Genomic DNA, 72089 nt, shown 5'->3' on the forward strand with positions numbered 1-72089 from the left:
GGCGGCCGTGCCAAGCCCGCTCGTCCTGTGGCGCCGGTGGCAAATCCCACAGCACCTGCTCTCAAGAAGACTGACCCCACCCCACCCAAGGGTCAATCACCGCTCCAGGACATCTCAGATATCCTGGAAACCCTCTCACCACGGGTCTGCATTGAGTTGACACGACGTCTCCTCGCCGCGATCCATTCACTCCCCCCCGGGGGGTCTCGTCCGCGAGCCCTCCTCAAAACCGTTCTCCTCTTCATGGCCGACAATGACTGCACGGCCTAGAGGACACGGTAGCAAGGCCTTGCGGCTGGCTTACTGGAACGCCGACGGTGTCCGCGACAGGAAGCTGGAGCTGGAGCAGTTCCTCGGTGACTACGGAGTCGATGTTTGCCTCCTGAACGAGACGCACCTCACGTCGGGTCGGGCCTTGAGGTTCGCGAACTACGTTTCCCACCGTACGGACCGCCCGACGCTAGGGGGTGGCACAGCGATCCTTGTCCGCAGGGGCATTGATCATTACCCTGTGCCGGTATCGGGTCTACAACAACTAGAAGCAACCGCCATTCACCTGGTACTGGCAACCAGGAAAGTCAAGCTAGTGGCGGCATACCTCGCACCCACCCGGCCATGGATAGAGTCGGACCTGACCGAGTGCTTGAGCGGGGGTTTCCCGGTCCTCTTGGCTGGTGACCTCAACGCGAAACACACGGACTGGAATTCTAGCCTTATCTCTACTAGGGGCTCGCTCCTGCGTGATTACGCCAACAGAAATTCCTGCTTCATCTACGGGCCGGATTCTCCAACCACGGCTCCCTACACACACAACGCCACACCTGACGTTCTTGATATTGTCCTCATCAAGGACTTCGTCCTACCGGTGCACCTGACTGTCTGCCCCGCACTCAGCTCAGATCACCTGCCCGTCCTCGTCGACACCACGTGCCGATCGTCCTTTCAAAACCTGCCTGATCGCCCGGACTTCGCGAGAATGGACTGGTCTGCATTCCAGGCTTGCCTCGAAAGCAGACTACCGGGGAACCCCGTGGTAAACGACGAGGAAGAAATTGACAAGTGCGTCGAGGAGCTGACCAGTGCTATCCTGGAAGCCACAGCAGCGTCCGCTCCCAAGCTTCGACCCCGCATTGACAGGCGACCGCTTCTACCCGCTAGTATTCGAGATGAAATACGCCTGAAGAACCGGCTGAGGAGGCGATGGCAGGTCACAAGAGACCCCGCTCTTAAGACCCAGGTCAATCGACTCCAGAGATCGGTGACCTATCGTCTCAACGAGTGGCGGAACGAACAGTGGAGCGACACGCTCGAATCCTTGGACTGCGAGGACCAGTCGCTTTGGAAAATGACCAAGCGTGTGATGCGAGTCCCCACTCCGTCGCCCCCCTTCTTAGTGATGGGAGGACTGGCTCTCTCGAACCTCGAGAAGGCAGAAGCCCTAGCCGACAGCCTTGAGGTCCAGTTCCAGCCGGTAGACTACCCGTCGGACCTGACTACAATTGACATGGTTAACGAGGCGATGCGAGCATACGAGTATACCCCTGTAAATGAACCAAAATTAACCAGTCCATCGGAGGTCGCCCAGGCCATCAAGGGACTCAAGCTTGGCAAGGCTCCGGGCCCCAACGGTATACCGAACAGGGTCCTGAAACATCTTCCACGACGCGCGGTAACCTTTCTCACGAAAGTGTTCAACGCGGTCCTTCGCAGGCAACACTTCCCCTCGGCATGGAAACACGCTCGAGTGGTGTCCATACTGAAGCCGGGGAAGGACCCCACGCTACCTTCTTCCTATAGACCCATCAGTCTTCTCGACACGGTCGGCAAACTCTGCGAGAAAATCCTACTAACGAGGGTCCTACACGAGGTCAGTGAACGCGGGCTGCTGCGCGACGAGCAGTTTGGGTTTCGACCCAGACACAGCACATCGTTACAGCTGGCTCGCCTCGTCGAAAGGGTCAACAGAAACCTTGATGAGAAGCGGCTAACCGGCGCGGTTTTCCTGGACGTGGCCAAAGCCTTCGACACAGTCTGGGTCCAAGGCCTCCTATACAAACTGACCGTCCTCAACTTCCCGTCGTACTTGGTAAAAACCATCTCTTCCTACCTCGCTGACCGGACATTCCAGACATCCTTCCAGTCGGCCACGTCCACACGTCGTACCATGCGGGCTGGAGTTGTGCAGGGCGGAATTCTCTCCCCTGTGCTCTTCAGTCTGTATGTCAACGACATACCCACACCGTCCCGCCACGTCGAGTTAGCACAATACGCGGACGACACGGCTCTAGTAGCCACGTCCCGTAGCCCAACGCTTCTCGTCAGGTATCTGGAGACCTACCTCAGTAAACTTGAGCTCTGGCTCAGGGCCTGGAGGATTGCTATCAACGTCTCGAAGAGCACCGCGGTTCTCTTCATCTCCGCGAGAAGACACATCCAACAGCCCCGAGCAGTGCAGTTCCTCGGACAGCCGATCCAATGGGTCAAAACAGCGCAGTATCTGGGGGTCACCCTTGACGCCGGGCTTACTTGGTCGGCGCACGTCAACCAAGTGGGAAAGAAGGCAGCGCAACGATTAGGTGTGCTAGGCCCGCTTATCAATAGGAGAAGTGGCCTGTCAATCAGGAACGGTGTACTACTCTATAAGCAGCTCATCCGTCCCATAATGGATTACGCATGCCCGATCTGGAGGTCAGCTGCCCACAGCCACGTCCAGAAGCTGCAAGTTCTGCAATCCAAGTGTCTTCGAATTGTTACTAACGCGCCCTGGTACGTTAGTAACAGGCAAATACATGAGGATCTGGGGGTCCCTTTCTTTGCCGACCACATCAGAGCACTAACTGAGAGGTTTGACTCGAGGTTAGCTGGTGTGGGGAACCCCTTAGTTCGGCAACTCGGAAGACACTCGTGCCGAATGAGGGCTGCCAGAGTTCACCCAAGGGCAACCGAGGGCGACTGATGTTCAGCAGGCCAGCCGAAGCCATCCCCAAAAGACGGCCAAGTCAGCACAACGAGTGGTTAGACTACTCGGCTACCCTGACTGAGGTTTTCCGTGCTTTCCTCAGTTGTAAGGCGAATGCCAGGGTATAACTTAATAGGGGCACGGCCCGCCACCCTTCCCCCCGATCATGGAGGCCATCAGCTGAAGTGATCTTCCCCCCATGCCGCAGAGGCCTTCAGCCGAAACGGCCCCTCCCCCTCTGGGTTCATACCCCAGAGACCCAACCAACCAAATTCCTTCGACAACTTGCCTGACAGGATAACCTCCCATCAGCAGCAACAAATCCCAGTTTGAATGGTCGAGGCTCCCGCCACGACGAAACCCCGTTAGCGTTAGCAAAATTTCCGTTCTTATATTACGACCGTTTACCATTTCCAGCAATGCGTCTTGTGCGCAGGAATGGTTTCACCTAGGTAGGGACGATGCTTGCGCTTGCGCAGGCCTCTGCCCTCAGTTAGCTTCTTTGGTTGGTTGGTTGGTCCATATTTACACATTGTTAATATGGATATTACACATTTTCCTAACGCTGTTTTCCCGAATGATCCTTCCGTACAGACGTATTTACGTCAAAAGCATAAGCCATTTCCATAAACAAATATAGAATCATTTCTTGGGTCTGTTACTGCTGTCGTGTTAGCTTTTAAATTATCTTCATTTGGAGACGTTTTACAAGTATTTTGTTTCGTAAAAATGCTGAGTAAGACAGCCGTTCTTCTTTCAGTTAAAATTTGCGGTGATGATATTCATTGTCATGAACACTGTTCTGGCATGGCCGATTTCAGCTCTGTATCATTTCGATTCGATATTTCAAACGGCATATACCTCTCAATTGGACAATTCATAATCACCCACCAATTCGAACTTAGTTTCAGGTAATTATAATGTATATTCTTATATTAATAAATTGTCTGTTCATAAAAGAGGATGAGTATGCTTAATTTGTTATACTTCCTAGACCAGGGGTCGGTAACCTGCAGCCTTAAGGCCACATGTGGTCTTTTGACTGAATCCAAAATTTACATAACAAATCCTTTTATTTTTATTAATACATTTTTCAAGACGCCGTTAAGGTCACAAATGACGGATACCCATCTAGAGAATCAACTGAAACTGCGGACCTCCATGCTGCAACCAAACATTCAAATGATCTCCAACAAAAAGCAGACACAACAAAGTCATTAAAAGATTAGTTAACTTTAAAATTAACAAATAGTTTTCATTTTTTGAAATTATTAAGTACATACTAGTTAGATTTTTACAAAATAATGTACATTTTTAAGTATACGAGGTGCGATCGGAAAGTTTCTAGACTGCGCGTATAAAAAAAAAACCCGTACACTTATCTCAGGTATTAAATTCATCTATCACCCTCGAAGTAGTTCCCCTGGGAGTGAACACAACGATCCCAGCGCCGCTGCCAAGCCTGGAAGCATCCCTGGAAATCTTTCTTTGTCAGCCTGTCAAGCACCATCTGCGAATGCCTGAATCTCTTCTATCGTCTCAAATCTCCTTCCCTTTAGCTGAATTTTCATCTTTGGGAAGAGGAAACCTTAGAAAGGAAGTTGGGGTTGGTTCTTGCAAGATCTTTGAGCTCCTGACAAACGAGAAGTCGATTCTGCTTCTGGTCCTCAGACAGGAGCCTTGGCACAAACTTGGCTGCGATGCGTCGCATGTGGAGTTCTTTAGAATCAGCTGACAAGTCCCATAGCCTATCCCAACAATGTCGCACAAGTCGTTGATGGTACGACGTCGATCTTCGTGAATGGCCTGCCGAATCTTCGTAACATTTTCGGGCGTTGTGCTCGAAGATGGTCGTCCAGAACGCTCGTCATCTCGACAGAGGTTCGGCCATTTTTAAAACGTGAATGCCACACAAAAGTTTGTGCACGACCCATTGCGGACTCCCCAAATGCTTGCTTTAGCATTTCATAGGTTTCCGTAGCCGTTTCGGCGAGTCTTTGGCAAAATTTGATGCACACGCCATTCCGAAATCGCAGGAGGGTCGGTGTAATGCACTACCAAAACGCCCGTAACTAAGAAACAAATGCTAATTCGATGATGCCGGCTGGCACACTGATTCACTATGAATGTAGGCCGCACCCCCTAGCGGCAGAAGCTCGTATTACATCCGGTTCGCCCTCTATTGACACAGTCTTGAAACTTTCCGATCGCACCTCGTACATAAATAAATAATACCCTAGTTAAATGAAAGTTTTGATATCAAATAAGGTTCCATTTAAAAGTTTTCTTTATTAGGGTTAGAACTGTTGTCAAAGAACGGAATGTTAAGCGCAGTGTCTTGTAATGAGGAATTCATAAGATAAGGTCAGACTGCATTCAGCTGAGTTCTGATTGTAGTGCATATTATTTCAGCACATGATGAATTATTGGAATGGATCAATTATATCGGGTTACATGGCAAGTCATGTAACATTGTAACCTGCTTGTAATCACAGTAATAGTGTATGTCTATTAATCCAATAAAAATGTACTGACCTGCAACCCTTAACAAATATTTCAATACAGGCTGCATGACTTTTAAGTCAGCCTGTATAATAAAGAAAGGCTTAGCTGAAAAAAATTTCACAAAGTCTGAGCAAGCTAGATCAAACTATAATGCTTCTGACTTATAAGAGACTGAATACTGTTTGTACCTTAGCAAAATTTTACATTTTCATACACATAAAATTCTTGTATGTTCACAACCCTGTCTTGTACTCAAGCTGTCTTATCCATTATATAATGCTGTTCTCTGCCATGCACTGTATTCAGATACACAAGCTAATATATAACCACACACTCATACATTTATTTGAAGATCTCTCCACCACAGATAAATCTGTCAACAACTGGAACACTGGTATAAGTTATTATTCCATGTAATAAAAATATTACTTATTACATATGTGAATTTTTATATGCAGTGAGTTGGGAGAAAGGATCTAGAATCAGCACTTACAATTTTCAGATTCAATGGTGACAACGATATAAAAAGGGACCTGTAGTACACTTTGGTTCATTATGGAAAGAATAGCTAATGTTATAAGTTGTGATTATACAAGATGAAGGGGGTGGGGGTGAGGAACCCTACTAAGAAAATTCTTGTTCTTGTTCCAATTATCAACATATTTCCAAATTCTGGTTTCAAACTTGCATTAAACGAGTAGTCATTCTCGCACATACCCATGAAACGAGGCATGACAGCTTCCTCCTCAATCCCTTCCTGTTCATCATACATAATCAGCCTCTATTTTAATTTCATGTTAAACAGCCTCGGCAGGTCATACAACATCATTAAGTAGTTTACAAACTAACCATACACACCACAGTCTTTGAGCCCACAGATTCATTACGGCTGTGCGGTCTGAATCCAGGACCTGGTGGTAAGTTCTTCTGAACACAGCAATTTACCCCAGGACTGAAGTGAAGCTCCACATGAAACCTGAAGCACAAAACATAAGCCATGGCCAAATTTCAAGATAAATCCACGATATTATCAATCACATAAAATTTCAGATATATATTAATATAGAGACAGCAGTATACTGGGTTGTTGCACTATGTTGTATTTTGGCTGTGTATCAGTGTTTCGGAGGAACATAGTGCCTCTATCTTCAGGATGTAGTGAGGAGAGTTAGGAAGTGGATTGTTTACATATGGTTAGGAGGAGAATCTGGCAAAAAAAAAGGCTAGTCAGAACCACGAGATGGGGCAGGGAGACAGAAAAATGTCTGGGTCAATAGGAAAAAGTTATCTTCAGCTGGGTTAGAAAACAGAGAAAGCAGACCTCTTCAAGGCCACAAAAGGATAGTACCATAATGAAGATTAAGTCTTGTGCTTGGAGAGGCTTCGATGACCTGCTCAGGGAGATTACCCTCTCCAGGAATATGAGGTAAATTCTTATGATACACACAAAAAATCTGTTACAATAAAACTCTTTCATGTCTTCTTTTGGAGTTGGCATTTTAGTTAAAATTGGACTTGACTCACCTCTCTTCAGAGGAAGGGTCCTTGGTAGGGTCTTCATATAGCATGATAACAATCTGTGACATGTAGTTGAGTTCTGACACCATGCTAACATATTCCATTGCTCTGCGCCACTGCTCATCCTTCCGTACCTACAAAGTAACGATCATTTAAACTCACAACAAAACACTCTTACAATTGTTTACAATTCCAGGCTAAAACAAAAACAAAACAACTTACATCAAGCAGACCACCATAGCGCAGTACAGTTAGTAGTGAGTGAACATGACTTTCACTGGTAAAGTACAAGCGAGTCCGCACGTGTCGTCCTGGGCTTGATACACCATGTGAGTAACTGCAAAACACTGCACACATTACCACAAGTACATCAAGCCTAAAATAACATTTCATAATATTTACAAAATATTAAACAAAGGATTGCTACAACATTTAAAGCTAGGTTTGCAAATTTTATGACAGCATGCACATTAAATTTAGAACACATCAAATTCTTTAGTGCCCCTGTAGAGCTGCTATTTTGTTCATTCTGTCTGTCCACACACACATATAACAACTTGAGAACAAATAAATACACTTTTGTGACATGTGGTGGCATTATTATTGAAACTTCAAACACAAATAAAGCATTAAATATGCACCAGATGGCACTAACCACTCACCCTATAACTGCACTAACTTCTGTGCAAAGTACTGTCAGTCTAGCAATGTTGTGTAGATAACTCTGTTTACCCTTACCAATCAACATCCATAAATAACTACAAAGAGCGGTTTTGTTGGTAGCCATAATCAAGGCTTCCTTGTAGGTGCCCTCAGACCTGGGGTTGATAGATACTAACTAATGTGATATCTATACTGAAGCTGGAAAGGATCCTATGTTTCCTTCAATCTTTTGACCCATTAGACTACTTTACACAACTGGAAAGCTGATGACAGAAGCAGAAACAGTCTCCAACATGTTGGATGGACTACAATGTTATTTTCACACAGCTGATTGACCAAGACTTCATTGGATTTATATAGGTAAGGAACAGGAGACTCAGCAAACATGGTGTATTTAGTTCCACATAAGCCAGAGAATTTCTAGAATACCTGATTATCAGCTTTTTAATTAGGATTCTACTCAACAGAGTTAGTCAGATTTGCACCAAATAGTTCAATGACTGTAACAGATCTTTAGCAATTTAAACATATTTTAGTCATTGTGGTTCCTCACCGTGGGTTCAGTCTGTTGACAGTCTCCTCTCCTGATTCCTCAATGTTGTGCTGCAGATCTGCTCGGATTTTCTTCAGTAAAGGAGTGCAGATTCCTTGTCCTATGGCCAACTTCTCCTGCACTGTAAGCCCATATTCCTGCAATACATGTGTACAGACTGTAAGACATTATGACTTAGATCTCAGCTGCATAAAACACAAAGGTAGATGTGTACTAGTAAACAAGGCAAATGATAAATTTTGATTATCACACTTAACAAAGAATAGCAAGAGAAGCACACAGACTTCTGATGTCAGTACATACAAGGGACAGAAACAAGAGATACACGCCTTTGGACAACTTCTCCTCTGTCAACCCATATTGTAGCAAAATGCATTAGAAAAGAGTATTAAGACATTATTATGAGTTAGTTTTAGAGCTGCAAAATCACAAATAGGCCTGGTACATGAAATAGAATATGTTCTTTGTTATATGGCTGCTAATAAAATGTGGTTTATCATAAATAACAATGAAAGGGAGATAAGGACTGCAGACTTCTGGCACCTGTATTTATCCCTCTTAGTGTCAAGGCAGTTCACAAACTACTCCCTAAGACCATTTTGTGTAAAATGTAGACTGAAAGGGGGGGGGGGGGGAAGAGAGAGAGAATCATATAAAATATTGCTCAAATGTCAGGAAAATCTTTCTGCTTTCAAGAAAACCTTGTTTCAAATATGAACTACCAAAATGTAGTATAACACTTATCATGCAAAATCCTTTTCATTATTTTTTAGTTAAAATTATGAATTTTCCCACTTTAAATCATATGAACAAAATGACTACAATGTATAGCTTTGGTTTTCAGGTGAAAGCTGCATCAGACATTTGGTGTTAACCAGTGTTTTAGCAAACACTGCAGTTGCCATTTTCAAGGTGGATGAGGTTAGATCATTACAGAAGGCATTATATAGGGCAGGCAGTGGGTGCGCGATGAGTTTGCTGGTGCTGAATGGTGGAGTGGAGCAGCCGGCTGCTATCCAATGAAAAATGAATACAAGTAACTGTACAAAACCAGAGTAAATATGATGTCACTGTTTTCCACAGTAAAACACCATAGTACAACCTGCCATGTTTAAAACTAACGACAGCTGTTAGGTTTCTAAACATTATTTTTTCTTTCCCTCTGCCAACAAGAACACAGAATAATGTGCCTACTATTCAAAAGCACTGACTGTTACATTGTGGCCAATAGATGACACTCCAAGAATATAATATTACAGACAAATCTTCCAGAACTCTTCAGATGTGACAATATCAACATGAGTATGGTGTGCTAACCACATCGGCACATGGCACGAAGCAGGTTAACAGACAAAAACTCACTTCAGAGCATATTCAGCCACTCTGCACAAAGTAGCTCACTGATGTTCTAAATGGCAAACATACCTGAGGGATAACAATGTCAGCCAAGTATTTGGCATTGATGTATAACTCCTCTGCTTGCTCAAATTGCAAAGTATGCTGGTTGTGTTGCAGGTCATACTTAATGCAGTCATAAATATCAGGGATTTTCAAGATGTCAAAAGTCTTGTTCTTGGTGCAGAAGTCCTTCTCAATCTTGCCCAAGCATCTTCCCATCAATTCCCATGTCTCCCCATGGTACAAAACAGCATCTGAGAAACACAAGAATGTTGTGGATTATGTTAATAATTTATGTCCTTAAACATCTTTCTTAAAAATATGGACATCTTTGATTATCTTCCTCTGGGGTAGCTCAGCCAGTATAATGACTGACTATGGACTCGATGACCAGGGTTCAATCCCCAACAAGGGCAAAAGATTTTTCCTCCAGACTCTGTGTCAGGACTGGCTCTGCGGCATACCCAGCCTCCTGTCCAATGGGTACCAGCGCCCTTTCCTGGGGGTAAAGCGTGACTGGGGTGTGATGCTGACCACTCACCCCTATCTAGTGCTGAGATTAAGCAAGTACCTACATGGTGAACAGCAGGATAGCTTTACTTTTTTACCCTAAGATCTACTCTACTAACCTTATTTTGGATGGAGAGGAATGGTTATGGTGTATGTGTGATGAGTCATCTCCCTGATGACGGAAGCAATAAGCATGTCTGAAATGTCAGTTTCAATCATCTAGTTGGTCTTCAGTGTCCTCCTGATATCCACTTAAATGCAGACATTCTTAAAAATTAGGGCGGGTCAGGCTGTTTATGCCAATTGTATAACTAACAGTATCTGCCTATATCATGGGCAGCCCTGTTTGGGTACCCATTCATCTGAGTGAGTCTTGGAATGTCTACCTGAGATCTCATAAAACACTAGCCTGTTACATGGCAAAATTCTACCAGACTACACACTGCAACATCCCATGTTTGTCAATTTCTTGTCGTATGGTGAGCTTTTTTTTCCTTAAGGAAAGACTCTTTCCTTTTGTGTTGTCATAAAATACACACATTTAAATAAAACAACTGCAGTATACAAAGCACACTCAGACAACAGATTAAATAATAATAATAGCAGCTAACTTGTAAAAATCACACATTGAAAGGCACAACAACTCTTGCAAGATGGCAACCAATTTCATTTGAGCAGCCAACAGTTTAAAACAAACTTCACCTGTCTCTTTCTCTCTCACTTGACAGAAAAAAACACAAAATTGCATGAAACCCAGGAAATTAAAATGAAACTACACACATTCCAGAAACCTAAATACGAGGTTTCACTGCATTGGGGTTTGCACATCTTCACTGTCCAGTTTCACGTCCAATGTAACATCTAATGTTTAATGTTAAATTCTGTGTAAAATGATGTTCCCCCCAACCAGCTATATGTGAAATACCTTTGGTCTTAGGATCATCCTTCTTGATGCGCACAATATCCATAAGTCGTTGAATCAAGTCCTGCACATGCTCACAGCATTTGACAGGATTCTTAACAAAGTCTAGTGCAGTGGAGATGCTGAGTGCATTTCCAGGATTAATCTTCTCACGATCCTCTGCTGTGAAATCCCGATCCTGTTGCATCAATTCATGAAGGCGTGACTTTGCCCTGCACAAAACGTGAACCATAACACAGACAAGATTCAACTATATCTCACAAAGTAAGAGTTAATACAACTTCTTAAGTTTTTTTTATAAAGTGATAACACCTTACATTTACAAATATTTCCTGTTCATCAAGAAACTGATTTCAGTGAATTCTTTGATAACAGAACATTACAAATCACCAATAACATGAAAGCCCACAATTATACAATATGTACTCTAAACAGTTCATTCCATTCCACAATTTACCCCCCCCCCCCCCCCCCCCCCAATATCTATTTTAATGCTATACTTGAATTTTCATCTGTACTGTCCAAAAGATAACCTAAAAAAGTTACTGTATACATTCAGATAAAAAAAAAAATTTATGGTGAAGGATAGCCATTCTTTGAGGACCAGCTCTAGTTGCCTACAGCTGCACATTCAACATATTCCTAGGACTGTCAATCCTAACCTTTTGTTACCTGGTGAATTCAAATTCCTTTAGGGTCTTCATGACCATATCAGAGCTAATCTCCAAGGAGGCACAAACATGCTGAACAATATAATCAACTACTTGGTGCACAATTTCCCTGCCTTTTCCACAACACAAATATTTCTTAAAATGACAATATATAAACATTACGGTCACAGTTACAGATTATAAAGAACTGTAATAATGTGCAAAATACATATTACTGTTGCAAGTAACAAGATTATAACTTTTGTTAGAAGACTTTTTCTGTTATATTACTTTCTATTCCTCATTGACCGCTATAAAGTAGAAAAAATCCTACAACAAAATTAAAATCCTGTTTTTCACTATGAAATTCACAATTTTAAGGATTTTAGATTCACATATATTTAGTACTAGGAGAAATCATAAAAAACTCTACAGAGCAAAGGAGGAAAATTACATTCACTTAGTATCAGTTAATTAAATTAATAAGATACAATTATTTATAATAAATCTAGGTCTCAATTGCAGCTGGTCTAATAATGAAACACTTGGATACCACATTATTCAAGGTCTATGTTTGGTAGAATGTACTTGCATTTGATACTTACATGTTTTGGTACTTGCTAGAGTCACAATCATTGTAAAGCAGTCCATTTGTGTTAGCAGATTTCACCATCTGCACCAGGATAGGAGTCAGCTCTCCCTCCAAAGCCAACAAACCCTTTGAAAATGCTGCTGCCGTCATTTGGACATGGCCCTCATCCGAGGCATATATTTTGAGGTCATGACGGAATGTGGAGTGAAGGCGGAGAAGACCCAGACCTTGTGTGCCAGCATATTCACCTGTATCAGATGCAGTCAATGGATATGCTACGATAATAAATCAATAAGACCTACAAAATTCATGAATTCACAGAAAATAAGGCCAGGAATGGCAAAGATCTGATTTTGAGTCAATGACAACCAATCACACTATAAACACTGCCTGTTAAACCTGCAAAAATGCAATTTCCAGTGGAGTGGTTGCAAAATATCTGAGGGCGACAAATGTAAAAACAAGACAGCAAGAGACCCAGACTTCAAAAGAGTCCATCTCCCAAATTCTGCTTACTGATCACAATAGTATTGGTTTGTATGACAAACTGCTGAATTACTGTCAATATTTGTTGAACCTAGTGTTCTCTTGATTGACTGAAACTGAACAACATACGCACAGGTATATAGTGCAGATACAGAACTGTCTTCATTGCCTTCTTGCATGTAGTAGCGTTGTAATCCAGCAGCAAATTTTCTGGAATTCTGGTTATTCATTCGCTGAAGCTCAGGTGTGTCGTCCTCATCACTTTCCTGGTCTTTTGGTGTTTTGCTGCAATTTGTTCAACAACTGCGTCTTCATAATCTTCATTTTCATTGTAACACTGAAGAATATTGTCAATACATCCACACTCTTTGTAGTTTCTGATGTGTTGCACTTCCAAAATGGCGTCATTTTCACTATTGGTCATATCTGGCATCTCCAAGCCTGAATGCTTAAAACCACAGTGAGCAATGCAATTCTTAATGGTCCTGCTACTTATTGTTGCAAACAGAATCGGTACATTGTCTGAATATGCATGTGTTCATTACTGAGTGAATCAGCGATGACTCACTGACTCCTCCATGCCACAAGCGCACCATCTAGCACTCACTGTCCCCATTACACGGCACAGTGTTCCAACTAAGCGATACTAATTCCGGTTATTTTCTCGATTTGTTTTTCTTCTTTAAGATTTGTCCCAAATAAATGGCTGCCCCGATTAACCGATGGCACAATTACCTGGATTTTAATGTAGTATGCACAACATATTTCCTTTCTTAGGATGGTGACATATACATGGGAGCTGTATCAGGGTTCGACTGTATTTACTATTACTGAAACATCTGCAATGTCTTTACACAGGAAACTGTAATGCAACACTTTCTAACTAGTTGTGATACATACCATTTACCATGTCATGATAAAATATTTTGTTTATAAGCTGCACCCTAGTATTATGGGCATGCAATTTAAAAAATAATTGTGTCTTATATTCTCATACACATGGTTAATATTTTTAGGCTGTTTAATTTTTAAATCATAAAACTAAAAAAACGTAAAGTGTATAAGTGGAACAACAAAGTGTACACTGTAGACAAAATTATAAATCTACATAGCAATGGTAGCAGTAAGCATATTAAGCATAAGCCCAACACTGAATATGGCAATGAGGAAAAGAAGTTGATTAGAAGCAACTGAAATGAGATTCTTTTAAGACCAACTATTTGTATTACAAGAGTAGATGGGTTAAGAAACATATAAGACAGGCAGCAATTTAACAATTACAGTCTACAATACAGTTCACTAAATTACACACATATAAAGGTTATAAACAAACCATCCTATTATGTTCTTAAATATAAACTTAACAGTAAGCAAGAAGTGATGCATAAACTAGAAGTGACCATAAATTAAAAGGACTATGAAGGAAGAATACTACTTCTTCCTCCTCCTCCTCCTCCGTGGTCAACACTCTGGCGATGTGTCAGTTCTCGCTTGGCAAGATAAGAAGCGCATCACCATGATATCAACATATCACAAAGACGATATGCATGTGACAATAAACAAAGCCAAGCGAGATGGTATATTCTTTTATGTCAGTAGCATTCAGAATGAGAAGGTGCAAAGGACACATGTAGAAACTCTATGTATTTGGTGTGGGAGTTGAGGTTTTTACAACAATGACATTAATGATGACATTCTTTTGAGTTTTGGACTAGACTGTGTGAACTGGTCACTAGATGCCAACATTTTGGAGAACATACTGTTCCCATCTTTAGGGCTGAATTGACAGTGCTGAGAATCAGAGGGATTATGTAGGGTGGCAAGAAGAGGTCTGAAGGGATGGGCCATTTGGGATGGAGTGAGGTGGAGATTGAGCTGGATGAACTGGGAGCACACTCCAAACAGGAATCAGAGGAGAGGAGGAAGGCTGACTTCTACCCTCCATCTGCTTCCCCCCCCCCCTCCCACACCATCTGATGCATAATGGATATGTACTCTTCACCAAGTAATTTTAGGATTATCAAATCAAAAGGATGAGAAATTCATACAAAATTTTGGTTGGAAAGCCAGAATGGAGACCACTCAGAAGATCATTGTGTACGTGGGAGGAAATATAAAAATGGATTTTAGGTAAATTGGTTTGGAGGTTGTGGATTGTATTCATCTGCCTTAGGATAAAGACAGATGACCTTTTACAAACACAGTAATGAACCTCCAAGTTCCATAAAGGGTGGGGAATTTGGTAACTAGCTGAGCATATTATTGACTTCTCAGGAAGGACCCTGCACAATGAAGTTAACTATTTACATGGAAGCATACTGTATGTGACTGGTGATATGGTATGATGCTGTGCATAAAAATGTGATTCTTCCATTCTCTGCAATTAGTGCTCTTCACTTTAACATGTTTAGGATTGGTTGTAGGAATTATGGTGCCCTGGGAGAACAAAACCCATGGAGGTAACCATGGTAACCCCCAAACTCTTCCCCCTCCAAAAAAAAAGTAAACTGGTTGCAATATTAATGGAGTTATTTCTTATGATATGGCTTTTATGAAACAATAAACAGATAGCAGTGACCAACGATGGAATTAGGGCTTTAGCAGTTATGGTAATAAACACGGCAGTTGTTTGGGGGGGAATGAAGAAAGCCACAAAAACATCAGTCAAGTCCTTCCCAGTGCCATTACAATTTTTAATTGTTAACCTCATTCATCACACTTGATGTCCTCTGATACTGTCCTTAACAGTTGATGGTGATTGGTGGAACATCTTAAAGTTGAAGTAAATCATATTTGTGATCTTCCATGTCAGATAAGAAGCTCAAATCACTGCAGTCAACAGCAATGCATAGGCATAAACTTGGAATGTCTCATTCCATTTCACAACCTAAAAAGTGCACTTACTCTGATTTCACTGATTTTAGTACATACTTGAAGGAATTCTTACACCACATTTAAATTTATTTTCATTGTGTTGTTCAGTGATTTTTATTATTAAGACTTAGCTCAGGATGCGAATCAGTGGCAGTCCCTTGTGACAAGATATTTTATGTATGATTTATTTAACAATGATGTCAGTAGCACAGACTTCAGACCAGTACAATTGATTGACAGGATGATTAATTATTAATTGGAAATTTTGGCATTTCCTAACACTAGCCAAGAGAGACCTCAGGATTGCCTATCTCCCAATAAAGATCTGAACTCGTGATCGAAATAAAAAACGAATGCTAATCACACTGCTGCAATATTTGGTAATATGGAAATGAAGATTTCAAGTTCCATAAAAGGCAAGGAATTTCTTGACCAGCTAAGTGATTATCAGCTTCACAAGGACTCTGCTCCATAGAGTTAGTATATTAGATTTCACTTGGGTGGGCAGCAGTGTTCCTGTACTTTTCATTTGTCTAGGCCTACTATATCAAACTGAAAACATATTAGAACTGAACAAGTGAGGAAAATATATGTAGTGTGTTACAGCTGGGTACATTTGCTCTCCAATTTGTCTAGTGGTTTTGTATATTCTGTTTCAGGTTTCTGTCAAGGAGTTAGATATGAATTTGACAAAAAATGAAGTTAAGTATAAAGCGGTATGAGAAAACCACATTTAGGCTTGCCAATTTGATGAAAATTGAAACAGCCATACAGATTTATACAAAAAAAGTCTGTATAAAATTGTACGAGGATCCATTGGAGCAGGATGCGAGGGCAACATGTGGCATCAGAGACCCTGGATGAGCTAGATTAGTGGCATCCCTTGGTGTGAGAATTGCATATAAAATATTTCAAGTAGTTTTATTTGCTACAATATTAACTATCTTCATTTATGTAATTTTGATTATTTTAATAACCATGGCTCAGCTACTGAATATTTTCAGTCCAGGGCTATTGGTTTGAATCCATGACATGGCCAGACTCCAAGAGGCAATAAATATCCAAGTTTATTAGATTACTTCCACAGCTGATCTTTCATACCAGTTTTGTAATATAATATATGTGGAATGAAACTGAAAAGTGTGTATGATCTGCAGATAAAAGGCATAAATAAAATGATGTGTACAAGCTTTAAAATTCTGCAGTTGACAGCATAAAGTCTGTCAAAACAAGGAGTTAAGAGTCAGTATAACATTTACATAAAAGACCAGAAACTTCCAAAGATGATGTTAAAATGCTCATGCATTAGTTTACAACTGCTTTGATATCTGGTTTTTGAATGTATGTCAACGGAAAATTCAGGCTAATCAACAAGAAGGAAGTGTTGGTTCTTGCAGCTGTTGATAAAGTTTAAAATAGTTTAGATGGCCAATCACAGTCTTCCTCTGAGGGATGAGGCTGAATAATTACAAAAGCATGATTGATTTCAGCTATTAAAGGTTAAAAATGCTCATACTGAAAAGTGTAACTTGTGTTTACGTATGCTACTGGCAAACATTAACAAGTGTATTTTTATTAGAGTAAAAGTGACTTATAGAACTGTAAAACATTCAAAGAAGTGTACCAAGCATTTCTTTGAAGAACCATACAATAATAGTAAACTTTGCTACTGTTTACCTGAAACTCTTGTTTCAGCTAAATTAATTTTGGTACATTTTAGAACTGTTATGGTCTCCATTCCACACTGGCATTTCTGACCCTCATTTATCTTGTTCCAACATCTTACTCTCTTTGATCTTTTATAAATTAATTTTGTAAGGAAGAATAAGTAGTAGAGAATTTTGGTGAGATATCAGGATCTCATGGTGGAAAGCATGATGTTATGCCACAAAGTCTGGTACAACTTCTATCAGACTACATGGCACATCCCAGAAGACAGTCATCTTCAAGGAGGGAATTATTTTCTCCACTAACTGAATGCACTGTTGATTAATTTAAATACTTTTTATGTACAAAGTTCCAGTATTGGGTATAATTTTGATTTTAATTTATTGCTTTAGATGCTGCTAATAGTTATGTTATTTTAATCTTCATTGTATGGGAATATAACATTTAAACCCCTATTTTACAGTGCTGCTGCTTAGACTTTAACTCAGTTTTAATGGTATAGTGGTATGCTACAGCAAAGCAAGGACAGTTGTAACATACAGGTGATAAATTTATCATCTTTCACTTATTCTCCTTTGGTAAACATTAGAGTCACAAGCTTTTCTCATTCTCACATTTTCTAGTATCATTTATCACCAGTCATTTCATAATGGAGTAATGTGTATCTTTCTTTTATAATTTAAATGCCTTTGGTTCAACTTTGTGGTTTGCAGGGCCTGACAGTTTTATCATACCAGTTTGGCCATTCTTTCAGAGTTCCTGTTGGGCCTTCTCAGCTACTACTTAGGAGGTGCCAGGGACAAATCCTTGCTGTATATTGCCCTGACAGATTCCTACTTAAACGTTGTCTCCTCCCATGATGCGGCTGTAGGATCACACTTTGGAAGGGAGATTAATTTGTAAATAAGAAAAATGTGCCATTCATTTATTTAGTCTCCTAAAAGAATAAATATTCAGTACTAATAAAAAAAATACTGTGAGGAGATTTATGATTACAATGAGAATTCAATTTGTATGAGTAGTAATGATTATCACCTTCTAACAGTAAAAAAGAGTCTGAACACTTGTTTGCTTGCTCTGGCCTGACTTGTCCAAGTCTTTTTAACCTATTAGAGATAAACAATTCAAACTGTTATAATGTCACATAAAATAAGCAAAGCGTTCACATAAAGTAGTGAAATGTTACAAATAAATAACCCATTACATACAGTAGATAAATTGTATTAAAAATATATTAAAATTAGCCGTCAATCACAATATAATATAATTAAAAGATTAAAATATCATTTTACGTTCCCTATCGAGTACTCGATTTACATGTGGAACATACACGACATGTTTCAGTTATATATAGCCATCATCTGGTGTTATGTATATAAACTTTTCACTGAATTACTTATTTTTTTACTGATTTTTAATGTTTTTTAGTTTTCATTTTTCTTTTGATGTTCTTGTCCTTTATATTGTTTCTTCATTCGTTGTAGTATCACAGGTCACTAATATGTTTGTATTTCGTATTTCGTAGTGATGTCAATGTTTTGTATATGGACCAAGAAGTAATATCGTATTAGTATTATGAGAGATCGGAGGTGTACTGTATTGTATTGGATCGTGTATATTGTGATTGACGGCTAATTTTAATATATTTTTAATACTATTTAAATAAATCACAATATGACGCATCTACAATATCTTATAGTAGATAAATTGTACTACCCATTTGTAGTATATTAAGACAAGAAAATCCTAATGAATATTATGATTTATTTTTATACATACATTCATCAACAGAGTGAAAGTGGTGTGTACATATGTTTTTAATGCTACTATAATTTGTGCCCTTTTATTTATAAGACTTGTGGGACTAGGTGTTATACTGTTGATAATTTTTATGCCAGCATAATAGGCACTCTTCTGAAAACATGAGAAGTAGGCAGTAGGTCTATGGGGCTGATACTTTTTTCTTAACACTGTGTATAGTGGAATTAGTTAGAAAATGTTCTTGGTTATTTGCAGAGAAATTAAAAAAAAGAGATTCTAGGGTTGACACCAGCTATTAACCCAACAATTCTCTTTCGTAAAGTAAATTTATTTTTTTATATTAAATAAATTACCTCCAGAATTTTTTCCATATTTCAATATAGAGTGAAAATAGGCAAAATAAATTATTTGAGTCTCTCAGTGTTGCTGACGTTTCAGAGGTGCTTACTGCTTCATCAGGTCATTGCTGTTATGGTAGTGGCAGTAAGGAACTCTGAAACGTCAGTCAGTTTCTACCAGACTGCACGGAACAATAACACAGAAGACAGCCATCTTCAGATTTGCAGTTATATTTCTGTTATGAAGGATGGGTGGTAATTATCATTGTTACCAACTGAGTTTCTGCCATTGGTTGCTGCTATGGTTTAAAATCAGATGGTAGCACAATATATGATTGATCACAGACCAGATTCGTTCGCAACGTTTAATATTCTGCTAGGGGTGTTCTATTTCATCCTGTGATATTTGGGTTGGGTGTATCTGCTGTCTTTAAGATGCATACTGTGTCATATCTAATATTTTCAGCAATGTTGGATGGGATTTGGGCAATTGAAGCCTCTACTCTGCAGTAATATATTTTGTGGGTAGATGTTTCATTGTGAGAGCAAAGTTGAGGCCTCTTGCTAGGAAAACAGTGGTTGTAATGGTTTCAAATGATTGTCTGGACTTGGTGACTGATTGTCCAGTTTTCGGGGTGAGCGTTAGAGAGGTCATTGCAGCCTCTTGGACCGCACCATTAATCCGATTCATTACATTCGACTTGTCATCTACTGCCTACTCTACAGCTCTACATATCTTCCAAAAAATGACCAACCAATACAAATTTAATCTGAAGATGGCACCGGGCTGCTGTTATGTCTTGTTGGATTTTTATATAAGCCTGGTTGTTATTTGAAAACAATTTCTGTGTACAAGAAATAAGGGATAGGATATATTTCAAAAGTAGCTCCTTTTACCATGTTAATTGCTCGGGTAACTCAGTAATAATAGTTTCATATAGCACTACAATACTAGGAAGTGGAGCTATACCTTCATTTCGCCATGTGTTTTCATGGCGTAGTACGTAACTAGAGCCACGGTGGTCTAGCGGTTAGAACGCTGGCCTTGTAATCCTGGGGTCTCGGGTTCGATTCCCGGCGGTGCCCGAATTTATAACTTGTGTTGGGCAAGGCAACACGGAGTTTTCCTCCGGGGGCTTCCCCGGTTTCTCCGTGGCATACCAACAATTACTCCATTCACACACAGAGGAAGGCAATGGCAAACCACTTCTGGATCATCTGCCAAGAACGTATATGAACAGGTCCCAGTCCGAGAGAAGGATGGAAGGATCCGGTTCATATGGACCTGTTGTCAGACAGAACACTAAATAAATATAAAGTACGTAACTAAGAACCAGAGGCAACACCTCCGTTTCCTTCCGCTCAAAACACATTCAGAATATATTAAAAGCTCTCAAATCTTTTTATTGACAGTAGGGAGTAACCCAAACCGTTGTTCCCATTAGGTAGGTTACCTGTAATCCTATTCCTGACAAACAGTTGTATCAATGGCACAGGAAACACCGAAATAAGTAGGTGGTGCCACTTGTTTCCATCACCGAAGAGTAATCTGTGCTTGCGATGTAATGTGGCAACAGCGCTGTGAAGTAGATAATTTTGCATGTAAATATTTGCACGTCTAAGTGTGTGTTTTAGTATCAAGATTGAATTAACATTATATAAAATGTCGAATAAATTCGATGCGTAAGTTTCTTGTCTTATGTCTACATTACTTTGTTTTTCCTTGTTTTCGTAACTGAGCTCCCCATCACATACTAACCTAAAAGGTCTGTCTAATCTGACAGAGACGTGTAAGATTCGTGATGTGGAAGGAGTTTTACGTTTGTGTATAATAGCCATCGAAACTTTGTAACAATAAATGCTATAAAATCTTATATAATTTTTATGACGAGTATATGCTAGGGCTAAATTACCGGGGTTGTAGGCGGTGCCCCATGTTGCTTGGGGCTCATCCATATGTCAGGCTGAGTAAATAATTTATGCATTATGGATATTAAGTATATATTGTAACTTCTAAATTGTTTACCATCTCTCTTAATGGTACTAGCCTAGCTTAGAATAATGGCAGACACTGAAAGGAGAGCCTCATAGAATAGACTAGAATGTAAGGAATTGTGTAAGAATTGTAATATTCTTCTACTAGCCAGCGAATTGTTGCTCTCATCATTATCATTTGTAGTGGACAACATAGAAACATTTCGAACAATCTTTGATATCCACAATATAAGTACAAGATACTGATATAACCTTCATGTGCCAAACACTAGCCTTGTTAAAGAGGAGATTACTATAATGGAATTAAGCTATTCAATTATCTCTCCCCCCCACTGTAAAAGGTCTGAGTCATTATATAAAGAATTTTAAGCCATTATTAAAGAGTATGCCCTATCTCACTCTTACCCTCACTCCATATAAGAATTTACATCAACCAGAAGTTTTTTGCTATTATAAATACATGTAATGAATAGTGGTGATGCTTTTTGTATAGTTGACTAAATCATACCTATTGATGAGAGTTTTTTTGCTTTGAAACATACCAACACTCCTCAAATATGTCACGTTTTATATTTATGTTGTACACTTCAAAACACCGATATGCGGCCCCACATAGCACTACCTGCATTTTTCTTGCACTGTCACTCATATCTCTTATGAGAAACAGGTGTGACAATTCTCACTAGAGGAATTAATTGGCTAATAGTTGCTGAAATATACCTTGAGCCGATTAACAGCTCTATGGCAGCAAGTCTGTGAGTGGGATAACAGGAACAAGTTAAAGTCTCTGCATTATGAATCAGTTTAGCAAGAGGACAAGTTGGAAATTTGTTTTGGCATTGTGTGATGTAAGGAGGAAGAAGCTGTTTATAATAGTAATGTCTAATAAGTGGAAAAGAAATGTTTTTGTCCACTTCCATGTCTATAATTGGATTGAGTAATTGTTTGTCATCCTGTCACCTTTGCCAGACTATCCTGTAGAATTTGTGGCTACAAAGCATTTCCATTTTTGTCACAAAAAAGGTTGCTTTCTGTTGCTTGTGGACTGTGCATATTTGTGAGTATATACATGTCAAATTTATCTGTGCATATCATTTCCTTCAAGTCATATCTTGTCCTGGACTTATATTGCCATGTTTTAATAATTTGTTTGGTCATGTCATGTGACATTCCTGTTCTCTTAGGTTTTACTATTCCACAACAGTTTATTATCTGTTTAGTCAGATCATCAGATAAGTCAAAAGAGGGGAAGAATTTGCCCATGTACTGCTTATGTCCTTGTCATATCTTTTTTGTCAAGCACCATACTGTAACATGTTGTCATATCTGCAGTCATTCGTGTCCTGTCCTTCCGTGCCAAATGTGGAACCAGGCTTGTCACACAATTTGTAAATTGTCATTCCAAAAGTTTGTTTTGTCTGAAATCTATTTTCCATTTGAAGTACTAAACTTTGTTCAAAGCAAGATGTTCATAAGGAGCATAATATTTTGAACAGGTGTTGTTCAAGAAATCAGAAACATTTCTCAGTGTCTGTAGTTAGTCATAGTTTGGATCTTTTTTTGTTAGTAACCCTGCCATTGTTTGAAAAGTGTAGGAATACACAAAAATGCTGTATGGAGTAGAGTCCTTGTTGATATGCGGTGTCACATTGTCTTTTGTCAGGTGTATCACCAGCGAACTGATGGACACTCTCATTTGGACTGTCCATTGTTTGTCCCCATTTGGACCCCTTGGGGGTGGTTCAATCCATCCATTGGCACTACAGCCCTTGGCCTTGGCCTCAGCCTCCTCCCATGTGGGAGGTTTCCTAGTCTTTGAAGTGTGCGTCTGTGAGTAGTGAGTGACAAGCCCATTGCCTCTTCACAATTTCTATTCAATCCTGATTTGTTTGCCATCTAGTAGAGAATCAGGAGAGACAGGGGTGAGAAATGGTCACTGAATTTTACTTATGAAACATCTCATCCATGCTCGTAAGGTTCTTTTACACGCTGTAAATCTGCGACGTGGGAATGCCAGCTTTACTTCCCCTCTGACGGAAGTTGTGCTATGGATTTCTGTCACCCTTAAAAATCCATTGACCTCGGCCAGGTTTGAACCCATGAACCTTGGGTCCAACGGTGAGCACGCTAACCACTAGTCCACCGAGGTGAACCTTGGGGGTGCTTGCCAGGGTAGAATTAGGGATGTTCTCTCAGCTTCCTCTTAGTTTATTTCAGCTGTGCAGTCATGTAAAACTGAACAGTTCTTGACTCAACACATGCAGTATGAAGGTATTTTTAGATTGTGTTAGCTGTATGAATAGTTTATAATCTTTTCCTGTGGACACGGTGACATTTCAAGCTGATTCAAATTCTCAAATGAACTTTGTTGCAATGGAGGGAGTGTATTTCCTTGGATAGAAACAAGGCCTTTGATGCAAATGAAATGTATTGCCCTGACCCTTACACCAGTTTGAGCAGACTGAGTCACTGTAGAAATGGTCTTTCAATGAAGTTTGCTCATTCATGTGATGTTTGCTAAAGCAGTTAATTCCAGGTATGGACCTGTATGCCTTATGACATTTTTTACTTTTGTGATTTTCATTGTTGATAAACTCTTCTGTAATCAGATCACAAATAAAGATTGTATTCGTTTCACCATGAGGCTTGTTAGACCAAACAGACATCCATTTATTTATTCTAAGCCAGGTACAGGGTTCTCTAAGACTATCTGCCACTATAAATATGCAATATGGGGGTAAATTCAGAATATAATTAATTAAAACATGAAAAAATAATCTAAACAACTGAACATAAAGTAGGTGTGTATGTAAAGACTTGTTGTTATGAAACTTCGTATCAGGTGGATGGGTTTATTCTCTGTTATACTGTTTTTATTGTGAGTTTTTGTCTTATAAAATGCAACAAATGCACTGTATTTTGTAACATCCAACACTTTGAGATGGTTTAAATTAAATTAAAATTAATGTCTGTAGACCCAAGGAATTTCAATGCTACATGGTAAAGGTTAAAAAAGCAGTTTTGTACCCAAGAAGAGATTACATTGTCCATATTAGTGAAGAAGTTCTTTATCAGTCTTGATGGACAGGTGACATTTTATCTTATATCTTGTATATTTCTGTTCATTTCATAATACTTTCAATGTTACAGATAAGAGCACGTATACACTGCAGTCGTTCATATTATTTTATTGCTATACAGTCTCTAAATTAATAGGATACAGTTTATTCAAATATGTTTTATAATTTTTATGGTATTAAAGTATTTTTGTTACCATTATGATGAATACATATCTTGTGCCCCTTGAGTTAGCCTGTTAAATGCAAATTAAAGCTCTTTAGCACTTTTATTGAACTTGTCTTTTTTGAATTGTTCTGAGTGCCTGTTTTGAAGAGAAGAGAGATCTTCTAAATATTTATAAACTTATTTACATTCTGTGATAAGTACAAACTACACTTCATACTTGCAGTCACAGTCATAGCGACAGTCACATTTAAACGAAAGACTGTTCAGTCATTTGTGGCCTGCTGTGTACTTTTATTCAGTTTGGCAAAATAGGTTTATATGTGTTAATGCTGGAAAGTTCAGTTGGTCTGGAAATGTACAGTAATGTAATTTCACACCTTACATGTCTGGCCGTAAAACTTTTATTGTTTCTGTCATCAGAACATTAGTTTTTGAATTAGTGTTCACACTTCTCTGTAGGTGCTTTCATTCAATCACAGTTTCAGTCAGCAGAAAATAATTTCAGAATTCTGTATATGGTAAGAAGTTGTGTAATTCATAGTGTCAGTATGCCAAATATTTAGTGGGAAGTGTGTCTCATTAAACAAAAGGGTTAACTTACTTGAAGAGGTTTTTGGTATTCAAAATTGAAATGACTTTGGAGGAAGATACTGAACATTTAGGATGTCCATCCACCCATCCACAAGTAATACATATCTTCTTCTTTCTCGGCTCTATAACCCGGTGAGAGTCTTGGCCGCCTCCTTTCTGGAGGTTTCCTGGTCTTTAATGTGTGTGTTTGTGAGTAGTGAGTGACCAGCGCACTGACTGTCCTCAATTTCTACTCCTGATCCTGATTTGTCTGCCATTTAGTGGATAATCAGGAGAGACTTGGGTGAGAAATGGCCGCTCAATTAAGCTTACAAAACATCTTGTTCATGCTCATAAGGTTTTTTTACATGCCATACATCTACGACATGGGACCGGCTTTACTCCCCCTCCAAAGGAAGTTATGCTACAGATTTTGATCACCTTTAAAAATCCATTGACCTCGGCTGATTTTGAACCCTGGAACCTTGGGTTCAGTGGCAAGCATGCTAACCGATAGTCCACCAAGGGCGACAAGTATTACATATGCAACTGTTATATGAATTATAGAACTTCACCAAAATAGGTGTCTTGACAGTCCATGAGTAGGCTAATGAGGTGAGAATCTCATTTGTATCATGCCAGAGTATTTTGACACTTCATGTGAATGAGTGACGTATTACTTACAGGCTTGTCTGCTAATGAGCAGAAGGAGAATTGGGTCAGAGTATGTCAGGAACCTTGGGATATACTTCTTGGTAACCCATAATTCCTTTCTGAGCACATCATTGGTATTGAAAAATGGATTTGTCAATGAAATTCGAAAAGAAAGTACCAGTCTTTACAGTGGGGAAGTCCAGCAATGGTGCACACACATTTATTCCAGTGTGAAGAGCCAGTTTCCTGTAATTATTTGACATAGATGAAATTTGGCATCAGGAATTGTTCCACAAGGACAAACTGCAAATTAACAATTTATAGGTTTTGCAGTACCTGTTGAAAAAGTGTCCTAAGAAACAATTCACTCTAGAATGGTTTCTGTGTCAGGCAGTGCTCTGGCTCAGTTAGCTTTATGTCTGGAATTTTTCGCCAAAAACTGCAAGACTTTTTTTTACACTTCCATACTCACCAGATGTATCCATGTACCTTTTTCTTTCTTCAAAAATTAAAATTAGTGATCAAATGTAAGAGACTTGATTATATTGTAGTAAAAGATTGCAGACTACACTTACTAAATTCAAAATGCAGATCTTCCATAAAATGTTTCAACATTGGTAAAATTGCTGAACTCATGTCAAGTTGCAAGGAAGTAACTTTGAAGGACCAGCATGAAATGGCCATTATGTATGATAAGTAAAGTAAAGTAAAGATGTCCCACTATACACCATGTAGGCACTTGGGGGGAGAGGTGGTATAGCTCCTACTCATTCTTGACCTTGGTACTAGAAGGGGGTGAGTGGTCAGAATCATGTTCTGGCCATTGTTTACTCCCGGGAAAGGATTCTGGTACCCATTGGATAGGAGGCTGGGTTGGCCCCAGAACCAGTCTAAATGCCCCTGTTGGATATTGAACCCCAGTCATCCAGTCTGTAGCAAGTCACTATACTGACTGGTGATAAGAACAAAGAAAAATATTTGGTTTCAAAATTATTTGGTCACATCTTATTGATTGCAGTCATGTTTGTTGTGCAATAAAATCAAAGTTGTATGTGTCATGGGTATTACTGCACATTTTCTTAATTAGCATTCTTCCATTTCTGTAGAAAGTTTTTTCAGAAAACTGGAAATTAGGCAGAACTTTATAGTTGTGTAGTTAATCTGATACGTTGGGAGATAAGTAGCTACGTCTCCAACTTTACCTCTGTTTAATGAACTCCTGTTTATCCATGGGCATGTACAGTAATGTTTCTTTATATAGTATGTGTACTACATGTGACACACTGGGCTCCTGTACTTGAAGAACTTTGAGAGTCTTTTCCATATTGATGCTGTAGTACTGTTTACTTTAAAACTAAACTTGCATTTGTGTAGGTTGAAAAGCAGTGATGACAGTGGTGAGGAAGAAACTGGTAGCAAAGATCTTCAGAAGGCAGAAAAGGAGTCCTTGGTAAGCAGTGTGTTTTCAAAATGTAGTTGCATGTTACAGCCTCCATTAACTATACTATTTATGTTTTTTCTCTACCTTATTTTTCTAGTTTTCTTAATTTATTAAGCCATAAGCGTTTTAACTGTATGGGTCTACTTCATAGCTGAATCCTTAGTTTGTAGCGTTTATTGTAAAGCGTAATGCAGTGCTGAAAAATAGGCAGAAAATATCCATACTCTGGATTAATTTGATTTAAGCATACACTTGGTCTAAGACTATACATATTTCACACTCTTTAACTTGACTGCAATAAGATATAGTCATGCAGTGTTCATATGTACTTATCCAAGGAGTTCTACCAACTGTCTAATAGATCAAAGCCAGTGAAAGTTGGGACCCGCAGATGCTCAAGGCACTGAAGAATGGGTTGTCTAAGTATCCTAAGTAAGTAAGTGTTCATATGTGTATGATTTTTAGTTTAATCTTTATGAGGTGACGCTGTTGTGTTTAATAATGTACCTAATGGCATAATACAGGAGCAGTTACCATTTGTGAGAATTCAAGTTCTTACAGTGGCAAGTATGAAGATGACTTTCTTCTGAGATGTTGCATCCTTTAGTCTTTTAGAAATTAACCAACATTTCGAAGGTGCTCCTGATCTGCTTGTGGGAATAAACATTTGTAATTGGTTTCTTCAATATGTGCATGATGGAGAAGTTGATCTACGATTAATGTTTTTCTCTGATGAAGCCTTGGTTTCCTTATGTGAAGAGGTGAATACTCAGAACAGTCGGTATTGGAGTGCAGAAAATCTGAGTATTATTCACAAACTTCCTATTTATGATGAGAAATTGGTGTTTGGCATGTTATAAGTGCATGCAGGATAATTGGACCCAACTTTTACGGCAATACACTTAATGCTGCCAGGTATGTGAACAACGTCCTATACCCATTCTTTGCCGAGCTAACAGAAAAGGAAAGTCTATACAGTATTTTCCAGCAAGATTCTGCAACAGCTCATAAGGCACACACAAGTTTGGAAGCATTGCAAGAGGTTTTTGGAGACCACATAATTAGCTGTTGTCTGTAGACCCCCCTCCCCCCCAATGTTCCCTTGATTAAACACCTTGTGACTTTTATTTGTGGGAAAGTTTAAAAGATAAAGCATATAAAACAAATACCCACACTCTGGAAAACTAAGAAACAACATCCCTTGCAATATTTTGGCAATTTCTGCTAAAGAACTCCAGAGAGTTAACAACATGTTCTGCAGGTGCACTGAGTGCATTCAGTCAGGAGGGCAACATTTTCAGCATCTGCTGTAGCACTTGTTAGTTTGTATTATACGTTATAAAAGTTATTCTCACTGTGAAAGCTTACTGTCAAGATTTAGCTACTTTTACCTACTGCTACTGCTACAGATGCAGAACAGGTCAGTGCTGGACTAGCCACTTACATAGCCGCTGTTTCACGGACAAACAGAACAAGATTGACCCTGTACATGTTTCCTCCTCACAGGGGCAAAACATGTAGTTTGATAAACAGAAAGTGGTAAACAGTGTGTGAAAGTGACAATTAAAACAAGCATAAAATGTTTGTGTCCAAATACTTATACAGTACTTATCAGATCATTGTTACATGGTTGATACGAGGTTTTCTTTGTAGCAAGAAATGTTATGTGACAAAGGCAAGATGGCAGCCCGCTGTAATTATATATTTTAATGAAGGAAAAATAGTGGCGATAGTGAACTCATGCCTGTACAAAAGAATATGCAAAAATATCTGGGCTGTATGTATGGTTTGATAAATTTTGAGCACCAAGTGTCATTATGTTAAGGCAGTTGTACTTTGCTGCAGGATGTCTACCTGTTCAGGTGAAGTAAGCTGCATTGATAGCTCTGGATGTCACTGGATGAAAGGTGAAGGTGAGGTAGTTCATTCACATATTGGATTTGATTGTCCTTTCTTATTGTTGTTTCCATTTTTATTGTGTCTATCCATCCAGCTTCAATATTATGCTATGAATTTTAGCGATTATGTTTTCTTTGTGATGATGGGGTGCTCTCCCATTTCCCAACCTCCTTATATGGAAGTCCAAGATTCCCTTTAGTTGAAGTGCACCAGTTTTATGACATCAGGAGCTCTCTATCACCAGTTTCTGTTTTCTAGAATCCTCAGATTGCATTGCCCATCTTTTATGCTGCATTTGCCATTGTGGATGTGAAAATGTGATTTTCTGGCAGAGCTGCTAAGCATAGAGGAAGCAATAGTTGAGACAGATGAGTGGTGTGAATTTAGACGAGGTCATTCATATTTCGACAACATTTTATATTAACCCGTGTCAACCATGCATTAGATCTCACACACATTTGACTTGATTGTGCATCTCAGTGGCCGTGTTGCTAAATTGTTGATCCTAGTGTTACTGTCCATCCTGCAGCCCTGTAGTACAGCATTTTAATCCCCTGATTCCATACGACAAAAGTTAAAGCACTTGTCTGAAAGAGAACTTGTGATAGACTCGTGCATTTGATATTTGTTTACCTACAAAAGATTGTGACTCTGCCCTTGGAGAGCCTAGCAATAAATGGAATCAATGTGGCATATATTAAAGCAGCAAGAAACTTGCATAAAGACAGCAGTGCTATGTAAATGTGGGGAACAAGTTTTCACAATTTAGAGTAAGGATTGAAGAAGAGGTGCTATATTGCATCTGCTTTATTTAAAAATTTACCTTGGTTGAGGTCTTGCTGGCTTAGAAACATAAGTGGATGAATATGGGAGTGATTGGAGATAATTTCAGCTGTTTGCAGAAAATACTAGCTATATGATGACAAAGCTCATAGAAGAATATTACAAATAGGGATTGGAAGCAAACATGAGAAAGACTTCATATGTGGTTGTATGTGAAAACGGAGATCTTGTAGGCAATGAGCAAATAAATGTTGGTAAAAAGTTTAACTCTGGAAGTGATGTAGGATTTGAGGTTTTCACGGCAGTGAGTCTGAAGATTGCTGTCTTCTGGGTTGTTGCACCTTGTAGTCTGGTAGAAGTTTACCGACGTTTCAGAGGTCCTTGCTGCCTCCATCATCACCTTGATGATGGAGGCAGCAATCTTCCGGAAGTGATATTTGCAGATATTTATGGTACTAATGAGAATATTAGTTAAACATTAGTCAGGGAAATAGATTCCATGTTATTAATGAGAGAATAACAAGAAGATAAAGACAAGTATTTATAGGACCATCACAGAAAGTATTTGCATGTATTGGTTGGAAACATGAGAAATTCACATCTTAAAAGTGAATGTGTAGTGGGTGCAAGTTCTGGTAGCCAACTACAGGCACAGTAACATCACATTTTCCATGAAACCGAAAATGGTTCGCCAACTACCCTTTCTGGGTGTCGTGGTCAACCGATGCCCAGAAAACTCACTGGGGTACTCCATCTATAGTATAGCCACCCACACAGACAGATTCCTACATGCAGCGTCACACCATCCATGAGCACACAAGAGGTCCACCATCGCCACCTTGATGGACTGAATGAATGCTCTGTGTGACAAAACCAACCAGGCCTCATAACTACAACATGTTGGGTTCATTGTCGGAGCCAACAGCTGCTCCCTGCAGGATATCAACAGATTCTCTTAACCCAGCTGGACCATGTGAAGTACCACAAAAACAAACCAGAGGGCATACCTACCATTTGTACATGCTACTGCAGAAAAATAACATTCATACAACATAGAAACTAATCAACAAAATTGCTTCTAGATTAAATTTACATCTCAGAAATTGGGTGTTCCTGTGGCAGGGTGTACATTAGCCAAACTGCCATCACATCTCCACCAGGATTACAGAACATGTAAGACACCAGGCTGGAGAACCAACAATCAGCCGTAGCCAAACACTGTACAGAAATCATAGCCAACATCAGCAGCTACCATACCTACTTTTTCAGAGAGCAGTCAGAATATTCAACACCCACATAACTCTTAAATGTGAAGACACCTACAGGCCAAGTAAAGCCTGGCTTCACCCGTTTTAGTTGTAAGGCACTGTTTACCATTTCCAGCAATGCATCTCGTGCGCAGGAATGGTGTGACATAGCAAGGGATGATGTCTTGTGCTTGCACATGACTCCGCCTGTAGTTAGCTTCTTGGTTGATTGGTTGGCCCCACTACACATCACTTTGCATGCATGGACTGGGCTGCATTTCAGGTTTGCCTTGAAGACGGACTCCAGGGAATCCTATGGTAAAAGACGAAGAGGCAATCGACAAGTGTGTCAAGGAGCTGACCAGCACCAACCAAGATGCCACAGCTGCATCTACTCCCAAGCGTCGACATACGGCCCCCTCTACCCGCTAGTATTTAGGATGACATACGCCCAAAGAACCGGTTAAGGAGGCAGTGGCAGGTTACAAGGGTCCCCACTCTGAAAGTCCATATCAGCCATCTCCAGAGGTCGGTGACCTATCGACTGAACGAGCGGAGGAACGAATATTGAAGTGATACGCTTGAATTCTTGGGCAGCTAGGACCAATCACCATGGAAGATGACAAAGAGGATGATGCGAAATCTCACTCTGTCGTCCACTTGCAAGTGCCGGGAGGATAAACTCTCTCAGACTCGTTGAGGTTGAGTTTCAGCCGGTGGACGACCTATCGGGGCGATTATTAACATGGTTAACGAGGCGATATGCGCATACGAGTATGCCCCCGGAAGTGAACCAAAATTAACCAGTCCCTCGGAGGTATCAAGGGACTCAAGTCTGGCAAGGCTGTGGGGCTGTACGGTTTTCTGAACAGGGCCCTGAGATCTACCAAGGCGCGCGATAACCTTTCTCACATAAGTGTTTAACGCAGTCCTATGCAGGCAGTACTTCCCACTAGCATGGAAACAAGCTCGCATGGTATCCACACTAAAGCCGAGGAAGGACCCCATGCCTCCCTCTTCCTATAGACCCATCAGTCTTCTTGACACTATTGGTAAGATGTTCTATAACAGAGGTTTTACCTTTTTTCACTGGCATACCACTAATTCTAATTTAACACATTGTACCATTAACCAAATGCGCTCAAGGAAAACTTATTTATGTTAATATTATCTTTTGATTTTCATACTTAGTTCGTATACCATTCAACATTGGCTTGCGTACCATCAGTGGTACGCATACCATAGGTTGAGAAACTCTGTTCTAGAAGATCCTACTCACCAGGGTCCTACGTGAGGTAAACGAGTGCAGGCTGCTGCATGACGCGCAGTTTGGGTTCAGACCAAGACATAGCATGTTGCTGCAGCTGACCCGCCTTGTTGAAAGAGTCAACAGAAATTTTTATGAGAGGTGGCTAACAGGTGCAGTTTTCTTGGATGTGGCCAAAGCCTTTGACATAGTGTGGGTCAAAGGCCTCGTTTACAATCTAATGGTTCTGAACTTTGCTTCGTACATGGTGAAAACCATCTCATCCTACCTTGGCTGCTGACAACCACATGTAGCATGGGGACTGGAATGGCTCAGGGTGGACTCGTCTCTCCTGTGCTGTTCGGTCTGTATGTGAACAAATACCTACACACTCCCACCATGTTGAGGTAGAACAGTACATGGATGACACAGCTATCATAGCCACGTCTCATAGTCCATTGCTTCTTGTTGGTTATCTAGAGGGTTGTGTCGATAGAGTGGAGCTCTGTCTACAGGCTTGTCGGATTGCTTGCAACATCTCCAAGAGCACCGTTTTGCTCTTTTTTAAGGCCACAAGATGCATCCAAAAATCTAGAGCAGTTCAGTGCAGTTTCTCAGAGGGCCAGTACGGTGGGTCACTACAGGAGCTGCAAGTTACATCACCTTGCATGGGCATATATCTTGTTATTGTGCATGCAGCTCGTAAAATTGCCTTGAATGAAACAGGATCTACAAGTTCTGTATGTGACCTGTATAATGGCACTACAGACAGATGGCGAGGCAGTTGTGAGTTTGCAAGGTGATTAACGGAGTTGGTTGGTGCAACATAGAAGTGTGCAGTTTGAAGTGTATAGTATGTGTGTCCTACTGTAAGAAGCAGAGTCTAGGCAGTAGATTGAATGAGCAAGATTTATGATTCATAACTGTAAACTGCCATTAAGAGAATAATTATTGTGGGAGTAAGAAATCCATATTTTAGACAGAAACATAATAAATTAATTTGTGATATATTTTAGTGAACGTACTAAAATAATGTGCCAGTTAAGGCAACCTGTATTTTGGTGTTTCAGACTCCAATAGATGTTCCGGCAGGTGAACACAAGTTGCAGTACGCATATTGCTTGTGGTTCAGTCGGCGGTCCCCAGGAAAGCAAGCTTCTGTGCAGAACTATGATCAGAATTTGAAGCTGATAGGACGGTTTGCCTCTGTGGAGCAGTTCTGGGCCTTGTATAGTCACCTAGTGAGACCATCAGACCTACAAAGTCATAGTGATTTTCACCTATTCAAAGTTGGAATAAAACCAATGTGGGAGGTGAGTTTCATATTGGCCACGTGCTGTTTATTGTGGTAGAAACTATTTGTGGGATTCATAAAATGCATGGTGTCATTATTGTACACTTTTAAATTGCCAGTGTACAACTCAGCTACACTGTGTTCTAGTAAGCATCAGCTTGCATCCAGTAAACTGGACATATACATGAAGATGGCTGCCTTCTGGGTTGTTGCACTGTGTAGTCTGGTAGAAGTTTACCGATGTTTTAGAGGTCCTTGCTGCCTTTGTCATTGCCCTGATTATGGAGGCATGAAGGACCTCTGAAACGTCGGTAAACTTTTACTAGACGACACAGTGTAACAACCCAGAAAACAGCCATCTTCAACCTCACCATCATGAAAACCTCAAATCCTACATGGACATACATCTCTGAACTTCACACACAGTGCCCAGTATACTGGCCACAGGGATTTAAAAGGTTAATCCTGTGATGGCTTCACGCCATCAAATCTCCCTTTAGAGCTGCAGTTGGTATGGTGAGTGTATTTATTTGTGTTTAATAATAGAGGATATGTTTGTAAATCCCATTATGCACAAAAGCCTACATAGTTTGTAAAGAAGGTACCTAATATTAATAAAGTAAATGCTGTAGTTTGTGAACTGCCGAGCTGGAAGCACTACTTACTGCCACCATATACTGTAATTACATTGATGTGTCTGACACAGCTTTCCAGATCTTCTTGTTCATACAAAAGTTACTGTTCGTTATATCTTAATTTTTGTCAAACCTTATACAGAATAAAATATAAATGCTTGCCACAACATATAATGTAGGGTGCTTAAATTATCTGGTCATATGCAGTGTTAAATGGCAATGCCAAGGCTAAATTTTGGATTGAGATTATCTTCATTGCATGGAATATATGTTACTATTATCACTATTATGTCATACAGCACCATCCTGTTTTGAAAGAGGCTTAATATGGTTTTGAGGCAGTAAGTTCCTTTATCAGAATCTATAAGAGCCAAGTGAGTTTCTTGGCAATATTCCCTCCTTAATTTTTTTTCTCCAGATTATTTGTGTGAAACGTTGGTAAACATCTACCATACTACATGGTGCAACAACCCAGAAGACAGAAATCTTCATACTCACCGCTGTGAAAACCTCAAATCCTACATATTTGTGTGTAGTTTGAATATTTTATATTTTACTACGAATGTAGTAATGCATATGGAAATGCACAAAGAAACTCAGCAGACAATGCACCTCTGAATCTGCTACAGCAGCACTATCATGCCTAATGACTGCTGTGTTATATCACAACTTGCCTCTCTGCTGAAGTGGTGTACAGAAAGTGGTAACTCTATATAGTAAGAATTTTGTTAATCATAAATCTTACCTGAGATTTGAGGTTCTTTCAGCAGTGAATATGTTGATCATGGGCTTCTAAGTTTGAATGCCTTATAGTCATGTTTGTGGCAACTGGCATTTTGTAGGAATTATGTAATTTCTTGCAAGACTGTATGGTGTTACAGCCTAGAATCTTAGTTGTTACTTCTCTGTCCTGAACAGCATTTCCAGTTATTTAATAATATGTTAGTGTTACATAGACAGAAGGTGATGGAAGTGTTAATGTTTATAGAAATGGAATTTATAAACTTCTTAATTGTTGGCAAAAGTGCATTAATTCTGATGGTTCTTATTTTGATTAAAAATTTATATTTTAAGCTGAGATATGTTTCGTTAAAGTTAAGGTTGAAAATCCGACATTTCATATTGAACAACCTAATAAGCTTTGTTACCTGCTGTGCCTAGTAATGCGTACTTACAGTACTTAACCTGTATATGTGTGGTTTAGGATGAAGCAAATCAGAGAGGAGGAAAATTGATTTTGCGACTGAGGAAAGGGTTGGCATCACGTTGTTGGGAAAACTTAGTTCTAGCAATGCTGGGGGAGCAGTTCATGGTGGGAGAAGAGATATGTGGTGCAGTTGTGTCAATTCGGTACCAGGTGAGCAAATAATATGTATGTATTATATTGAATTTTGTATTCTTTCCTAATAGCTTGGACAAGAATTTCTGCTCATTTTGATATATTTATGTATATTTTAGCATGAAGTGCATAAAATAAATATGTAATATGGAGGTTATATTTGAATCGTGATTTCAGTCACAGTTCATAGTCATTCCAGCACACATACACATCTCTGAAACTTCAGAGCTACAAAGTATGCAGATGTATCTCTTAAACAGACTCAGTATGCTATGTCAGTGGTAAAAGGGATAATAAAGAACTTAAAGGGGAAGAGAGAATAAGACATCATAAATGTGTAAATGAAGGAGCAACACCTGTGATGGCTACAACAAACCAAACACTCAAAGAGTCAAGAGATTGAGATGAGTGTTGAAACTAGTTGGGTTGCAAATAAATATTATAACTGAGTTGCAGTGTTTGGTTATATCATATGAACATAAGTCTGCAATGTTTATTTGAACAGTTTTTCCTGTATATTTCTTGGTTTTCCTAGTTTCTCCAAGCAAATACTGTGATAGTACCTTACAGTTGATTACATTCTCTTTCTTATCCCTCTTTTACATATCATAATTTATTATTGACCTGTAATTTTGCACTTGATAAAATATTGTCTGTGTAGATAACATAACATTATTAAATGTACAAAGAAATAATAATGTTTCGGTTAAAGAGATGTACTGAGATATCTGTTATATTTTTGCATGTTTGCCATTCTGTCATAATTTTTTCTTTTGTCTAAAAGTGTCATAAAGGTTGTGAAAGGGATTTGAGTGCCTGCAAAAAATTGTAGTTACTAAATAATTTTGTTTAAATTGCTTTCATCCCTGGTGGTTGCTGAAATGTGTTCCAACAGATTATGTGATCCTTGATATTGAAAATAACAGTATTTTAATGTTTGTAGGAGGATATAATATCAGTGTGGAATAAGACTGCATCAGATTCATCAACAACAGCGAGAATACGAGACACATTACGAAGAGTCCTTAATTTGCCTCCAAACACGATACTAGAGTACAAGACTCATAATGACAGCCTTAAGTAAGTACCATATTTGGAATTCATAACATCTGGAAGCTTACACTGGTGCAATGTAATTTATAAATTTGTTTTGTATGTTGGAAACTGCTAACCCACTGACAGTGCAAAGCGTTTTGTTTAAGTTTGAAAGCCTTTGGATACAGAAATTTAGTTTCACTACTGTTTTGTAATATTAAGTTTTTAAATGCAGATAATTTGTGTGAAGGCACTTAAAGTAGACATTAATGTTTTCACAAACCTCTACAGTGGCAGTTCTATTTGAATATCTACGAGCCATGTATCTATAATGGTTATATTACTATCAAATTTTGTGTAAGTGGCTGTATTTTTCTTCACTTTATATTTTCACAAGCAGCTGTACCTTTGTATTCCAGCATGACTGACTCATTCCTTTTATAAGGTCTTTCTTGAGATGTCATTTGATACTAATCTGGTTAAAACAATTTCATGATGTGGAACCTGAATTTTCATGTTCTTCCTACTGACTGATTCCTTTTCTAGGTTATTTCCTGAGAAATCTTTTCCTGGTTTATACTGGAAGTGCTTGAACAAAAACATGATAACTTTAATATGCATCGTAAGGTCAAGGAGATCAGCGGATTATATCGATCACGGACAGTTTGACGCCTATTAGATGAGCACAATAACATCATCGATAAGGATCAGAGAATCGACACTTGGAAGAATTATATTGCTGTTCTATTCCAAGATAAGAGAAATAACAATATTCCAGAAATTAGTGCTGACTCTGGACCACATATCACTGTGGATGAAGTTCTTTACGCTTTTGCACAAATGAGAGACGGAAAGGCTCCGGGACCTGACAACTTTCAAGCTGAGTTCCTGAAACTGTTAGATGATGGGATTAAGTGGTTGACGAAGGTGTACAATTGCATTTATGATGCAGGAAAAATTCATTATGAATGGCTGAAATCCACATTTATACCTGTCCCCAAAAAATCCAGTTCAAACAAATGTGAGGATTATAGAACAGTTAGCCTCATGAGCCACTTGTTAAAATTACTGTTGAAGATGATTCATAGATGAATAAACAGACTATGCGAAGAGAAGATTACTCACACCCAGCTTGGATTTCGAAATGCTCTGGGAGCAAGGGAGACACTATTTTCGATCCAAGTATTATTTCAGCGCTTCAGAGATGTCAACTATGATGTGTATGCATGTTTCGTTGACTACCAAAAGGCCTTCGATAAAGTTCGGCACGATAGGATGGTGGAAGTCCTGAAAAGGACTGGTATTGATGGAAAAGATTTGTGTCTCATTGTGAACCTCTATTGGAACCAAACTGCTAACATCAGGGTGGAAGGTGCCTGTTCAGAAGACATAAGAATAAGGCGTGGTGTTCAGCAGGGATGTAGTTTATCTCCAATTCTATTCAATCTCTTTTTGGAACACACATTCGAAGAAGCATTGAAAAATGTAAATGCTGGAGTGCTTGTGAATGGAGAACGATTAAATAACATTCGGTACGCGGACGATACTGTAGTGTTCGCCGACTCTCTGGAAGGTCTCCAAGAATTGGTGGATCGTATTGTGAAGGCCAGTACCAACCACGGCTTAGATCTTAACATCAAAAAAACAAAGCTCATGGTCATCAGTTAAAATGCTGTATTACCTGGTAAGCTGGTAGTTAATAATAAACAAATAGAAAGTATAGAAATATACATACTTGGGCAGCACAATTAATGACCAGTGGGATCACTCCTTGGAAATAAAGTGCCCTATCGAAAAAGCCAGAGCCACGTTCATCAAAATGGGATCAATGTTCAGGAGTAGAGACTTAAACACCAAGTTAAGACTACTCAGATGTTATATTCTCTCCGTGCTCTTATATGGCGCTGAATCGTGGACGTTGACCGAAGCTTCTTCAAAAAAGTTGGAGGCTTTCTAAATGTGGTTGTACCAACGTATTCTCAGAATTTAATGGACTGACCGTGTAACCAACAAAAAAGTTCTTGAGAAAGTTGGAATATTTCGGTCATATCATGAGAAATAGTGATAGATACGGGCTGCTTAAGCTTATAATCCAGGGAAAAGTATTCGGAAAGAGGGGACCTGGCAGGCCAAGAATCTCCTGGCTTCAGAACCTAAAAGCTTGGTTCTCGATGTCCACTGGAGGGCTGTTTCACGTAGCAGCCAGTAAAGCTCAAATTGCTATGCTGATCGCCAACATCCATAACGGATAGGCACTTTAAGAAGAAGATACATTTCCAAGGTTTTCCCATAGATATCAACTTTTATTTTTTGTGTGTATGTGTAGAGAGAGAGAGAGAGAGCATGCTGGTCAAGAAACTTTCTGTTATAGAACTGTAAAGTCCTTTACCATTATCACATTAACTTGCCATCGAGATCTCTTCTGAATCAGGTAGTCCAATTCAGATCCTTCAAACACATCATGGTTATACCAAAATCATGAGCATAGTCAAATTACACATATTTGTGTTGTATATAGCAGAACATGGTGGAATATTAATATATCCTTTCCAGTATCAGTATAGGTCCACTGCATGTGCACCACTGCAGATGAGTCAACAAAAGAATTTACATGAGTGTTAGGAGTTAAGGAAGTACTTGGCTGCCTGCCTGCTCTTCCACCATAACAACACTGCACAACTCCTCGTCATCGACTGTTTAAGCTGTCCCAATATACGTCATGTAGGTGCTTGGGGGGAGAGGATTTATAGCGCATATTCATTCTTAACTGCAGCACTAGGTGGGGGTGAGTGGTTGTCATGCCCCGGCTGAGCTTTACCCTCGAGAAAAGATCCCAGTACCCATTGGATAGGAGGCTGGGTTAGCCCTAGGGCCAGTCTGGATGCAGAGGCTAGATGAAGAATTCTCTTCCCCCCGTCGGGATCGAACCCCAACAGTCTGTAGCCAGTCACTATACTGACCGAGCTACTCCAGCTCCTCATTGAATAAACATAATGATTAATTATGTAGTAAATATTTCTATTAATAGAAATAAATGAAAAACAAACTGAGAACACCAGGGGAGAGAGGGAGAGCACTTGTTGATGGTGACGACTAGCGCTAGTGGGGAAGACATATTGCTAGGTCAATGGGTGGGGGAAAATCTTTGACTGTAATATTCCTCTGCAGTCCAAAGTCAGAAACAAGACGTGGCCAAACTGCCACAACTGAACATAACTTACAGAAGATTGACATGCTAATCAAAGGGAAATTGCAGCACAGGAGATGTCAGTGAGTTTAGGATATTATAAAGTTTGTTCCCATTTGGTTCCCCATTTGCTTATGGATGAAGATGTTGTTTCGATGACACCTTGCCAAAGACACTGACTTTCTGTTCAACATTGTGTCAGGTAATGAAAGCTGGTTTCACCATTTTGAAACAGAAATTAAATGACATCATGGAATAGCATTACATGACATCCTCCCCAAAAAGTAAAAGGCCAGAACTGTACCCTCAGCTAGTAAAGTTATGGGAATTATCTTCTGAGATGCTGAGGGATGCATATTGGTTTACTTTTGCAGAAAAGGGACACTAATGCAGATCACTATGTTCAGTCATTGAGTAATCTGTGATGTTCACTGTGAATGTGCCAGATGAAAAAGACTGTCTTCCTTCAACACATCAACATGTGGCTGCACATCGCATGCCTGAGATTGGAAATAGAGAATGGCTGGGAAATGCTCTCACGCTCGTTAAACAGTCCAGACTTGGTCCCCTCTGACTACATCTTTTTAGAACCTTGAAAAATCAAGAGGGGCCAGAATTAGGAGGACAGTGACTGAGTCCAGGAAGCCATGTGTAGGTAGTTGTGAGGCAGGGGCTGATATGAATTTCTTCCACAGTGGAATTTTAAGCTCATCATAACCAGTAGTGCTGGCAGCAATGTATGAAATTTTTTTTATTTTTTGTAGGAAAGTTATAAGACATGTCCAGGTACTTTCGACAGTGTCCGTTTTCTTGTATACAGTAAATGTATTTGTGGTTTTAGTATGTCGCATTGTTCTTTGTTGGATTTTAATATAATTCTCCTGAATGTGTCCTAATTTTCCACATGATATCTATCCATAAATTCACAACCAAAGATTTTAACATATTTTTATCCACTTTAAATATGCTGAGTGCATTACATGATCTTCTGTATCTTTTGCCAGGGCATGGAAAACAGTTCCTCCTCTGAAAAGCTGAAGCGTCATGATAACACTGTTGGATCCTGAGTGTTCATATTGTTGGAACAACCATTCAAATTATTATAGGATGAGTACAAAATTTTTGAAGAATATCAAGATATAAGAGTGTGGTTGCAGAATGTGACCTGCAAACAAGGACATAACCCCATGCTTATAATATATTCACTTAAGAATTGGGACACTACAACAGCACTGAATTTGACAGTGTTGAAGTATTTTCTGTCAGATATGCCGAGGTGCTGCAGACCCTTACCATTTCATATTAATTGGCGCTTGAAATCATCCTGAATTTCCAAACTTGAAAAATGTGACAAAAAGTTTTTCTGTTATGGTGAATTTGCACAGCATATATGCATGTATGTGTATGTAATGAATCAATATTGATATAGAATAGAATCAGATGAGGTGAGAAACAGTTTCAGTAATTAATTTACTTCTTTTGTTTCTGCTGGTAAAAGATAAATGTGGATATGTTTGGTATGTCAAGTACACTGTATACATAAAAAAAGAAAATGATGCCAGAAGATAGAAAATTTTCTGTAACATATAATTTATTGTCAGATTTGGAAGTGATAGTAAATAGATTTTTAGAACCAATGTGACCAAATCCATATTATATTGTAATAACATTTAGATTGCTTATTCATTTGGGGCCTGGATTTATGAATGATTCTTGATCTGGAACCAACTTTATGTTTATTGCAAAGCACAAAGGTAGAGTGGCTTGTAATATGACATGATCTTGCCAATGTGTATCATAATCTGTAAGTTGGTTTTAAATAAAAGAGAATAAGAAATCATATTTTCATCCTTGAAGAAGTTCAATCGTAGTAGGAGTTGCTACTTTTCCTGGTATTGTGTACCTAATATGATTTTTTTGAAGTAGAAATTTTTCAAAAAAATTTAATTTCGTGCTTTTGAACAATTTTCTATATATTTTTTTATTTTTAAAAAATCTAATATTTTTTTCAAAACTGCCCGCATCCCGTGCTTGCCGGACCCAGTCTCTGCGGTACACGTTATCGCCGGATCCGGAACCATTCTCTGCCGGACTCGGTTTCTACCGTACCGGGTCCCTGAACTGCCTGGTGTATGCTTGACCCGGTCTCTGCGAGACTAGGTCTCTGGCGCTCCGGTTTTCTGGTGAAACCACTTGAAATTTTTCAAAATTTAAGAAAGTTCGTGAATGTCATAAAAAAGTTAATAAAAGAAATTTTTGAATTTTTTTTATTTTGAAATTTTACAAATAATTCTAATTTTGAACAATTTTCGATAATTTTTTTATTTTTAGAAAAGTTTGAAAAAATCCAAAATTGTCTGCACACCGTCTCTGTCAGACCCAGTCCCAGGAGGACTCCAGAACACATTGTGCTGTTTCCTCGCCACTATAAGTCTCCTTTTTTTCCCCACAATTCACAAGCGCTCTCAGCAGCAATGTGAAGAACTACAACAAACAAATGAAACTTAAGGTTACGCTCTACAGATATTTGCTGATAGCACATTTTGGCTGCAGGTAACACGGTTACAGTTCTCCAAAGGTGTGCAGCTATTTTTGACTTACCCTGTATAATTTTCACTTACCTGGTCAAGAAATGTCTGGCCTTTATGGAACTAGAAGGTCCATTACCATGTTCACAAAAATCAGCAATTGGACCCTTCCGACATACTGTTTCTTTAAAATCCCTTTTAATATTATCCTCCCATTTATGCTAAAAAATAATCTGAAATTGTATCAGTAAGAGGAGACAAATTTATTCCCTCTTGCAGTGTTGATATTAGTACAAGAAACAAAATTAAGGATAAAATGGCTGTGATCGAACATATTTTTTGTACTTGCGGTTTGATTAGTGAGAAATGCAATTTACAAAATATGTACCTCACATCTCTGTAGTTTATTTACAGTATGCAAGAAACAAAATTGTCCTTAACTACATGGTGTCTCAAAAGTCATCCCACCCAAAATTTAATGTTATGATTATTGTACATATTACATTATAGCTACATATTCATATTATAATTACATAATTGAAACATATCTTGAAAGTTTCCTGAGCCCTGAAGTAAATGCACAGTGCAGCAACTGGAAAACAGGACTGATGGTGGAAAAAAATAATGGTTCCATGTATAAGCAATCTGAGCATTGTTTATTCAAAGTAGCTTCCTCCTGCATCTACACACTGCACACAATGATCATGAAGCAACTGGAAGGAATGGTGGATGGCCGTGTCTGGAATTCTGTTCAGTACTCTTGTTACAGCCCTTTGAATGGTGTCCACATCATCAAAATAACAGCCTTTCAGTGGTGCTTTGAGTTTTGGAAACAAAATGAAGTCACATGGTGCTAAGTCCTATACAATTATCCAGAAGTATTTACTGACTTCCTATTCATGCTTTTAGTGACAGGAACACAGACAATACTCGCAAATGCCGACTATGATGCAGAACATGCTTGGTTGGTGTTGGCTACCCAGCTGCTCGTCTCGACGATTACTGCCTAATTTCTGCCTCTTTTTATACTAATTAAAAGTAGTACAAAGGTCTGGGGTGGAAGAGTGAAACCTGAATGGTGAATAATTGAATGGTTGGTGAATAATTTGGGTGACTTATGCTTTCACCAGAGGTTACATCAGTAATCCTCATGTTCCATTAAGCACAAAGTGTGACAATGCGTAGGTTACATCTACAAACCTTGAATCATCGCTAGCGGCTATGTATCAAGACCTTCCTGTTTGTCATCTTAGGGTGTTACTCATTGCACAAGTCATATTAAGATGTGATAGTTGCTCTACTATCGAAATTTAGGGCGTGAGACCATTTAGGTTTCCAAATATAAAAATATATACCTTTAAACTTTGGATTGTGTGAATATTGGACATACAACAGTAGATTATCTGCTGTTGTTAGTTACCTTAGTGGAGAATGTAATCAAACCCACAAATCACTATAAGAGGAAAAAATACTGACAAACTAATTCTGCAATAACATGAGAAAAATACTGCTCACAAATCGCAAGCACTGTAAGAAAACTAGGAAAATATGATTACACAACAGCAAGTTGTGTAAGAAGGGTGAAGGAATATTACTCAAAATATCTCAGATTCTTACCTGCTGTGGAAGGCGATGCAAGATATGCCAGTAGGTGCAAGAAGCATTGGTGTAATGAGTGAGTGTCCACTGATTGGTCTCTGGGTCATATGCTTCTACTGAGTTCAATTCATTCTCACTATCATTCCACCAACAATTATTTTACCTGTAAAAATGAATCAGCTATTTGCAATTTCTAAATCTATATAGGTTTCAGTAATTAATATGTCCTTCTCCTTTGTATCATAGCAACTGTAATGACATGGCTGGCTTAAAAATTTCTAACTTTCTAAATCTTTTTAATTTTCAAAATTTGCAAACATCAGCAATTTTAATTTTCAAAATTTCAAAATTCATAAATAATTTCTTTTTATAATTTCAACATTCAAAATCCAACATTTAAAATTTACATTTAAACATTTACTTCAGTAAAAACAAGATCCTATTATAACACTGATACTAATCACTACTTGATTTAATACATTGAAATCCACACTGATGATCAACAATAATTTTGTTTCATGTCTAAAATCGCCAGACAGGTTGCTATGACAGTTGATGTAGGACACTTAGTAAATGCTGTTTATGGCAAACTTTATATCTTTCATAGACTTCAATTAAAACTTATATTTTACATAAGAGTGATCATTTATTCATTCTAATTCATGTGTTTGTAGTTTCTCTTAAAAAATGGCTTGACTGCAACATAAATAAATTATCATGAAAAAGAGGCAAAGTGGGTACAACTACTCTGTGAATAAGCTTAAATAAACAAATAAGGCAAACTATTTACTTGGTAGAAATAAAGAAAATGAAAACGCTTTTTCCTCTCTCCCAGGTAATATTTAATAAGGCATGGTATCAGCAGAGTTGTGTGCAACTCACCTTAATCCATCTGTTTGCTTGCATGTCATAAGTTTCAATCAAATGTATTGGGTTTCCATCACTAAGCCCTCCAATAGCAAACAGAATGTCCTGTGGGATTCATGGGTGGGCAATCTTTGGCATCAAGAATTACTTGTGTTTCATTTTTATCATCTGTACATCGTACAGGAACGTTAACGTCTCCAAGATCATGGGTCTGCACCGCTGATCTTCCTTCACATATGGGTGATCTGCTACCTGTTTAACAGTTCAATGCAAATCTTATAACTTTTTAAGAATGGACAGCATGAATCATTACAGGTTTCACTACAGACAAAGACAAGAAATGCATACATAATTTTGCATTGGCTCTCTCACTGAAAGAGGCTATGGCATACATGGGAAAACAGATCTGTTGGTTTATGTAATGCTGCTCTTACACTTTTCATGTTATGGAGAGAAGTTAACATCAACCTTAGGGAATTGTATTTGAAAGTATTTCACCTGAAAGTAACAAAACTTCAATAAGACCTATATTTTGAATTACATTAAAAATTCTACATATATTTCTTGTCTCTCTCATGCAAGCTGCATGCTGCAATCATTACACTCTTTTCATTTGATAATTTTAATTCGTCATCACAATTATTTGCATCAAAAGAATTTTAACTCATCATCAAAATTATTTGCATCAAAAGAAAATTATGACAAATATTTATTACACTGAATAAACGATGGCTTTTAATGTTAACCATATATCTAGACAGAAAGATGAAAAAAAAAATATTACTTTTGTAAACATACATACATATATATGTCGGTGTGTACATTAAAACACAGGGATGAATGGTTAACCAATATCTGCCTAGTCTTTTAAAAACATAATAGGGAAATAGTAAAGCAGTGGTATTCCACAGGTAACTACAGTAACCAAGGTAATCATGATAATTAATCTGGGGATTTCTTACCCATTAACATTTGAGCACAAAAATAGTCACATCTTTGTGTAAATTTCCTGTTATTGTTGTAAGAGTTTAACCAAAATTGAAATTTGTCAACAGATTCTACTGAATCTCATCAGTATAAAATTTAATGAAAATACACTCAGATGTTCTCAAGTTGGAACATGCAGACAGACAGACATGATAAAGTAAATAGGCTCAACTTTTGCAATAATTACTTATGAAAATGTCTGAAAATGGAATTGGACTTGTGGGCTTCAGTGCACATTTTCAGAGGCATACTGACCTTTTCCTGGAAGGAAAGTGTGTCACGCAGTCCTAGCCCAACATTCTTCAACAGGTCCGCAATGTGGCCTTTTCTGTTTTCTGGGTCATGGTCAATCCACTTAAGTATACACTCCCACACAACTTCTTCATCCTTTACGTTTAGTTCCTCTGACCCGTTTATCCCTTACAACTCTTCTGCAGGCAGTTCTAGCAGTTCCTCACTCTTCTCAAGCACTTCCTCGAAGTGGCATAATGTGAATCGATGAGCTTGAGACTCAAGGTCAGTGCAGAAATAACACCTGTGGCAGTAAGCACAAGAACTGGCTCATGAGCTCCTTCAAACTTAATGCATTAAAATGATGCAGACAGAAATAAATTCTGAAACAATTTGCACACCACAGTATTTCACCTCAACATTTTACCTTAACCTTTTGAAGCTAAATGAATGAATGAGAGAGAGAAGATAAACTGGAGAGGCAGTAGTGACAGACACTACATTCAACCAGGAAAAACAAATAAATATTCAACTATGAAGGTTCCCAGGCAGTGTCTACTCATTCTTCTGGTAAAGATGGGTTGAAGAGACAGGAAGGCATTCAAAAGTGAAGAAGGTAGAGGGATGAGCAAGGAGAAAAGTTGAGCAGGGTCCTACTGCATTCGATCAGAATTTTGGATTCTGGCATTAACCTTCGCAAAGTGGCATTTGATGAACTGCATATGTTAATATGGGGAAGAAAATGTTGGGTACAATTTTTATATTATAATTGGGAGGAATGCATAAGAGACATGCAGTGCCACAGGGAAAGAAAGGATTTTGAGAAGAAGACCGAGATAATTATAACCCTTCAACAGGTTCTACTTTATGAAATTAGTCACTGGCTGGTCTTAAAGATGATCAAAACATCTGCAGTTAATACAGAATATATAAATTACACACACATTAATATTAACCTACAAATAACCCTGATGAAGCAGCACATTATCCTATGCCCAGTTCTAAGTTTGAGGCTTCATCTCTGACTCACTACTTGAGTGCTCTCAGAGTGAAGTTACTTTACTCTAGTAATGAAGGCTAGCATCTCAGAAAATGACAAATGAATATTACCTTGCGAAATGCATGATGCCAATACAAATGTCAAGGTCCAAGGTTTCAGCAGAGTTCAAGAACACATGGCATACACAAGTAATCAGGAGTCACAAGCAGCTGACACACATTGTCACAGTGGATGTCTACATTTCTTAAAGAAACATAATCCAGTATCTGCGTCATGATGTCCAAGCTTATGCCATGCAGAAGAATATCAGTTTTGTCATCGGTATTCAGCGTTGTGGTGAAAAGGCACCTGAAATGTCACAAAGCAGTCATTAATATGCACTGATTTTGAGATGGCAAGCAGGAATTCAACATATATCACAGTCTACATATGGCACTGATTGATCAGTTTGTCAACAATCAGTTCCCCATAAATAAACAAAGACGCTTATGCCTTTACATTGCCATTAAAAAATGATCACCAACCAAGAATTTTCTATTGAAAAGATACATCTGATTACAGTAAATTCAGAACATTTCATCCTTCTTCATTCCAGAGGAGCTGATGAGTAACCCCCAGCAAAAATCATAAATTTAATGACAGGAAACAAATTAAGAGCTATGGAATGCAAGACAAATAAATGGATGTGATTGTTGAAATACTGGAAGAGAGGCACAGCTTGTAACAAGACATGAAAAACACCTATTGAAAAACAGAGACAATGTTTCATGGTTTTAATTCATTTCTTATTTTCAAGAATGCACCTATTTACTTAAAACACATGAAAAATTAATGCATACATAAATTCGTTGTGTGAGCATAATGCGACTCAAATTAAAATTTTACTGATTACCTTTCTCAGGAGCCAAAGGGGTAGTATGTGGTCTCGAGGGTACATATCCTGCTGGCAGATATGTACCATTAAAAACTCGGGAAATGCCATTCATTCCTACCAAGTCTGATGCGTGCATGTCCAAGTCATGACTGCCGGGCAACGTTTTACAGCTAAGTCTTGCAAGGGCAAACAAACGAGTTCCTGATGCTTTCAAAGGGAGGCAGCCCTGACAGAAAAACATCACTCCATCGGGATTGCTGGGGGTTGGGCGTGAGGCTGACAACCTCACTCCGTAAAAAAATATTTGTTATGAAACTTCAAGCTAAGCCTCGGAACCAGGAAAGGAAAACTCGGAAACAATCATAGCAACAGTAAATGGATATATGAATAGGTTCATGGAATGTAAGAACTTTATACAAAACAGGAGCCTTGAAAAGTCCATTACCACAACTAAAGAAGTTTAACACACAAATCACAGCCATTCAGGAAATGAGATGGCATGGTACAGGAATAATGGATATGAAAACACATACAGTGAAAACAAAGAGGGTGGACATGAGTATGGAGTGGCATTCACAGTCGAAAATTCAGTGAAAAATAATATACTTGATTTTAGAGCAATTAATGAATTGATCTGTATGCTTTGAATGAAAACAAAATTCTTTAATACTACTTTGATCAATGCATACGCACCAATGGAAGATAGAGAAGATTACATAAAAGAAGAATTTTATTTTAAATTAGAACAAACTCACAACTCAGCACTATCTAATGACACAAAAATAATTATAGGCGATTTCAATGGTAAAATTGGAAAAGATCTATACTCTGACACAATTGGAAAACACAGTTTACACCAAGAATCGAATGAAAATGGAATAAGACTGATCGACTTCCCTAGTAGTACAGGAATGATAATCACCACAACTTGCTTCCCTCACAAAGTAATTCACAAGCAAACATGGCAATCCCCCTATGGCCACACATGGAATCAGCTAGATCATCTTCTGATCGACAAGCGATGTGCCTCCAATATATTAGATTTTAGATCATTTAGGGGTGCCAGCTGTGGGTCAGATCACTTTCTCATAAGAGCCAGATATATATGTCACATAAATAGTGTGACAGTGGAACGCCAGAAGTCTCAGAAAATAAACATATCCTCACCAAAGAATCCAGACAAGACAAAAGAGTTTCAGACTAATATCAAAGTAGAGCTGAACACATTACAACAGGAAGTAAGTCCAAACCAAGGAATAAATGACAAATGGACAAAGTTTAGTAAAATAATAAAGGATGTAGCACAAAATACATTGGGTGAACAACTGAAAACTAACAACAGGGATTGGTTTGATGAGGAATGTAAAGTTGCTACAGATAAAAGGAACACATCATATCATATTTATTTAAATAGACCAACAAGATACGAATGATTAGCCTATGAAGAACTTTGCAGGAAGGCAGATAAGATCTGCCAAAGGAAAAAATGCATGGTGGACAATAAAAAAATGACAGAAATTGAACAAAATTTTAAGAATCATGACATCAGCCAAAATTTTCTTTTCTCTGGACAAATAAGATAAGGACACCAAATAATACACAACACGACGTTTAATGACACAAGAAACCATGTAATCAAAATTACTTACTTTTATGAGTACAATTATTATTACTCAAGTGGGAAGTTAGTGTGATGTTTGGCGCTGCATTTCATCGGCTGTTTTTCAAATTTGGAAGTGTAGGATGATGTAGCTGCTCGCAAACAATCGTCAAGATGCGCATTAGTAAGTAGAGATCTGTGCTTTGATGATATAATGTTCATAGTTCAACGGCCTTCATTATTCAGTATAACCTCTTTCCGTATCAATGCGGGCACCCAAAAAGAAAGCCTTGGCGGGCGCCGCGTTGGGGACCACTCCTCCAGAGTGAATCGTCTAGCCGGTTTCACGCGGATGAGAGTACAAGTAAAATGCTAGGAATTGTGGCGGTCAGATTTATGTTTCGAAGAGTACCACAAAAATTTATTCAGTCACTCCTCATCATCAAGTTTTGAAACGAAAATTTAAATTTGCAACACAAGTATCCAAACGTGACCAATGCAAAAATTATCCAAGCCAAAAACTGTTGTTGGAAGAACTCATACATCTTCCGGCTAAATCCTAAGATCAAAAACAAAATGTTCTACATAAGTTGGCAGGGCATTATCCCTCGGACCACGCAAGCACAGAAAATAGCAATTTCCACCTGATTGATTGTCGAATTTCTCATCTGTGAAGGGCGTCCCAAGTGATACAGCACATATTTGTTATAGCATGCATGCCAACTGCTGGATTGTATTATATATTTTGCGATATAATGCAATATATCAAATTATATGCGATTTATACTGAAAAAGTAAGGGAAAGCTATATAATGTGGGAATGATATTTATTTAAATTTCGTCACCATACCTTTGGGTAATAATATGAAGTTCTTACGTTTGTTCATATTGTTGGTGCTACTGTCGTTACGTTCGTAATGGATGACTGCAAAGTAGTGTGGTAGCATAATTACAGTACAAGTTTCAGTAGAATATTACATATTTGTAATTGACAGTATGAGCGAATTGGTGTGGGGAATTAAAAACGGCGACCTGGATCAAGTCAAAGATATTGTTGAACAGAAGGTAAATATGCTGCGTTGTTATATCTCAGGCGCATTGAAACCGGACGAGCTTGCTGTAGTATCAATTTTTGTTATTTAAATTGTTGTAGGAGATAGATGTCAATAAGGAAATTGATGGTCGGCCGCCCCTTCATTATGCAGCAGATTATGGTCAAGCGGATGTTATCCAGTATCTGCTGTCGAAAGGAGCTGATGTGAATGTAAGATAAACGATATGCCAGCATTTGTGTATACTGTTATAGAAGAAACTTGGACATTATGTGCGGTAGATGAGCAGAGAATTCTCTCAGAGCAGAAAGGAAGAAAGTGAACATACGAAATATTTGGTTTATAATTTTAATCACCTTTTCCAGATGATACAAATTCCTTTTGCTAATGTGCTGGAAAATTATATATTTACTTTACTTGCTTCCATTTGATTATGCCACATGGAATTATTTTGTGGGGAAACTCAGTAGAAAGCAGAAAGTATTTCCCATTCAAAAGAAAACCATTAGAATAATGGCAGGCACTAAAAGGAGAGCCTCATGTAGGGAATTGTTTAAGAAATTTAGTGTTCTTCCACTAGCCAGTGAATTTTTGCTCTCATCTTTTGTAGTGGACAATGTAGAAAAATTCAAACAAACTCAGATGTCCACAGTATAAGTACAAACACTGAACTCAGTAAATATCAAAATGGAGGTTATTATACAGAAATTAAGTTATTCACTAACCTCTCTCTCCTCTCTCTCTCTCTCTCCCCCCCCCCCCCCATAAAAGTCTCCATCATGATATAAAGCAGTATCTCCTGACTCCCTCCTCTTACATCATAGAAGAATTTACCAGAACCAAAAATTCTGGCAGTTGTAAATACATGTAAGCAGTGGTTATTATTTCTTGTGTAATTTTTTTGTAGTAATAGTGTAGTTGACTGTAAATTGCTGTCATTACTATGTAATTGTTTGTATTAGAGTAAGTATTTTATTTGTGCTGACATTTTCTACATCCTTGGCTTGGGCCTATGAAGACCTATGGAATGTAAATAAATTCTATTCTGTTGAGTGAGGCTTTAGCTTTGGTTATTCCAAATGATAAGTAGGCATTGGCAATGTCAAAACTAGATTTAGTTCAGTTTTTTAATTGAGTTCTTGATAGTAGTTGGATTACTTTAGATTATTATTATGCATGGTGATGTATGTTTTGAGGGAAAGTCATAATAATCTGTATTTAAGTTTTACAAATATAAAATCGAATACTAAGAGGATAAATGGAACCCATAATCAAAACAGCAGCTTGATAAGTTGCTGTACTTTCATCATGAAAGTTTACTATGTAAAATATTTGATGCATGTGTATGTGTGTTAACAACAGTAATGAGTATTTTGTGTTTCCAGGCTAAAGATAAACATGGAATTAGTGCTCTGTTAGCAGCTATTTGGGAAGGTCACACAGATTGTGTGAAATTACTTTTGGAACAAGTAAGTCTAGAGAGACCTGCTGAATTCACTTCCAGAATAAGCTTTGTCTAGACACACCAGTACTATAGCTATGTACACTTTCTGCAACAAAAACCGAGCACTGGAAATATTGGAAACCCCCAAACCAGAAGTGATGTAAGCATGCAGCTGGCATTATAATTCCAGTCATTTATAATGTTGTATTTGTCAATATGCAACTTTTGTGTACCTTCCATGAACTTCAATGATTTATGCCAGATATTTATTAAATAGGAACACAAATATGTCCATAATTTACAAAAAACCGTAATTAATGCTGATGACTTTTCCAAGTCTCTGACCTCAAAACAGGTGAAAGCTATACTTCGGCTGGTTGCCCACGTTCCCTTGTTGGCCAGTCACCATGTTAGGAGGGTGGTGTTGATGTGAACATCATGTTTGCAAGCTTTAAACCAATGTCTCAGTATGTTTTCTTAATGCTTGTCTTGTGTTCACATTACTCATTATATTGTGCAATTTTTATTTTATTCAGCTGTACATGTTTCAGTGCTTCCATTTGAAACTCACACGAAGAGCGACCATAAATGGATGGAATTGTGATATTCAAAAAAGAATGTCTAATTGTTGTTTGTCTGTAAACCATTTGCAGTCCGGTCACTACTTGTTAACGAGCAGCCACAGCTATCGTTTGTCTCAGGAAGGACTTGCCTTTACACACCAGTTCCAGTTCATGTGAACTTGCAGACAAAAACTTTGCATCAACACCAGTCCCCTACTGTACCAACTGGTCTACAAGAATATCCAGCTGAAGGAAACCTTTGAACTCTTTTTTTTTTGTCATGTTAGGACTCAGAGAAGCCGTTAACATTATTTTATGTTTTTCTTGAAATTAGGCAAATATATTGGTGACGCTGCAGACATCTGACATAAATAATTGTAGTTTTTGGAAGGTACAGACAAACCACATATGGGCTAATACAGGAAATTACCAATTACTGGAATTATGACAGTAGGTGTACACTTACATTACTTGCAGTGTGCATGACCATTCTTTGCAACCCAGATCATACTTGGCATGGCAGTGTTTAATTTATTTCCAGTTTTTAATATCAGTGGAATTATGAACTAATTGCAGGTGAAGTCTTTAGTTATGATTTGTATGTTTCAAACATTCACTCTTTTAAAAGGAGTGTCCATTCTGGCATCTTGTGGTACAAGGAACTCCTTAGTTGAAAATGAAAGAGTTGTAACTACAAATTATTAATTTTAAAAATTGTCCTCTCTGTTATACACAGGAATGTGACTAAACATTTTTGTCATTAATATACGAGGTGCGATCAGAAAGTTTCCAGACTGTGTCAATAGAGGGCAAACCGGATGTAGTACGAACTTCTGCCGCTAAGGGGTTGGGCCTACATTCATTGTGAATCAGTGTGCCAGCTGGCATCATCGAATTAGCATTTGTTTCTTAGTTACGGGCGTTTTGGTAGTGTATTACACCGACCCTCCTGCGATTTCGGAATGGCGTGTGCATCAAATTTTGCCAAAGACTTGCCAAAACGGCTACGGAAACCTATGAAATGCTAAAGCAAGCATTTGGGGAGTCCGCAATGGGTCGTGCACAAACCTTTGTGTGGCATTCACGTTTTAAAAATGGCCGAACCTCTGTCGATGATGACGAGCGTTCTGGACGACCATCTTCGAGCACAACGCCCGAAAATGTTACGAAGATTCGGCAGGCCATTCACGAAGATCGACGTCGTACCATCAACGACTTGTGCGACATTGTTGGGATAGGCTATGGGACCTGTCAGCTGATTCTAAAGGAAGAACTCCACATGCGACGCATCGCAGCCAAGTTTGTGCCAAGGCTCCTGTCTGAGGACCAGAAGCAGAATCGACTTCTCGTTTGTCAGGAGCTCAAAGATCTTGCAAGAACTGACCCCAACTTCCTTTCTAAGCTCCGTGTGACTTCTTCCTCGTCCCAAAGATGAAAATTCAGCTAAAGGGAAGGAGATTTGAGACGATAGAAGAGATTCAGGCAGAATCGCAGATGATGCTTGACAGGCTGACAAAGAAAGATTTCCAGGGATGCTTCCAGGCTTGGCAGCGGCGCTGGGATCGTTGTGTTCACTCCCAGGGGAACTACTTCGAGGGTGATGGATGAAATTAATACCTGAGATAAGTGTACAGGTTTTTATAGGCGCAGTCTTGAAACTTTCTGATCGCACCTCGTAAAGTAAAGTAAAGTTTGTCCGACTATACGCCATGTAGGCGTTTGGTGTGAGAGGAGGTATAGCTCCTCTCTTCCTTGACCCCGGCACTAGATGGGGGTGAGTGGTCAGCATCACGCCCCGGCCGGCTTTACCCCCCGGGAAAGGACCCCGGTACCCATTGTAGAGGAGGCTGGGTGGGCCCCAGAGCCAGTCTGGACGCAGAGGCTAGAGGAAAAATCCTCTGCCCCCGTCGGGGATCGAACCCCGGTCGTCCAGCCCGTAGCTAGTCACTATACTGACTGAGTTATCCCGGCTCATGATCGCACCTCGTGTGTATATATATATATAAAAAATATGATTGCTTTGCTGTATATTGAACATTAGATCTTAAGATGAGTGACATGATCTCAAAATAAGTGGCTTCACCATTTCTCCTTATGAAGAGAATGATGCCCTATTGTCTCTACTTTATTCATTATATACAAATTATTACCGTTAATCATAGTAATTTCAGCAGTTGATACAGCATAGTAAATAACCCAAGAATCATTATCTCATATTCATTCCTTGGAATTGCTTTTCCCTTATGAAAATATTTCTGTACTAGGGAGCAGTGAAGGATGGCAGCGCACCAGATGGAACAAGTTATGTGGATGCTGCAGAGAAAGAGGAAATCAAGGAGCTTCTGAAATAAAATGATAATATGACACACTAGCCAGTTTGGGCTTTGTTAAAATTATTAAGCTTTTTATGAATGGATAATTGAGCATTTGTCAGGTGTTGGTTATGAATTGTGCCGCATCAGTTCCAGAAACCACGTCTCAGATGGTGATATCCAAGTTACTGTTGTTATCTTTAATTTCCTGCTTCTAATCAGTTAAGTTGTATATCTTGTATGAACACTACTTGTTTCACAAATATTCATGTTATGAAAAACTGCAAAGCTGTCACAACAGGGTATGATTGCCAGCAGAAGTGTGTTGAACTAATTATATCCAATCCTAGCTTTGCTGTTGGTTTCCAGGCTCAAATCCAGTATTAAAATTATAATATGGTGCATGGATTGTAACATACTTATTCCTTGTTCCACTGAAGCATGGCATAATTTATGATTGTCTTAGAAAGAGTCTTGAAAGGCTGTAGTGTAATTAATCCATCCAAAGCAGTGCTTATAGCATTATCTCATGATGTATTTTGTGTGATCTGCAGAGTGGAGCTAACACACCTCTCATGCAGTCTATTGCAGGGCAACCAACATACCCAGGTAGTCTGTTTCCTGTTTTGTGTGTTGGTTTATGCTGCATGGGTTCTTGTTAAGTTGTCATATGTATTATATTGCAAGAGTGAGACACCCTCTCTCCTAAGGGGTGTTACAAGTTCTATCCCAGTTAGGGATTGTATAAAGTATATGGAAGAAGTGTGTAGTGGTACTTATTTTTTAATGTGTCATGCTTTCATTAAGGAACATCTGCAAAACCTGTTTCTTGTTGGCCTAAAAATTTGGTGGATCAATGAATTGATCAAAATAAGAGATGGATAAAGAGAAAACTATTTTTTAAGTGTTTAAATTAATATATCTAGGCAATATTTATCTTCCTATATATCTGTCCAACTTTTGATTCTCACATATAGAGGAGGAAGACTGTCCTTGATAGATGTAGTCTACCTGCTTTGTATGATAATTCTTTTGAGCTCCAGCATAAAGCTGTAAATATTTGTAATTTGTTAATGAAATTTTTAAAAAGTGCTTGTTGCCACCTTTTAGAGTTGGTATTGGAATTTTGTGTAATTGTTGACTTCTGCTAATTCAAAATATGAAGATGTATTATTTGTTATATGTTAAGTAACCTTATCTAGAATTTTATATATATATTTTTCTTTTTAGTGTCATTCAGATGTCTGTAATTAAAAAAATTAACCTTGATAAGAAATAAATTTATTATTCTTTTGGAAGAATATGTCGTTTATTTCAGAACATATCCAGTCACTGAAGTCTGTCCAGCATTAAATATATGATGAATGTTATGAACTATTATTTCGAGTGGTGCCAATTACATGAAGTAATTTTTTCTTTTTCCATTTTTTTCCCTACACTAGGTAATGAAGTACTTATCCTTTTATATAAGAACAGTAACAGCAATTAATAATTTGCTGAAACTTTTACATTTATTTTGATAGCAAATATTCCTTGTGTAGGTTATTAAAGATGACTGTTATAGTTTCAAACATGTCTGTCTTAATGCCAACCAAATTACCCAACTAATTTCAAAGAAACTTGGTATTATATCTACACTAAATTCTCTGAAGCTGTTTTTGGTGTATGTTTTGAGTCATTTTAAGCATGTCTTAAAGATCTTATTTTTATATTGTCTTGACAAGATGTAGATGAAATTTGCCACATTTTGAATTCCTAACTAACCAACCAACTCCATGGAACAGAGTTGTTTTCAAGAGCTGTCACTCGGCTGGTCAAATTTTCCACCTCTTATGTGACTTGAATATTAAGCACAAGAGTTTGCTGTCAGGTCCTGTTCTAAGCCAGATGAATTTAGTTCACATCCTCAACCTATTTCCTCAAGATCCCAATTTGTCCAGGTATCTTCAGTCTTTCAACCATAATTTTGTATGAATTTCACTTTTATTCATTTAAAGAGGAATTTTATCCAAGAGTCATGAGTCCTTTCAACAGATTTTGATGGACCTTTGTATATGGCACTTACATAACTGAGACTATACAGTGTACTGGTTTTATTCACTGTAGCCACTCTAATTAATTTTAAGGCTCACATTACCTCACTGTCTAAATATATTTTTGGGCACACATGACTAAGTATTCACACAAGAGAAAATCACATTGCCTATTAATTTACACAATTGAAAGTGGTGCCTGATCTCTTGAAACCTGGACATTTTGTTCAATAGCCAGATTTCTGCAATCACATATATCAGTATACCTTGTTGTTTGTTTTTTGGCTGTACAACCCAGTTGTGGGTTTTTGCTGCCTCCTTTTTGGAGGTTTCTTGGTCTTGAAGTGTGTATTTATGAGTAGTGAGTGACCAGCCCACTGACTGCACAATTTCTACTCAATCCTGATTTGACTGTCAGATCCGTCTAGCAGTTAATCAGGAGACTTGTGTGAGAAATGGCCACTGAATTTTGCTTACAAAACATCTCATATCACTCTCATAAAGTTCTATTACATGCTGTAAATCTACGACATGGGACCCATCGGCTTTATTTCCCCTCTGAAGGAATTTGTGTGGATTTTTATCACCCTGGAAAAATCCATCAACCTCGGCTGGGATTGAACCCGCGAACCTTGGGTCCGGTGTCAAGCACGCTGACCACTAGTCCACTGAGGGCAATTTCAGTATACTTCAAAATAGTAGTATTTAAGTCGTATTTACACAGTGATGATCTGTTCTCTTTATTTAATATGCTGTGGTTTTGGAATGGCAGAAATGTCCAAAACCATCCTTGAATCTTTGGATTTTGTATTTTCTCTGTAGCGCTTCATTTATCAAGAGAGCACAAATTAAAGAGTTAACATTCTCATATAAACTCCCTTGCATAATCTGTTTTTGGATTTTAGTTTGATGCCAACCAATTTTACTACAGGCCTATTTATTACCGTGAAATAAATCACTGATATCTATTACAGGAAAATCATAATCTGAAATATTATCTAACACAGTTGTGAATCTTCATAATCACTGTAAATGTGGTCAATACTGCTCAGGCTCTGAGATGCCTTCTTCCTTGATCTGCATTCGAAACCAGAAGAAACCCAGTTATCATAATCGTATGTCAGTGGCAAAAGACACCTGTGAGATGTGTAGGCCTGTGCTTGGCCAGGAAGAACTGTCTGTGATTCATTTACAAACACACAAACTGCCCCTCCCCTAGCCATACCTGTGTTTCTAAGAAACATTTCTTGAGATATACCAGGGGAATTAGTCACCAAACAGAAGCTACAGCCACAATTAATATTTTATTTTGCATTATCATTTTCAAGGCCAATGTACCTATTTTGCAATCAGAGTAATGATAGATCAATCACTAGAATAAGTCAGATCTTGATTCCCAAGATGGGCACTGGGATGTCTTTTCACATCCAGAAAATATCTGGGAACCACCCAGCCTCCTACCCAATACAAAATGCACTCTTTCCCTTGTGAATTAAGTGGGATGGAGCATGAAACTATCTATTCACTTCTCCTTAGTGCCAACATAAAGCCTAGAGAAATATTTTGGTTGACTTACAACCACAGTAATTTCTAATGGGGTGTTTGTAAATTATGTGTACAGAGATGCTGGAAATCAGTACTCATGCTGAAAATTATCATTATATCCTATAGATGAATATAAAGTAGGACTCAGGGTTTTCATGGTGGTGAGACCAAAGATGGTTGTCTTCTGGGTTGCAGCACCATGTAGATGTTTACCAACATTTCAGAGGTCCTTGCTGCCTCCATCTTCAGGGTAATTTTCTCACAAGGGCAGGATAATAAGTTATAGAATTAATTTCGTTTATAAAATTGTTTGTGGTCGTTGGAGCTAACTTTGCAGCGTGTTACACATTTTGTTTGCCATTCAGAAAATTATAACACAGGAAGTATTTCTCAGTGCGAAGGCTAACAGAAATTCGTGACAGCAAATGCTCAAGTCATGACCAAGATCAAACCTCTTCGTTACCTTCATCGGCAAACCGCCAACATGCTGAAATCTTGCCTCGAGCAGCGAGAATATTCTCTAAGTTTCCTAGCAGTTAGAGGTTTAGATGATTAATTTCAGTACAAATATCTGCACGGTATGGCTATTTTAGAGTTCTCTTAGTTGCAACATTTGGTTCAAATTTGAAAAGTGACAACCAGCGATCTGCTGGGCCAAAGAGAAATCCTCTTCGCGCAAGTCTTAAAACATTCTGGAATTTGTCGCAAAACCTGGAATACAATTAACAACTTTAATAACCTCACAGAACACATACGAGGTGCGATCGAAAGGTTTCCAGACTGCGCGTATAAAAACCCGTACACATATCTCAGGTATTAAGTTCATCCATCACCCTCGAAGTAGTTCCCCTGGGAGTGAACACAACGATCCCAGCGCCGCTGCCAAGCCTGGAAGCATCCCTGGAAATCTTTCTTTGTCAGCCTGTCAAGCACCATCTGCGATTCTGCCTGAATCTCTTCTATCGTCTCAAATCTCCTTCCCTTTAGCTGAATTTTCATCTTTGGGAAGAGGAAGAAGTCACACGGAGCTTAGAAAGGAAGTTGGGGTCGGTTCTTACAAGATCTTTGAGCTCCTGACAAACGAGAAGTCGATTCTGCTTTTGGTCCTCAGACAGGAGCCTTGGCACAAACTTGGCTGCGATGCGTCGCATGTGGAGTTCTTCCTTTAGAATCAGCCTTCTGCTGATGTAGCCCCGGGTTCAAACCCAGTAGCTAGGCCGGCGCTGGTGCGGTTAAAACGTTTGTTACTTCGGTGCGCGGAGAGGGTTAAAGGTTTTCTCAGGATACCTTGACATAGGATCGGTCGGTGGGCGAGGATCTCCGACTCTCAGGGAATATAAGGAAAGGCCTTAATTGGAGCGACGCTCGCGGGAGGGCAGCGAAGTCGCTGAGCTGGTGCAATTCTTGAAGACACAGTTGTTGTTGTTGTTGAAATCACTCAATTTATTCACGAATTGAGACACACTGATGCAAAGACACAATTATGTTGATATTCAGGCAGTGCAATAAATCGGCTGTTTATGTACTGAAACTGCGAACAGAACACGTCTGCACGACTTGAAGTCCAACACAACACAAGCGCGCTATCACAGTAACTGTTCTTAAAATTTGAATTGAATACGGCGATCCGATTCGTCCCCTAAAATCACCCCATAACGTCGGAAACGCGCCGAAAAGCCACATTCGAATTTCATTGGTCCCAATCGCAGCAAGGCGACGACAACCCCCAAACGCCATCTGTTTCTACGATGTCACCAGAGATGGCAGTGCGAGCAGAGCGCGCTCATTTCAAATCGTTTGAAAGATAATTCGGGTGGCGGCATTCCCTTAAATGCCGTGATTCTCCCACCCACTCATTTCCCCTGATATTAGACACTGAGATTCTGATCGTTTACAACGGATATTGGAAGTAATTTTAAGCATTTGTTTCAACGCTTCACTTTGGTTGAATGTAAAAGTTCACACAATTTTCTATTACTTGAAAAAGAAAAAAACCAGTGACTTAATATCGATTTTAGATAATCGACAATTGGACAGGGACTTGAGAAGAAATAAAGGCCCTTTGAATATTTGAAAGAAGGATGATTAGAAAAATCCGTGGTCCCATAAATGAAGGAGAAAGAGCGATAGACCACGTAAGAGACGTAGAGATGAGGCTGAAGAGGATTAGAAAATCATGGGAATAAGAAATTGGTATAAAGGGACTAAGGACCACCGAGATTGGAAGGAAACTCCACCGAAGGCCGAGGTCCTCAACGACCCTAGGGCTGGAATCGAAGAAGAATGTCGTCGAATGGCAGGAAGATTAAATGAATCAGTTATAAAGGATGCGGGGGGAAGTGGTCGTGGCTTGAATTGAACACATTATCCGTTTAATTACATTGTGAAACAAGGATTTTTAGCAGTATTTTGTGCATATATAACACCTTTAAAAATATTTTGAATATTAGCCTTCTCATGGTAAATGAGAGGATATTTCGCTTTTATAAATAACAATAACTTATTAAACAAGGAGTATATACAATTCTTTTAAACGTAAGTAAGTAATGCTGTGGGATAAAGTCACATGTGAGAAACTGCTAGTCGCTGAGTTGGTCGGGAGCATCCTGCATGCCGTGAATCATTAGACCCATTTTGTTTTTATTGGAGGAAATAAAGTGTTGCAAATTCTCTCTCTTTGTCATCAGTCTTCCGACTGGTTTGATGCGGTCCTCCATTTTCGCCTATCTTGTGCCAGTCTCTTCATTTCCACATATTCTTTACAGCCCACATCCTCAAAAATTCCAAAATGTCTTCCCTTACAATTATTCCCTTCAACTGTTCCTTACATTACCAAATTAACCAATCCTGGGTGCCTCAGGATGTGTCTCGCCATCCCATCTCTTCTTCTCGTAAGATTTTTCCATAGACTTCTTCCTTCGCCTATCCTGGCTTCCTTGGTCACGTGTCACAATAAGACGACTTTTCTCTCCTGCCTAATTCTCCTGTTATCAGGTACACAAAGTCTTGCCAGGAAAACTAGGATAGGAATAATGCAAGGAAGAAGGCTTGAATGATATGCTGACACTGTTTGCTAGTCTCAGTTTGACTCCAGATCACGTGAAAACTTCGTAAATTACGTGGTGCAAAGGGTGCAAAATTAGTGACAGGAGGGGTTTCATGGCACTTGGGTCGAACTGGAAAACTTCTGGCCCGAGCGAGGAAAATTTTGGACCACCCTGATTTAGTCAATTATTTAGAAGTGCTTTTAGTGCATCTAACAAAAATCACGCAAACCTTCACTTCTGCCTGTAGAAATGTAAGCCAATTTATAATCTGAAAGTACGAAAAATCGAAAAAAACTCTACTTCTCATGCCCTTAAGAGTAACTTCAGCAAAATCCTCAAACACTTTTAAAAAGAATCAGTAAATAGTTCTAGGCCCTTGTGGATAAACTTGATTTTACCAAAACATTAATTCGGTGTGCTCTGATACTTCACTTTGTTACTGTGTTTTCCGGTAATTTAGCAATGTTTCTAGTCCAATACGTAGGGTAAAAACCATAAGTGGTCACTATCAGCATTTCTTTTACTGTTTTGTGCCCGGTTCAAAATCTCAAACGAAATGTTATTTTAAAGTTCCGTGTGCCTGTATGCAGAACAATGTCCGTTTCTTTCATACGTCATTAAGTTTTTAAATTTTTGTAGCCTTCTGTATAAATAATTGCGAAAACCGTGGAGATTAAACAGTATGACAAATATTTAGTTTATATGAAATACCTTTATCTGGAGATAATAATTCAATAAACATGGATAACCATTAAAATATAAAAGCAGTTGCAATTTCACACGGATATGAAGACACAAGCTAATGAGACCACGAATCTGTGATAAAAAAATACCTCACTATTATTAATACACTTGTGAACCAAGATCAAACTTGCTTTTAAAATGTCGTGGCATATTTAAGATCGTGTCGCGGCACACTGTTTGAGAAACTCTACAACGAAGCGCCAATACCGACGATGCCTTTGAGGCACGGACTGACCAGCCATTGAAGAAGGACTAGTTTTCCAGCCCAATTTGACTCGCGCTCCACTGCACTGCACTGAAGTCGACTTCAGAAAACAACAGAAACAAATACACAAAGTTCTTCATGTGATGCCAAAATTAACTGCCTGCATCAGTAGAATGTTAATTGATCTCATCGAGATTTCAGCGCTGCTCCTCGTGTCGAATCAGGGATGCGTGCATTAGTGGGTTACGTCAAATCGCGCTCCTAACCCAACTCTCAGAGCAGGGGTTCAGACCACATCCAAGGGAGCAGTTCCTCCAGACACAACGCGACCAAAAGTTGAAAGGACGCGTAGAGCGAATCGAACCCCGGATTCTGTTTTTGCTCGTCCACGTCTGTTGTTTAAAGAAGCCGCTGGAAGCTGAATTTAATCCATGCTCCCTACGTCGTGTACTTTGGGGGAGTTTCCAGATGGAACGCAGTAGAAGCTATGTTATCTAAACTACATGATTAATCCGTAAAATCAAAATAAATTAAAAGTTTTCGTGACTTCTATCAAATATTAGTATGAACCGCGATGGGAGGATAGCAGTCAGTGAAGTGACCGGCAACGGATTGGACGACCGGTGTTCGTATTCCAGCAGAAACAGTTATTTTTTCCTGTTCAACGCGCCGCCATGTTCAGACCAGGTCTTGGACCCACTGAGACTCCTGTGTAGTGAGTACAGTAAAAACACAGGGTTAGGTGGACGCAGCGTGAAACTAAGTGCTTACTAAGGCCATGTAGTGCGACATTGAGTGATTTTTCGTCTTCACACTTAACGCGGTGGTAGCGAACCCTCGGGGGTTAATGTGGAGTATTTCAGAGGGAGATAGGTTTTCTTTCGCACGTTTATAATAAACGTGGTTAACTTCCAAAGGGAAATAAATACGTATTTAGGAAAATTTCTGTTGGTGTCCCCCTGCGTGGTGATCGGAGCAAAACTTGACTTGCCTTACAGAGGCCTCTAAGATCCTGTAACCCATCATGTCCTACAAAGCTGCCTGCGCTGGAAGATTAGCTTAGATTCAGCCTTGGTAGCGAAATACATTCACGCGCTGTGAGCTTTGTGGATATCCTTTGGCTGTGATCACGCGCCAAATCTAAATAGTTCTATGTGTTCTGTGAGGTTATTAAAGTTGTTAATTGTATTCCAGGTTTTGCCATAAATTCCAGAATGTCTTACGACTTGCCCGAAGAGGACTTCTCTTTGGCCCAGCAGATCGCTGATTGTCACTTTGCAAATTTGAACCAAACGTTGCAACTAAGAGAACTCTAAAATAGCCATACCGTGCAGATATTTGTACTGAAATTAATCATCTAAACCTCTGACTGCTAGGAAACGTAGCGAATATTCTGGCTGCTCGAGGCAAGATTTCAGCATGTTGGCGGTTTGCCGATGAAGGTAACGAAGAGGTTTGATCTTGGTCATGACTTGAGCATTTGCTGTCACGAATTTCTGTTAGCCTTCGCACGGAGACACTCATCGGAGAAATACTTCCTGTGTTATAATTTTCTGAATGGCGAACGAAGTGTGTAATACGCTGCAAAGTTAGCTCCAACGACCACAAACAATTCTATAAACGAAATTAGGTAAACGCCATTTTAATATAGGTCGTTTCTTCCCATAACCCCACTGGTAGTGGCAACCTTCCGATGAAAATAAAGGAGACCAAAGTTTAATTTGTAGTTTACGTCTGTCTCAGCTGGCCTTCTGTCTGAATTCCACGCCCGTCCACGAGTTATTGCTGTTTCATAATTTAGTGTGAGTCGTATTATCTTGAAGTGGGTGTGGTTCCTTAAAAATTTATGATTCGCTGATGAAACATATCAAAGTTAATTATCATGTTTAAGTATTCTCTCTGGACCATGTCCAATGTAATTTAATCTCAGTCCATACTACTTTAATCAGTTTTTCTAGGTTATTATTTAGCATTATTTTCCCAACTACGTCGGATTTTAGTCTCACAATTCAAGTTTCTGGAAATATTTTTTTGTGCATTTTAAATCTACACATTTCATCCCTGTTTCATGTCATCAGCAAAGTAAATCAATTCCTGTTGCTTACTAAATTTACCTCAAATATTTCTCATACTATGCAGGCAGTTACTTCTGAATTTGCTTTGAATTCAGCACCAACTTGTGAACGGTTTTAAAGATTTTACTTTACAACTCATCCTGGCCTCCAAGTGTGTATCTCAAAAACTCAAAAAGATACGAGGCTGTGAATTTTAAAAAGTTTGAAAATTTCCCGATTTTCTTAAAATGTCGCGATATATGAGGGCAAAGTACAACCAGAATTACAAAAATCGGGCTCGAATGCGTAGAGCACAAAATTCCAAAGAGAATGACACCGAAAACGCCGGGCCCGCACCCAAAACCAACGCGCAGTACTGCCGCGAATATAGGCAACGTAAGCGCGCTCTGACAACTCAGGCGGCATCTGACGAGCCTGGGTCAAGTATGGATGTAGATTTCGTTGCTGATGAGATGGAGAGTGACTTGGAGGTAGACCCAGACCCATCGGACCCACTTGACATACCCAATATGGCGACGGGGGCCCAAAATTGGACTTGTACCGGGGCCGCCAACTACTTTAAAAAAAAACATTCTTAGACAACGACTTTGGCCATAAATGTGACATTTGCCACCGCCTGTGATTCAAAAATAATTTGAAGCCTACCAATAGGAGTACACTGGCGTACTGCGAGGAGAGTTCCTTACGGAGGACGTGAGTGGTTTCAAGCTCTGTAACAACTGTAAGGCGCAGTGTTCTAAGGGGCGGATTCCAGCGTTGAGTCGGAGTAACGGTTTCTTATATCCGCCGATCCCAGACCCACCTCTGCCAAAATTCGATCCCTTGACTGAGCGCTTGATTTCACCGCGACTCCTTTACATGCAGATACGCAGGCTGCGAGGATCGAGTTACGGTATCGTCGGCCAAGTGATCAATATCCCAGTGAGTGTCGATACCATGGTATCAAAGTTACCGCGCTCTCTCGACGACGATTGCGCCATAAATGTGAATTTGAAGAAAAATATCGTGCACAAGTCTAGCTACCTCAGTGGCAGTGCTCCAGCGCTGGCTAGGGTACTTGACGGAGCAGCCGCTCTATCGCTACTACAAAATCGAAATTGATCTCAACAACCTCATTGCGAATGTGTCCGCGGGTGATGACAGTGGACGTGAAGAGGCGAGTGATGGAGTTTATGAATGTGGATGGAGTGCCATATGTATCCTACTTTTCATACCACTACCCTGTATTCAATAAATGTAAGCTGCAAATGAATTAAACGATTCAAAACAAAAATTTTGTTTAATTTCAATATACGAGGCGCGTCCCAAAAGTAAGTTTACTTTACTTGACTTACACTCCCCCCCTGCCCCACCCTGAAACGCCCTGCCAGCCCTGTTCCACCCTGCCCTCCCCTGCCCTGCCATGCTTTGCATTGGCCTGCCTTGCCTTGCCTTGCCTTGCTTTGCCCTGCCTTGCCCTGCCTTGACCTGCCCTGCCTTGCCTTGCCTTGCCTAGCCACACCTTGACTTGCCCAGCCACGCCTTGTCTTGCCTTGCCTTGCCTTGCCTTGCCATGCCTTGCCTTGCCTTGCATTGCCCTTCAATGCTCTGCCCTGCCCTGCTCTGTACTCCCCTGCCCTCCGCTGCCAGCCCCTGACCTGCCCTGCCCTGCCCTGCCCTGTGCTGAACTGCTTTGCTTTTCCTTGCCTTGCCTTGCCTTGCCTAGGCTGGCCTTGCATTTCCTTGCCTTGCCCTATACCGCCTGCCCCTCCCTGCCCTGCCCTGCCCAGCACTGTCCACCACAAGCCTGCCTTGGCTTGCCCTGCCTTGCTTTGCCTTGCCTAGAATTGTCTTGCCTTGCCTAGCCACACCTTGCCTTGCCTTGACTTGCCTTGCCTTGCCTAACCACGCCTTGCCTTTACTTTCCCTAGCCACGCTTTGCCTTGCCTAGCCACGCCTTGCCTTGCCAAGCCACGCCTTGCCTTGCCTTGCCTAGCAACGCCTTGCCTTGCTTAACTACGCCTTGCCTTGTCTAGACACGCTTGCCTTGCCTTGCCTACCCACGCCTTGCCTTGCCTAGCCACGCCTTGACTTGTCTTGCCTTGCCTAGCCTTGCCTTTCCTTTCCTAGCCACACCTTGCCTTGCCTTGTCTTGCCTTGCCTTTCCTTGCCTTTCCCTGAATTTCTTTGCCTTGCCTAGTCACGCCTTGCCTTGCATAGCCACGCCTTGCCTTGCCTTGCTTTAATTTGACCTGCCCTGCCCTGTCCTTCCCTGCACTGCCAACCACTGACCTGCCCTTCCCTACACTGCCCTGCCCTGCCTTGCCTTGCCCTGCCTTACCCTGCCTTGCCCTGCCTTGCCCTGCCCTGCCCTGCACTGCCCTATCCTGACCTGCCCTGCCCTGCCCTGACTTGCCTTGCCCTGCCCTGCCTTGCCTTGCCCTGCCTTACCCTGCTTTGCCCTGTCTTGCCCTGCCCTGCCCTGCACTGCCCTATCCTGACCTGCCCTGCCCTGCCTTGCCCTGCCCTGCCTTGCCCTGTCTTGCCCAACCTTACCCTGCTATGCCCTGCCCTGCCCAGCCTTGCCTTGCGTTGCCTTGCCTTGCCTCGCGTTGCCTTGCCTTGCCTTGCCTTGCCTTGACTAGACAATCCTTGCCTTGCCTAGCCACTCCTTGGCTTGCCTAGATACGATATCCCTTGCAAAGCCACGCCTTGCCTTCCCTAGACGCACCTTGCCTTCCGTAGCCACGCCTTGCCTTGCCTACCCACTCCTTTCCTTGCTTAGCCACGCCTTGCTTTCCCTAGCCGCACTTTGCCTTACCTAGCAACGCCTTGCCTTGCCTAGCACGCCTTACCTTGCCTAGCCACGCCTTGCCTAGCCACGCCTTGCCTAGCCACGCCTTTCCTTACCTTGCCCAGCGACGCCTTGCCTTGCCTTGCCTTTCCTTGCGTTTCCTTACCTTGCCTTTCCTTGCCTTGCCCTGCCCTGATTTACATTGCTTTGCCTGGCCTTGCCTTGCCCTGCTTTGCCTTGTCTTGCCTTGCCTAGCCACGCCCTGCCTTCCCTAGCCACGCCTTGTCAAGCCAAGCCACGCCTTAACTTAGATAGCCACGCCTTGCCTTGCCTAGCCAAGCCTTGCCTTGCCGTTCCTTGCCTTTCCTTGCCTTGCCTTGCCTAGCCACGCCTTGCCTTGCCTAGCCACGCTTTGCCTTGCCTAGCCACACCTTGACTTGCCGAGTCAAGCTTTACCTTGCCTTGCCACGCATTGATTTGCCTAGTCACGCCTTGCCTTGCCTTGCCTTGCCTTGCCTTGCCTAGCCACGCCTTGCCTTGAATTGCCACGCCTTGCTCTAAATAGCTCTCAATTCTGTATCAACGAACATCGGCGTGCAGCGACCACAGAGTTCGTCGGGGATTCTCGCAGAAATAAAAATGTGTGAGAATATATACGATGCAATCTTATCTACAGACAGACTTCAGTTTTGATGGTTATTTTGTAGACGTCTTATCATATACATGTTTTATATTAAAAACATAATTCATTTGAGCTAATCAGGCTTGATGTACCTCGAAGAATGTTATCCTTTCAAAATTACATACAAACGTATAAATACAAACAGTATTTTGTGCACACAACTCACAACGGAAAATTTAAAACATTAGTCCACCCGTATAAGTTACAGGCAAATTAGTGTGTTGTCAGTCTGCTCGTTTTCAGTTTTGGAAAACTCACAATTCTGTATCACTGAACATCGCTGTACAGCTACCACATGTTACGTTTGAGGATATCTAAGTTACAAAGATATGTGACATTATATACGATGCAATGATATTTACAGACAAATTTGAGTTTTGATGGTTTGTGATGACGTCTTGTCATATACTTATGTTGTTTTTAAATCAGATTTCTTTTGAGATAATGAAGTATGATATACCTCGATTAATGTTATCCTTTTAAAATAACATATAAACATTAAAATACAAACTGAATTTAGTGGCACAAATATCAGATCGCAAAAATCAAAACATTAGACGATCCGTACTTTAGAGGTAGTACAAAAACTGTTAGAAGTTGTGGTTAATAAAGTTGAAGGGAAATATTTCAAATTATTATAAATATATATATTTAGGATAGATACTAAATGCTTTCAAGTAGCACTTTTGTCCGATTATTATTATGTAAGTTACAAGCAGATTACTGTGTTGTCATATTATGCGTTTTCAGCTCTAAATAGCACACAATTCTGTATCAACGAACATCGGCGTGCAGCGACCACAGAGTTCGTCGGGGATTATCGCAGAAATAAAGATGTGTGTGAATATATACGATTTAATGTTATCTACAGACAAACTTGAGTTTTGATTGTTGTTTGAAAACGTCTTATCATATACATCTTTTATATTAAAAACACAATTCATTTGAGCTAATCAAGCATTATGTACCTCACATACCTTCGTAACTGAGATATTCACAAACGTAACATATGGTCGCTGTTCGTAGTAACAGATTTGTGATTTTTTCACAGCTGAAAAGAGTAGAATAACAACACAATATTTGCCTGTAACTTAAATAATATTAAACGGAAAAATGTTTTACATTAAATAAATGTATATCTAACCCTACTCTATATGTTTATAATAATTGGAAACATTTCCCGTCAACGATATGAAACTCAATTTCTGACAGTTTTTGGACGAACTAAAATATACAGGTGGCCTAATGTTTTGAATATTACATTGTGAGCTGTAACACCAAAATTCTGTTTGTATGTAATTTTGAAAGGATAACATTGTTCGAGGTACATCATGCTTGATTAGATAAAATGAATTGTGTTTTTAATATAAAACGTGTATATGATAAGACGTCTTCAAACAACCATCAAAACTTAAGTCTGTCCGTAGATAACATTGCATCGGGTAAATTCACACATATGTTTATTTCTGCGATAATCGCCTACGAACTCTGTGGTAGCTGCACGTCGATGTTCGTTGATACAGAATAGTGTGCATATCACTGCTAAAACCGCTTAATATGACAACACACTAATCTGCCTGTATCATACATAACATTATTCGGACAAAAGTACTACTTTAAAGGAATTAATATCCATCCTAAATATACATGTTTATAATAAGTTGAAATATTTACCTTCAACTTTATTAACCACAATTTCTAACAGTCATTGTCTACTTGTAATGAACGGATGGCCTAATGTTTTGATTTTTGCGATATGATATTTGTGCAATGTAATTCTGTTTGTATTTTAACGTTTATATAGTTATTTTGAAAGGATAACATTGTTCAAGTAATATAATGCTTTATTACCTCAAAAGAAATGTGATTTTAATATAAAATATGTATAAGATAAGACGTCATCAAAAAACCATCAAAACTCAGATTTGACTATAAATATCATTGCATAATATATAATCTCACATATCTTCGTAACTGAGATATTCTCAAACCTTTCATGTGGTCGCTGTTTTGCTGTGTTCGTTGATACAGAATTGTGAGTAATTCAGAGCTGAAAACGTGGAGATTGACAACACTATTTTGTTTGTAACTTAAATAATAATAAACGGAAAAAAAATTTTCTAATTAAATATATGTATATCTAACCCTAATGTATATGTTTATAAAAATTAGAAACATTTCCTGTCAACATTATGAAAATCCATTTAAGACTTTTTTTATACGATCTGAAATATACGGGTAGACAAATTTTACAATTTTGCGATGTGAGCTGTGTCCGCAAAATAATGTTTGTATTTTTAAGTTTGTATGTAATTTTGACAGGATAACATTGATCGAGGTACATCATGCTTGATTAGCTCAAATGAATTGTGTTTTTAATATAAAACATGTATATAATAATTCGTCTTCAAACTAACCATCAAAACTCTAGTCTGTCTGAAGTTAAGATTGGATCGTATATATTCACACACATCTTTATTACTGCGAGGATCCCCGCAAAACTCTGAGGTCGCTGAACGCCGATGTTAGTTGATGCAGAATTGAGTGCTACTTAGAGCAAGGCGTGGCTAGACAAGACAAGGCGTAGCTAGGCAAAGCAAGGTGTGGCTAGGCAAGGCAAGGCAAGGCGTGGCTAGGAAAGGCAAGGTAAGGCAAGGCAAGGCAAGACGTGGCTAGGCAAGGCAAGGCAAGGTAAGTCAAGGCAATGCAAGACAAGGAAATGCAAGACAAGACAAGGCAAAGCGATTCTAGGCAAGGCAAGGAGAGGCTAGGCAAGGCAAGGCAAGGCGTGGCTAGGCAATGCAAGGCGTGACTAGGCAAAATTAGGCTTGGCACGGCAAGTCAAGGCGTGGCTAGGCAAGGCAAGGCAAGGCAACGCGAGGCAAGGCAAGGCAACGCAAGGCAAGGCTGGGCAGGGCAGGGCAGGGCAGGGCAGGGCAGGGCAGGGCAGGGCATAGCATGGTAAGGCTGGGCAAGACAGGGCAAGGCAGGGCAGTGCAGGCCAGGGCACGTCAGGTCAGGGCAGGGCAGGTCAGGATAGGGCAGTGCAGGGCGGATCAGGGCAAGGCAGGGTAAGGCAGGGCAAGGCTAGGCAGGGCATGGCAGTGTAGGGAAAGGCAGGTCAGTGGTTGGCAGTGCAGGGCAGGGCAGGACAGGGCAGGGCAATGCAAAGCAAGGCAAGGCAAGGCGTGGCTATGCAAGGCATGGCGTGACTAGGCAAGGCAAAGAAATTCAGGGCAAGGAAAGGAAATGCAAGGCAAGACAAGGCAAGGCAAGGTGTGGCTAGGCAAGGAAAGGCAAGTCAAGGCAAGACAAGGCAAGGCAAAGCAAGTCAAGGCCTGGCAAGGCAAGACATGGCAAAGAAAGGCAAGGCAGGGCAAGGCAGTGCAGGGCAGGGCAAGCCAGAAAAGGGCAGGGCAGTGCACGGCAGTGCCGATCAGGGCAGGGCAACTTAGGGCAGGACAGGGCAAGGCAGGTCATGGCAGGGCAGAGAAGGGCAGGGCATGGAAGGGCAGAGCAGTGTAGGGAAGGGCAGGGCAGCGCAGGGCAGGGCAGTGCAGGGCAGGGAAAGGTAAGCCAGGGCTGGGAAGGACAGGGCAGGGCAGGGCAGTGGTGGGCAGTGCAGGGCAGGGAAGGGCAATGCAATGCAAGGCAAGGCAAGGCAAGTCAAGGTAAGGCAGTGCAATGCAAAGCAAGGCAAGGCAAGGTAAGGCAAGGCAAGGCAGGGCAAAGAATGGCAATGCAATGCAAGGCAAGGCAGTGCAAAGAAAGGCAAGACAAGGCAAGGTAAGGCAGGTCAGGGGGGGCAGGGCGGGGCAGGGCAGGGCAATACGGTACAGTCGGGGCAGGTCAAGTCGAAAAAAGGTAAGGCAAGGCAAGGCTAGGCAAGGCAAAGCAAGTCTAGGCAAGGCAAGGCAAGAAATTGCAAAAAAGGCAAGGCAAGGCAAGGGAGGGCAGGGC

At 39.7% G+C, this 72089-nt stretch overlaps 3 protein-coding genes and 1 long non-coding RNA gene across 8 annotated transcripts; 2 read left to right on the plus strand and 2 right to left on the minus strand.

Moving 5' to 3' along the window:
• Nucleotides 1-4013: 4013 nt before the first annotated feature.
• On the minus strand, nucleotides 4014-20942 carry LOC110838414 (inositol hexakisphosphate and diphosphoinositol-pentakisphosphate kinase-like). Its single transcript, XM_087345220.1, has 10 exons — nucleotides 20852-20942; nucleotides 20368-20682; nucleotides 12284-12518; nucleotides 11032-11240; nucleotides 9624-9850; nucleotides 8199-8335; nucleotides 7205-7319; nucleotides 6989-7116; nucleotides 6323-6440; nucleotides 4014-4123 (listed from the first exon to the last, which is right to left on the minus strand). Exons 3-10 carry the CDS (start codon nucleotides 12418-12420, stop codon nucleotides 4091-4093), a joined length of 1104 nt encoding a protein of 367 aa, XP_087201346.1. The 5' UTR covers nucleotides 12421-12518; nucleotides 20368-20682; nucleotides 20852-20942; the 3' UTR covers nucleotides 4014-4090.
• Nucleotides 20932-41810, plus strand: eIF4EHP (eukaryotic translation initiation factor 4E homologous protein). Of its 2 annotated transcripts, none has more exons than XM_022081576.2 (6): nucleotides 20932-21080; nucleotides 27237-27312; nucleotides 33549-33791; nucleotides 35612-35764; nucleotides 36690-36826; nucleotides 37328-40811. In XM_022081576.2, exons 1-6 carry the CDS (start codon nucleotides 21061-21063, stop codon nucleotides 37458-37460), a joined length of 762 nt encoding a protein of 253 aa, XP_021937268.1. In that variant the 5' UTR covers nucleotides 20932-21060; the 3' UTR covers nucleotides 37461-40811. The 2 variants fall into 2 exon arrangements, with proteins under 2 accessions (XP_021937268.1, XP_021937269.1); XM_022081577.2 differs by lacking the exon at nucleotides 37328-40811 and adding an exon at nucleotides 40973-41810 and having other exon boundaries at nucleotides 20935-21080.
• On the minus strand, nucleotides 28730-50344 carry LOC110838413 (uncharacterized). 4 transcript variants are annotated; one of them, XR_002546102.2, is made up of 6 exons: nucleotides 49704-50343; nucleotides 47291-47528; nucleotides 46205-46484; nucleotides 44978-45214; nucleotides 44114-44258; nucleotides 28730-31545 (listed from the first exon to the last, which is right to left on the minus strand). It is a non-coding gene; the product is annotated as an uncharacterized LOC110838413 (long non-coding RNA). The 4 variants fall into 4 exon arrangements; XR_002546101.2 differs by lacking the exon at nucleotides 28730-31545 and adding an exon at nucleotides 42220-42452; XR_002546100.2 differs by lacking the exon at nucleotides 28730-31545 and adding an exon at nucleotides 43132-43313.
• A 195-nt stretch (nucleotides 50345-50539) lies between these two features.
• On the plus strand, nucleotides 50540-56326 carry LOC110838412 (myotrophin). The gene is made up of 4 exons (XM_022081579.2): nucleotides 50540-50719; nucleotides 50808-50918; nucleotides 52092-52175; nucleotides 54978-56326. Exons 1-4 carry the CDS (start codon nucleotides 50651-50653, stop codon nucleotides 55062-55064), a joined length of 351 nt encoding a protein of 116 aa, XP_021937271.1. The 5' UTR covers nucleotides 50540-50650; the 3' UTR covers nucleotides 55065-56326.
• The last annotated feature ends 15763 nt before the right edge of the window (nucleotides 56327-72089 follow it).

Source organism: Zootermopsis nevadensis, unplaced genomic scaffold (genome assembly GCF_977971745.1).
Source record: "Zootermopsis nevadensis isolate Lab colony 2312 unplaced genomic scaffold, Znev_1.0 Znev_ptg000008l, whole genome shotgun sequence".
NCBI classification, from domain to species: Eukaryota; Metazoa; Arthropoda; class Insecta; order Blattodea; family Termopsidae; genus Zootermopsis; species Zootermopsis nevadensis.

Coding starts and splice junctions, on each gene's coding strand:
- LOC110838414 (XM_087345220.1), bottom strand. CDS start 12,420: ATGACGGCAGCAGCATTTTCAAAGGGTTTGTTGGCTTTGGAGGGAGAG. Junction 11,241..12,283: donor TCTAGCAAGTACCAAAACAT/GTAAGTATCAAA, acceptor CGTTTTGTGCAG/GGCAAAGTCACGCCTTCATG. Junction 9,851..11,031: donor GGATGATCCTAAGACCAAAG/GTATTTCACATA, acceptor TGTGTTTCTCAG/ATGCTGTTTTGTACCATGGG.
- eIF4EHP (XM_022081576.2), top strand. CDS start 21,061: ATGTCGAATAAATTCGATGC. Junction 27,313..33,548: donor AGGCAGAAAAGGAGTCCTTG/GTAAGCAGTGTG, acceptor TTGGTGTTTCAG/ACTCCAATAGATGTTCCGGC. Junction 35,765..36,689: donor TTGTGTCAATTCGGTACCAG/GTGAGCAAATAA, acceptor TAATGTTTGTAG/GAGGATATAATATCAGTGTG.
- LOC110838412 (XM_022081579.2), top strand. CDS start 50,651: ATGAGCGAATTGGTGTGGGGAATTAAAAACGGCGACCTGGATCAAGTC. Junction 50,720..50,807: donor AAGATATTGTTGAACAGAAG/GTAAATATGCTG, acceptor AAATTGTTGTAG/GAGATAGATGTCAATAAGGA. Junction 52,176..54,977: donor TGAAATTACTTTTGGAACAA/GTAAGTCTAGAG, acceptor TTTCTGTACTAG/GGAGCAGTGAAGGATGGCAG.